At 51.3% G+C, this 58241-nt stretch overlaps 3 protein-coding genes across 4 annotated transcripts in view; 1 reads left to right on the plus strand and 2 right to left on the minus strand.

Moving 5' to 3' along the window:
- MATN4 (matrilin 4) overlaps positions 1-8436 on the minus strand; it is a 14607-nt gene extending 6171 nt beyond the window's left edge. Inside the window, exons 1-6 of the mRNA XM_065919799.1 lie at positions 8311-8436; positions 6013-6126; positions 4693-5262; positions 3459-3581; positions 361-483; positions 145-267 (exon numbers count right to left, since the gene is read on the minus strand). Of these exons, the coding sequence (XP_065775871.1) occupies positions 145-267; positions 361-483; positions 3459-3581; positions 4693-5262; positions 6013-6091 (1018 nt within the window). The 5' untranslated portion in view covers positions 6092-6126; positions 8311-8436. The remainder of the gene's footprint in view (positions 1-144; positions 268-360; positions 484-3458; positions 3582-4692; positions 5263-6012; positions 6127-8310) is intronic.
- On the plus strand, positions 7038-19072 carry RBPJL (recombination signal binding protein for immunoglobulin kappa J region like). The gene is made up of 12 exons (XM_065919800.1): positions 7038-7056; positions 8279-8387; positions 9688-9813; positions 11216-11286; positions 11464-11579; positions 11878-12052; positions 16330-16467; positions 16844-16953; positions 17226-17378; positions 18267-18422; positions 18576-18679; positions 18783-19072. Exons 1-12 carry the CDS (start codon positions 7038-7040, stop codon positions 19057-19059), a joined length of 1554 nt encoding a protein of 517 aa, XP_065775872.1. The 3' UTR covers positions 19060-19072.
- A 9414-nt stretch (positions 19073-28486) lies between these two features.
- Positions 28487-50322, minus strand: SDC4 (syndecan 4). Of its 2 annotated transcripts, none has more exons than XM_065922073.1 (5): positions 50199-50322; positions 37185-37323; positions 36012-36058; positions 34595-34787; positions 28487-30467 (listed from the first exon to the last, which is right to left on the minus strand). In XM_065922073.1, the coding sequence occupies exons 1-5, from the start codon at positions 50265-50267 to the stop codon at positions 30316-30318; spliced, it is 600 nt and encodes a 199-aa protein (XP_065778145.1). In that variant the 5' UTR covers positions 50268-50322; the 3' UTR covers positions 28487-30315. The 2 variants fall into 2 exon arrangements, with proteins under 2 accessions (XP_065778145.1, XP_065778144.1); XM_065922072.1 differs by lacking the exon at positions 50199-50322 and adding an exon at positions 37886-38241.
- Between the last annotated feature and the right edge of the window lie 7919 nt (positions 50323-58241).

The raw sequence follows: 58241 nt of genomic DNA on the forward strand, positions 1-58241 counted from the left end.
GCAGACCCTCCAACTCCACCACCACCAACACATACACATTTACACCACACTCATGGGTCACAGCAAAGAAGGAGTGAAGGATGCTCAGAATGGGGCAGGGGGGCAAAGGCAGGCAGAATCACCCCCCTTCCACCTGTAACTCACGGCTGCAGCTCTTGCCATCTGCCTGAAGCTGCCGCCCCTCAGGACACATGCAGCGGTAGGAGAAGCCCTCACTCACACACTGGAACTCACATCCATGGTCCACGCCATTGCAAAGATCCCGGGCTGAAAGGAGAGACAAGTCAGGATGAGTCAGGGTGGACTCCACCAGCTGAGATCCCTCGCCCCTCTGCACAAATGGAGAAGATTCCTCCTCACCCTGACAGTTTCTCCCATCAGGCAGCAAGTCATAGCCCTCTCTGCAGCGGCACTGTGGCCCACCAAAAGTGCTAACACAGTCATGCTGGCAGCTGTGGTTCCCGAAGCTGCAGTGGTCAATGGCTGGTGGGAAGGAAGAGACAAAGACATACATCGGTTCTGATTGGAGTCATCAGAGACCTCGGCACAGGGTGCCAGCTGGGGGGCTAGCTCACCCCTGCAGCTCCTCTGGTCCTGCCGGAGTACAAAGCCAGCTCGGCACCGACAGAAATAGGAGCCAGGGATGCTGACACAGTGATGCCCACAGCCACGGTCCCTTTCGGTGCAGAGGTCAAGGGCTGAGAGAATAGTGAGGTCAGCCTGGGTCCGGGTGCGGCACTTCTCAGCCCTGACAGCACAACTGCCCAGGGGCTTTTTACAAACACCTATGCCTGGGACTTCCCTGGTGGTCCAGCGGTTAAGACTCCACACTCCCAATGCAGGGGGCCTGGGTTCAATCCCGGTTGAGGATTTAAGATCCCACACGACGCAGGGCATGGCCAAAAAACACAAATAAATAAAAATACTTATGCCTGGACCCCAATCCCCAAAGATCCTGACTCAGTTAGTCTGGGGTCGTACCCAGGCATCTGTGTTTTGCCAAGTAGAGGCCTCCTTCCTACTGAGCCAAGCAGCCCTCCCAGCTCAAGCCCCAGCATGCCCACTACTAAGCCAGGCATAAGAATGGGACTCCACAGCTGTAAGAGACAGGACTTCTGCCGTCAAGATGCTCACTAATTCACAGGGGAGGACCAGGCTCTGCCATTTAATCTGTCTGAGCCTCCATTTCCCCCTCTGCAAAACGGTAATACAATCAATGGAAGAGCGGGTGTGCATGCTAAGTCACTCTGTCATGTCCAACTCTTTGCAATTCTATGGACTTTAGCCCGCCAGACTTCTCTGTTCGTGGAATTCTCCAGGCCAGAATACTAGAGTGGGTTGTCATGCCCTCCTCCAGGGGACCTTCCCAATCCAGGGATCGAACCCACATCTCTTACATCTCCTGCACTGGCAGGCGGATTCTTTACCACTAGCACCACCCGGGAAGCCCTAATGGAAGAGAACAATTACTATTTACAACCACCTTCTGAGGAGGGTGAACTACTGCCCTGCTGAGTATCTTGATGATTTCAATGTACAGATATGGCCTAGAGCTGAGCTGGGGAATAGGGACTAGAGAAAGATGGGCTGCTCTGTATAAAAATGTGAGAATGTGGGGTTCCTAGAAAAGAGATGGGGAATGGAGAGAGGGAACAAAAGAACAAGAGAGAGAGTGTGGAGATGAGTAACATGGGTTGATCCCCATATAAATTCCCTTTAGAGGGGTGACTAAGCACTTTCAGAATCAAGGGTGCCTAATATTCATTTATAAATAAAGGATGTTTCATTTTCTGTGTGTATGTTTGACCTTACTTAGATGTAAGTCACACCTCTGTCCATCCCCATTATTTAGTAAAATAGACATATGCACAACTTACACATACACACATGCCCTTGTGTGCACAAGTGTGTGAACCAGTGAAGAGGCTGATTTACATGCATAACATGCATGGACTGAGAAATTGAGAGGATCTATAAATCAAATGAATTCAGTAGAAGCTCAGAGTGAGAGGGAACCACAGAATGTGAACACTTGGAATTCCCAGAGATCTTGAGGAAGGTTTTGAATGTTCACAGGTCTTCAAATAGGGTTTCAAGCCAGCCTTTTCTAAGCCCCCAAAACAAGAAGACCCCAGCTGACATCTGGGTTATTGGATACAAAGGACTTCTTTTTCCAAAATGTTGTGAGGTTGACAGATGATATGTGTAACACTTAGTTCAATATCTGATGCTAACTTGGCATTCAGTAAATGGTTTGATTCAGTTCAGTTGCTCAGTCATGTCTGATTCCTTGCAATCCCATCAACAGCAGCACACCAGGCTTCCCTGTCCATCACCATCTCCCGGAGTTTACTCAAACTCATGTCCATTGAGTTGGTGATGCCATCCAACCATCTCATCCTCTGTCATCCCCTTCTCCTCCTGCCTTCAATCTTTCCCAGCATCAGGGTCTTTTCAAATGAGTCAGTTCTTCGAATCAGGTGGCCAAAGTATTGGAGCTTCAGCATCAGTCCTTCCAAAAAATATTCAGGACTGATTTCCTTTAGGAGTGACTGGTTGGATCTCCTTGCAGTCCAAGGGACTCTCAAGAGTCTTCTCCAACACCCCAGTTTAAAAGCATTAATTCTTCAGCGCTCAGCTTTCCTTATGGTTCAACTCTCACATCCATACATGACTACTGGGATAACCATAGCTTTGACTAGGCAGACCTTTGTTGGCAAAATAATCTCTCTGCTTTCTAATATGCTGTCTAGGTTTGTCATAGGTTTTCTTCCAAGAAGCAAGCATCTTTTAATGTCATGACTGCAGTCACCATCTGCAGCGATTTTGGAGTCCAAGAAAATAAAGTCTGTCACTAATCCATTCCAGTAAGTGCCATTACAATCAAAGGACAGGACACACATATATTCAGTACATGGAGGGGGGAAATCCCAAATGCATAAGCAAGGTATTGTGTGCCATCACTTTTCAGAAGGCAGAAATGAAGAACCAGGCTTTGAGAGACTGCGGGTGCAGAGAGGCGCGGCAAGAGCAGCCCAGGTGAGCAGCTGGGAAAGAACTGAGATGCAGAAGCAGAAACGAGCAGCATGGGTGCGGAATATAGGGGATGTATGCATGGAAACTCCAACAGTGTCTAAATAACAGAAACAGTAAAGATGCGCCTCTGAAAAGACAGGTTTGGGAGGTGTTTTGGAGCCAGCTAAGAGGTGTGCCTGAAAGAGGCAGGAGAGAAGATTGCAGAAAATCCACTTAACCATGGGGTCAAGACTTCTAGCCCTTGTCCCACCAAGGACTTGTGTGACCCCAAGTGATACCTTTTCTTTCCTGGACCTGAAAAGTGAGGGAGCTGGAGTTTGACTTCCAAAGGCCCTGCCAGACTCACTGGACTGATGCTGGGTCAATAGGGAGCCACAGAAGGTTCAGAAGCAGGGAGAGTGCAGGATGGGAGTAGTTCTCACCCACACAGCTCTTGTTATCTGCTGCCAGCTGGTAGCCAGGGTTGCAGGCACAGTGGAAGGTGCCCGGGGCGCTGACACACTGGTGCTGGCAGCCGTGACCCCCCTGAGCACACAGGTCCTTTCCTGAGGACATACAAGAGTAGAATCATCAGGGAACAGACTGGGAGAACACTCCAGCAAGAGAGAGCTGGATGGGGTCAAAGGCAGGCCCCATGCTCCAGGATGTCTTTAAATGACATATGACTCGTTTGAGAGGGGCCAATCCAGGCTTAGGGAAAATATATGGCCTGAATAGCCCCCGTGAGTAGGCTCTGAAAACCAGGGCACCTAGCCAGATGGGTCAGGGGGACAAGGAAGGACTCCGCGGAGTTAAGTAGAGGAAGTCAAGAGGATCAATTGAAACTGAAAGCCATGTCCGACTCTTTGCGACCCCATGGACTGGGTGCATGGAATTCTGCAGGCCAGAATACTGGAGTGGGTAGTCTTTCCCTTCTCCAAGGGGTCTTCCCAACCCAGGGATCAAACCCAGGTCTCCCGCATTGGAGGCGGATTCTTTACCACCTGAGCCACAGGGAGGGCAGCAAATGACAAGGTGTGACAGGAACTCATCTGGCAGCATTGTGGGAGGAGCTAGAACAAGAGTGGGTGGGTCCTGTCCAGGGAGACGGGACTTGGCTCTTCTAGGAGGGCGATGGCGCTCAGCTGTTAGGGCTGGTGCTTCTTGCATAAAGGGGGAGGTTTTGGAGTTAGAAATGAAGCCCGTGGAAACCACCATGGCTCTTCAAGGTGGGTGGGCACGATAAACGCCGCTCCTTGTTGCGGGGAAGCCTTAAGCAAAACTGGGCAGAGCTGGAATTTGACACAGCCCGCAGTGGGCCACTGACTCATTGGAAAAGACCCTGATGCTGAGAAAGATTGAAGGCAGGAGAAGGGGACGAGAGAGGACGAGATGGTTGGATGCATCACCGACTCGATGCACACGAGTTTGAGTAAGCTCTGGGAGTTGGTGATGGACAGGGAGGCCTGGCGTGCTGCAGTCCATCGGGTCGCAAAGAGTCGGACACGACTGGCTACTGGACTGAACCGCTGTGGCCAGGGCAACGCCGGCCTGGTGGGCGGGGCTAAAGGCGAGTGGGCGGGGCTACTCGGGAGGGGAGGGGATTTCACTGCGGTGGGAACCGGACTGGGGGCGGTGCGCGAGTTGGAGACTCCGTCCAGTGCTCCCCTCACTCACGACACAGCCGGCCCTGGAACTGCCGGCCGAACTCCTGGATAAGGTCGAAGGACTCGACGAGGAAGACGTGCTCGTTCAGCGGGGGGGACGCCATGGCGCGCAGGGAGCCCACGTCGGCGCGCTGCACCCCCACGGCGTAGATCTCGATGCCGCGGGCGCGCGCCTGAGCGGCCACCTCTGCCACGCGATCCTGGGGCCGCCCGTCGGTGACGATGACGGCCACGCGAGGCACGCGCGCCTCCGGCGGGCGCGCGCCCTCGGCCACGCTGAAGGCCACATTCATGGCGTACTGGATCGCCAGCCCGGTCATGGTGCCCTGCGCCAGCGGCACTAGAGCGCGGATGGCGCGCTCCATATCCTCGCGGCGCGAGAAGGCTCGAAGCGGGAAGACGCTTTGCACTTGACTCGAATACTGGATCACGCCGACGCGAGTGGCGTTAGGCCCCACGTCCAAGCTGCGGAGAAGGCCTACCAGGAACTGCCTCATAGTCTCGAACTCGAAGGGGCGCACGCTGCGCGAGCTGTCAATCACAAACACCAAATCCAGGGGCCCAGTACTGCACCTGGGACCTGCGAGGAGATGAGGAAAGGCTCTCCTAGGTTAGCAAAGCCTCAAGTCCCAGAAGAACCCCCACGGAAACCCAGAGCGGAACACTGCTGTCCGGCGTAACAGCGCCCAGCGCAGAATTAACCTTTCAAATGCAGGTTAGATCCACCCACTCGAACAGTATTTGCTGAGGGGCTGGGGAGGGAGACTCCACCGAATCCCTACCCTACAGCTCTGAGGGCTAATATCTCTGAGGAGGTATTATCCATTCGGAAGGGGGACAAAGGGATGTAGCAAACTCAAATGTCTCTAGGAGCCAGGCAGGCAACGTAAATAAAGGAGGGAATGTATTGGGGTTAGGACGGTGGACATCCAGAGAGCCCGTATGGTGCCTGAAGTGGGCAGCCCCAACCAAATGTTGCCTTGCAGTCGTGAGGACCCCATGTTAGCAGATCTTTAGTCTTTTCATGAGAAGCCCCAAATTGGTTTTTTTAAGTGTGAAATCGCCTAAGTTTTTTTTTTTTTCTTCAATTAACTTTTAAAAATGAAACGCCAACTGGGCAGTTCTGCCTGAGCCCAACTTAGCTGCCTCCAAGCCACATCATACAGACTGGGGAAACTGAGGCCCACAGAAACGAAGCTGTGAACTCGAACCCAACCCCTTAGAGTTCCAAGGCTGCTCCTTTTCTCTCCCTGGTGTGCAGCTGGCTGCAGATGGAGAACCCGCTTTTGCTCCCTTCCCTGCCTGCTGGTGAGGGTGGGCCCTGGCTCACCTGCGAACTGCAGTTGGGTTTCCCAAGGCTGGAGAAGGAGCAGCAACAGGGGCAGCAGCGAATATAGAAGCCCCCTCATGGCGCTCAGCCAACACAGAATGGAGGTGTCGGAGCCTGGAGAGGAAGAAAAATATCACAGCAAAAGTGTTTACAGAGCTCTTATTCTAGGTGATGGGCATTTGGAGGGGGAGAAGTGTCATGGGTTTATTTTACTAATCTCTCTAGTTTCGTGCATGGTGAAAATTTTCATTATAAAAAAATTCATCACAGTGAGTTTGCTGGAAACAGGGAATTCTGCTTTTCAGAACTGCAGAACAGTAAATAGACAGTAGATTTTAAAATATACAAAATTTCAAAAGGAAAGGCCTTTTCCTCAGTGCCAGGCACGATGATAAATGCTTTTCATGCACTGTGGCATTTATTGAGTCCTCTCAACAATTCTGTGAGTCCAAGGCTGTTGCTGTCCCCAGAGTATAGATGAGGAAAGAGGCCCAGAAACTTCACTGCGTGTACCCGAAGTCGCGTGGCAAGAAAGTGACTCCTCCAGGATATAATCCTACGCCTGTGGGGTTCCAAGGAGCAGCCGCGTGACTCTTTGCAGAGGGAAGCCATCCCCCACCTCGCCCCCTCCCCTTTGCACACAGGCAGCTCTGTGTGACTGTGCTCCCACCCACCACCACCCCACCCTTCGCCTCTAGCAGGCAGGGCCCCAGTGCAGGCCTGCTGTCGCCTTGGCCGAAACCCACCACGCGGATGAACTTGTGACGCGGTGCCGCCCCTTCCCGCCTGCTCTCAGGAGAGGTCTCCAGGGGGCGCCCTCTTGGGTCTAGCTGTGCTGGCTAGGTGGCCGTGGGAAGCCCACATCTGCCCAGCAGGTGCTCCTGCCCAAAGCAAACAGGGAGCCAGGAGCCCCAGGGCCTTGGAGATAAGGCTGGGGTAGAATATATCCGGCGCTAGAGCCGAGGAGCAGAAGTGCGCACGCAGGGCTCCGGGGACAGTGGCATTGGACGCCCCCGGACTCGGCCATGGACTCCTTGGGGGCAGGTGAGCGTTCACTCTCTCTTGGCCCTTGGCGACGCCCGTTGAGAATCACGAAGGACTCCCAGTGTACAGATGCGAAAAGTGAGGCTCAAGAAGGTGGCCCGCCGAGCTGCAAAGGAACCTAGGACTCCTGGCTCCCATTCTTCCTTCTGAGCGACCTGGCAACCTGGTCCTTAGGCGTCACCTCTTTTTCTTCCATTCCCTCCCTGGGGTCCCTACTCCACCCCCATCCCCTCTCCCCTTGCTGAAGCTGTGCTAGCCATTTTTCTGTTTCTGTTTCTTGGCAGAGGGGGCCAGCTGCCCCTAATCCAACCGCAGCCCCGCCCCCTCCCCAATTCCGTGAATGGTGCTATTTTGAGAAAGGCCGGGTGCCTGTCGCTCCCTCTAGGCGCCCTCCCCGTCGCGGATCCTCACTTCCTTCGCCTTTCAGGCCTAGTAAAGGAACAAATACCCCTCTGGCAGAACCTGTCGTGGGAGGGCGACTAAGCCAGACGTGCCAGCTGCTCCTGGAGTTGGGAGGGTGTGGAATGCCTCCTCCAGCGTGAGCCACAGCCCAGCAGGCGAGCACCCCTGGGGAGCCCGAGCGTACAGGCACAGGGCGCCTTGGCCCCCTCCCATCCGTTCCTGTCTGCAGAAGCCTCTGGGCCCCTTAAATCTTAAGTTTCCCCTTCTGCTCTTGGCCTGATCCAACATCTCGCTTGGCACCCCACCTCCACCCAATCCTAGAAAGTCAAAATAGGGCTTGCGTCCAAGTTCATCACCCTTCCAACTCCTCATTCTAGAGAGGAAGGAGTCAAGACCAGAGACAGTAATGTCTTGCCCAGGTCACACAGCAACGTGGCAAGGTGACAGGGCTGACCCCAGAACCCGGAGCTCCTCGAGAGGGTTAATCCTTGCGTTAAGAAATGCCCTTAGGATGGAGAAAGTGGATTTTCGAGGGAGGAGAGGTTTGTGAGTAATTCAAGAGTTGGCTGAAGAATAAACTTAGAGGATATTCCGGGGAACGGGTAGCGGGGGAGGGGGGGCGTGCCGGGGGTTCCTGGAGGGAGGAGATTGGGGATAAGGTCCCCCTTCTCCGTTTTGGCGGCCGTGTTCGTGGGGGCTCTATTTGGAGAGAGCTCTGCAGAGGTGGGGAAGGGTGCTGCAGGTCAGACGGGGCACCGTAGGCGGCGCAGCCGCGGCTAAAGACGGGCGCCTGGTCTGCCTGGATGCCTGCTCCCCGCAGACCCCTCGGCGCCCCCGGGCCCTTTGACTCACCTGAGCCTGCCGGACAGCTCAGAGGCGCGGCCGCAGAGCGGAGCCGACGGGCGGAGCCTCCCGGGCAGTTGGACCAGGTACCGGCGCGGGCAGTGTGCCCGAGGTGGGGACGGCCAGGCAGCTGGAGCGGGCGGAGGCGGCGGCCGCATTTAACCCGGGGGCCGGTGGGTGGGGAGGGGGAACGCGGGCCGCGACCCCTCCCACTGGCAGGGAGCGACCCCCTTTTCCTCCGAGGGCTGGGGCGGGGCCAGCGCGACGCCCCCTGCTCCCGCCACCCCTGGAGCCGCAGACGCGAGCTGCGGGGCGGGAGTCGGGCTCCCGCGGGAGGCTGGGCGGCTACGCTCTCCGCAGCCGGAATGCGTTGGAAGCCTCCGCGGCCCTTCCCTGGGGAGAGCCCCGAGGGGCGGAGCGGGGCCTAGCTCGGCCGCCGGCTGCTTGGCCCCGCTTCCGAGGGCGCGGCCCGGCTCTTGACCCCCGCCGCCCCTTCCAGGGGTGGCCAGAGGCCCCGGACTCTGGTCCTGCAAAGAGGGATAAAGGGTTCAGAAGGGCAGCCTGAGGCTTCGTGGCTCTCCCCAGGCCCCACCTGGTGGTGGCTCGGATCCTGCCCTCACGGACGCCTTTCCACTTTCTCTGCAATTACTGAGGTCCTGGGCCCAGCCATCCTCGCCCATCAAAACACTCTGGCGGAGACGCCCCCAGGCCCCTAGGCCCTGACTGGCCCCCTCCACAGGGCCGATGGAGGCCCTGTGTTCAGGGGAAGGAAAGCTGAGACAGCCTTCTCTTGGGAGATAGGGGGTTGGGAGTGTTGCTTTAACCCGAAAAATAGGAAAATATTCCAAGATCCCAGGCACACAGTTTGGGGGGTCCCGTCCATTTTTTCAGGCATCAGCAGGCGGGCCAGAGAGCACTCTTCCGGTCCGGGGTCCAGCCACCACTCTCCCCTCCTCTCTCTCCGCGCCGCCCCCTCCCCCATCCGCATCAGGACTGCCCCGGGGTGGGTCCCTTCAGGGTGCTGGGAAGCCACGCGCTCTCACAAACTCAGCCTCCGCCTCGAGGCCGGCACAAGCGAGGCCTTTGTGGCGCGCCGGGGCCTCACCCCAGTGCTCCAGGCTGCAGCGGGAGTGGAGCCAGACCTGCGGAGTGGCGCCTGGGTGGTCCCGGTGGTCGCCGTGAAGACCTCACTGAGCTCCCCGCCACCCAAATGGTTCGCCCACAGCTTACACTCAAGTCGCCTCTCTTGCCGGAGGTTTCTTCCCTTTGACCCCGAGGGGGCGGAACTGGGAGGGCCCCTTCCTCCCATTCACTTCACTCCATCTGCCCGCGTGGGTGTCTAAGCTCCCTGCTGCGCGTGCCCGGCCCGCCACCGCCTAGCCCCAGGTCAGCCTCGGAGCCCAGCGCGGTCCTGAGGGAAGGCGTGCGCCGCTGCCTGCAGCAGCAGTGCGAGCAGACGGTTCGGATCCTGCACGCCAAGGTGGCCCAGAAATCATACGGAAACGAGAAGAGGTAGGTCCTTCGGTGGCCCTCCAGGGTCCCCAGGACCCGCCTTTAGCCCTGTGGTCCCCCTCCCTGTTTAGAGTCTTTGCGCTTCCCCGCTGGTGCAGGTGGTAAAGAGTCCACCTGTCAAAACAGGAGACAAAAGAGACATGGGTTCAATCCCTGGGTCGGGAAGATCCCCTGAAGAAGGAAATGGCAGCTCACTCCAGTATTTTTTTGTCTAGAAAATTCCATGAACAGAGGAGCCTGGCGGGTTACAGTCTATGGGGTCAAACAAGAGTCAGACATGACTGAGCACCCATATGCACGAAGGACCACACACAGAACCTGGAGAGGACTCAGGGCTCCAGTTCTTAGCCAATCAGCGGCCTTTTCCCCTCAGTCACCATCAGCCCCGCTTTGTTGATCAAAGTCTGAATCTACAGTCCCCATTCACTCATTCACCCATTCATTCATTCTTTCATTCCACAACTGCCTACTGAGTGCTTATCATGCGTCAGGCGCTCTGGTACTGCTGGGCACCCAGGACACAGCTGGACAAGACAGATGCGATCACTGCCCTTGTGGCATCTTTGCTCTAGTGTGAGAGAGACAGACAATAAACACCTTACAAATCAGTGAAGAAGATGCTCCCAGATGGTGATGAGAGCTAGAAGGGAAACAGAATGGGGCAAGGTGAGAGAAACTGAAGGGCAGGGGTGTATTTAGCTAGCAAGGTCAAGGTGGTAGGAAGGCCTTTTAAGGAGGTGACATCCGAACTAAGACCTGAATGTGAAAATGGAGCCGGACGTCAGAAAGTCTGGGGGAAGCATGTTTTAATTAGAAGCAATGAAAAAATGCAGAGACCTAGACTCGGTACTAACTTGGCCTGTTGGAGGCCAAAAGAAGTCAGAGTGTCTGGGATTAGAGAAGGAGAAGGATCATCATAGGAAATGAAGTTGGAGAAGTAAGCAGGGGCCAGATCATGTAAGCACTTTGAATTTAAACCACTGGAGGATTAAGATAAGCAACATACTCTAAAAAAAAAAGAAAAAAAAACCAATTTGGCTGTTGTGTGAAAAACAAGTCGAAGAGGGGTAGGAGTGGAAGCAGAGAGACCAATGGGAGGCTGATGCAGTGGTCCAGGTAAATTGATGGCAGTTGGGACAAAGATGGAGGTGATCAGAAGTCAATGGATTCTAAATATGTTTTAAAGGTGGTGGATAGGACTTACTGATGGATTGAATGAGGAATGTGAAAAAAAGAAAAGAAAGATTCGGGTATTAATGGGGTTCACAGTCGCGGAGAAACCTGGGGAGATGGAGGGGGAATTAAGGATTCCCTTGGCTTTCTGTTATCTTTGTGATGCCTCAAAGACAGGACACTCAAATGGAGATGGATATACGAGTCAGGCCCTTACGTGTCTCTGCAGGTTTTTCTGCCCGCCGCCCTGTGTCTACCTCGCAGGTCCCGGCTGGAGGGTGAAGCCAGTGCCGGGCCAAGGTGAGGGCGGACTCCAGGGCGGCCGGGCGGCTCCGTTTACAAGGGAACCAGCCACTCTGTAGGGCCCGGGAGCGGGGCGGTTCTCAGGCGCAGTCTCGCCGCGCCCTCTGGCGGCGAGAACTAAGCTTGCCTGGCTGACACCTGAGTGCCGCCAGAGTCGGCTCGCATTCCTTGCAGCCCACCAGTCAGGGGAGACTGGCTCCCTGGTCTGCGGTTACATGGGACTAGACGGCGCGTCCGGCAGCGCCGCCGAGACGCAGAAGTTGAATTTCGAAGAGCAGCCGGACTCCAGGGTGAGAGCGCATGGCGGGAGGGGGGCGGTGGAGGTGGGTGAGCTGCGATTCCGTCTCCCAGCCTCACCTCTCGCTTGGAGGGGGCCGGGGAGGAGAGGGGACTCCGTCACTCCCCCTGCAGGAGCCAAAAGATAGGTGGGGATGCGGAGAGACCGGGTTTCTGCCTTGAGGCTGAGCCCAAGAACTTGGACGTGTCATGTCACGTCCGACGGGGCGGGCGTCAGATAACTGGGGGAGGTGGGCTCATCCCGTGACTTAGGGCTGCGATGAGACGACCCCGTCCCCGCGAACCCGGTAGGAATTCAGTTGCGCCAAGACTCTGTACATCTCGGACGCAGACAAGAGGAAGCACTTCCGACTGGTGTTGCGTCTCATGCTCCGAGGCGGCCGGGAGCTGGGCACCTTCCACAGCCGCCTCATCAAGGTCATCTCCAAGCCCTCGCAGAAGAAACAGTCGCTGAAAAACACCGACCGTGAGCGGGGGCGGGGCCTCGCCGCCGGGCGGGCTTGGGGAGGTGCCCCGGGTCTGCAAGCCGCTTGATTTGGGAAGGGGGAGGCAGAGAGGCCTGGGAGTCTGAGCCGAAAGCGGGGCCGGGTCTGGATGAGTGGGTGTGGCCTAGGTACCCAATTTGAGGTTGGGGGTCCCCAAAATAGCTGGCAGGTGCTGAACTAAAGACAAAATATAATAGTAAAAGGGCAGAGGAAATTCAGTTAAAAATATTTGTTCAGTGCCTGATGTGCATTGCAAGTGTCTGTTCTGGAGGAACAGCCTAGCCTAGCAGGGGAGAGACACACAGAGCTGATCAAAGAGACAGTTGGAGATAAGTACTGCCCTGGATGCCAAGTGATAAACCCCGGAATGGGTTTGAAAATGCAGGGGGGAAAAAAGCCTGAATGACAATAACACCATCACCCTCCCTGGAAAATGGAAGGGAGAAGCTGGGGAAACGGGGCCTTTCTTGGCAGGCATGTACATTCATCACCCTGTTTGATGCTCATCCTTGTAAGGTGAGTGGTAGGTGAGGAAAATGAGATGCAGAACATCCATCCATTTGTTTAACAAGTGTTCGGGCCTTGGACTTCCCTGTCAGCCCAGTGGTTAAGACTCTGTGGTTCCACTGTAGGGGACTCAGGCTTGATCCCTGGTTGGTGAACCCTAAGATCCTGTATGCCACTCAGTGGGACCAGAAAAAAGAAATATTGGGGCCCATCACCTTCCAAATGACTTTCTTAGGCTTGCCCAGTTAGAAAAGTGGTCCAACCAGCATTTGAACTTGAGTCGATGTGACTCAAACCCACTCCCACCCCGCACCTTATTTACTTTCTGTTAAAAACGCTGAAGGATGTCTAAAATTCAGGTAGTGCTCTGGCTGGCCGCTGGTGTGAGGACAGGGCCAGGGAATGGTAAGGTGATACAATGTGATGGGTTTAAGTGCAGATTCTGGAACGAAGTGGCCTGGGTTTGAATTCTGGCTCTGCTGCTGGCTAGCTGTGTGATCTTGAGGGAGTTGTTCTCTTGAGTAAAGATAATATTATCTACTGCAGAGGGTTGTTGAGAAGCAAAAGAGCTAACTCATGTTCAGCATTTAAAACAGTACCTGAAAAACAATAAACGTTCAGTTCAGTTCAGTTCAGTTGCTCAGTCGTGTCTGACTCTTTGCGACCCCATGAATTGCAGTACACCAGGCCTCCCTGTCCATCACCAACTCCCGGAGTCTACCTAAACCCATGTCCATCGAGTTGGTGATGCCATCCAGCCATCTCATCCTCTGTCGTCCCCTTCTCCTCCTGCCCCCAATCCTTCCCAGCATTAGGGTCTTTTCCAATGAGTCAACTCTTCACACGAGGTGGCCAAAGTATTGGAGTTTCAGCTTCAACATCAGTCTTTCCAATGAACACCCAGGACTGATCTCCTTTAGGATGGACTGGTTGAATCTTCTTGAAGTCCAGGGACGCTCAAGAGTCTTCTCCAACACCACAGTTCAAAAGCATCAGTTCTTCAGTGCTCAGCTTTCATCACCATCTAACTCTCACATCCATACATGATTACTGGAAAAACCATAGCCTTGACTAGATGGACCTTTGTTGGCAAAGTAATGTCTCTGCTTTTTAATATGCTATCCAGGTTGGTCATAACTTTCCTTCCAAGGAGTAAGCATCTTTTAATTTCATGGCTGCAATCACTATCTGCAGTGATTTGGAGCCCAAAAACATAAAGTCTGACACTATTTTGACTGTTTCTGCACCTATTTCCCATGAAGTGATGGGACCAGATGCCATGATCTTAGTTTTCTGAATGTTGAGCTTTAAGCCAACTTTTTCACTCTCCTCCTTCACTTTCATCAAGAGGCTTTTTAGTTCCTTTTCACTTTCTGCCATAAGGGTGGTGTTGTCTGCATATCTGAGGTTATCGATATTTCTCCCAGCAATCTTGATTCCAGCTTGTGCTTCTTCCAGCCCAGCGTTTCTCATGACGTACTCTGCATATAAGTTAAATAAGCAGGGTGACAATATACAGCCTTGGTGTACTCCTTTCCTTATTTGGAACCAATCTGTTGTTCCATGTCCAGTTCTAACTGTTGCTTCCTGACCTGCATACAGGTATCTTAAGAGGCAGGTCAGATGGTCTGGTATTCCCATCTCTTTCAGAATTTTCTAGTTTATTGTGATCCACACAGTCAAAGGCTTTGGCATAGTCAATAAAGCAGAAATAGATATTTTTCTGGAACTCTCTTGCTTTTTCTATGATCCCACAGATGTTGGCAATTTGATCTCTGGTTCCTCTGCCTTTTCTAAAACCAGCTTGAACATCTGGAAGTTCACGGTTCATGTATTGCTGAAACCTGGCTTGAAGAATTTTGAGCATTACTTTTCTAGCGTGTGAGATGAGTGCAATTGTGCGGTAGTTCGAGCATTCTTTGGCATTGCCTTTCTTTGGAATTGGAATGAAAGCTGACCTTTTCCAGTCCTGTGGCCACTGTTGAGTTTTCCAAATTTGGTGGCATATTGAGTGCAGCACTTTCACAGCATCATCTTTCAGGATTTGAAATAGCTCAACCAGAATTCCATCACCTCCACTAGCTTTGTTCGTAGAGATGCTTTCTAAGCCCACTTGACTTCACATTCCAGGATGTCTGGCTCTAGGTGAGTGATCGCACCATCGTGATTATCTGGGTCATGAAGATCTTTTTTGTAAAGTTCTTCTGTGTATTCTTGCCACCTCTTCTTAAAATCTTCTGCTTCTGTTAAGTCCATACCATTTCTGTCCTTTATTGAGCCCATCTTTGCATGAAATGTTGCCTTGGTATCTCTAATTTTCTTGAAGAGATCTCTAGTCTTTCCCATTCTGTTATTTCCCTCTATTTCTTTGCATTGATCACTGAGGAAAGCTTTCTTATCTCTCCTTGCTATTCTTTGGAACTCTGCATTCAAATGGGTATATCTTTCCTTTTCTCCTTTTCTTTTCACTTCTCTTCTTTTCACAGCTATGTGTAAGGCCTCCTCAGACAGCCATTTTGCTTTTTTACATTTTTTTTTCCCATGGGGATGGTCTTAATCCCTGTCTCCTATACAGTGTCACAAACCTCCGTCCATATTTCATCAGGCACTCTGTCTATCAGATCTAGTCCCTTAAATCTATTTCTCACTTCCACTGTATAATCCTAAGGGATTTGCTTTAGGTCATACCTGAATGATCTAGTGGTTTTTCCTACTTTCTTCAATTTAAGTCTGAATTTGGCAATAAGGAGTTCATGATCTGAGCCACAGTCAGCTCCCGGTCTTGTTTTTGCTGACTGTATAGAGCTTGTCCATCTTTGGCTGCAAAGAATATAATCAATCTGATTTCGGTGTTGACCATCTGGTGATGTCCATGTGTAGAGTCTTCTCTTGTGTTGTTGGAAGAGGGTGTTTGCTATGACCAGTGCGTTCTCTTGGCAAAACTCTATGAGCCTTTGCCCTGCTTCATTCTGTACTCCAAGGTCAAATTTGCCTGTTACTCCAGGTGTTTCTCGACTTCCTACTTTTGCATTCCAGTCCCCTACAATAAACGTTAGCTATCATCATTATGATAGTGGATGGGAACTTGGGTTAAGTATACATTGAACACCTACAGTATGCCTAGCACTGTGAGAGAAGAATGGGTGATGACCCAGTTCTTTCTCCCCAGTTGCTCAAAATCCAATCAGAAAGCAGAATGGTGGTTCTGAATCTGTGCTAAAGGCCGAAAGAGTTCAATATTAAACCGTAGAAATGCACTGCTATTTCACACCACATGCGTTTTGCTTATACAGTCTCCTGAGCACCTCCTACCTACCTCGTCCACCCCAGCTGAGAGTGTAACCTCCTCCAGGAAGCCTTCTGGAACCCAGCCAGCCCTTACTACATCCTACTGAAAGTTTTTATTTATTCCCTGTCCCCACTCTGAGACTGTGAACTCCCCCAGAGCAAAACTAAGTCTAATGCACCCTTTGGTGCCTGGCACCCAGTGTAGGGCAGGGCCACTAAGCAGGCATTTAGTAACTACTTGATAAAATTCTGTTTTTCGTGCCCAGGCAGTGAAAAGGACCAGACCAAGGTATAGAAGCAGCGTTACAGCAGGTGCTAGATGAGTAGCCGTGAGACAATAAATGGCTGGTGTGTCTGGGAATTTGAGCCAGATTGGCTCAGGGGACAGAGGGTGGGAACTTCACCGGCAATTCCAAGGGGCCAAGCCAGGCCTGGGCACTGACTCTACTTCTTCCCCTCACAGTGTGCATATCCTCGGGCTCGAAGGTCTCCCTCTTCAACCGCCTGCGCTCCCAGACAGTCTCCACACGCTACCTCTCCGTGGAGGACGGGGACTTTGTGGCCAGTGCACGCCAGTGGGCTGCGTTCACTCTCCACCTGGGTAATCCCACAAGCAGGCCGGGAGCTGGGCACTTCACATCATTCCCTTGTTTAATCTGCACCACAACTCGCCCAGGGAAGTAAATGTTGTCCCATGGAACCGAGGCTCACAGACCCCAAAAGACTTGTCAAAAGTCTTCGTGAGTCAGTAACTGAACCCAGCCCTGCCCCCTGACTCAGCCCCCGGGGCACAGGCATTCTCAAGGATGGGCCACAGGGGTTTCTCCAGGCTGAGAATTTTCAGCCTGAGCTGCAACTCCGTGTGCCAACCCCACCCATAAGACCCACGTGTGACACGAGGCGGAGCCAGAGGCAACAGGATTTGGGACAAAAGCTTAGGACCCCTGAAGCCCTCCTGCCTTCTGTTTATTCCTCAGCTGATGAACACTGTTCCCAGGGGGACTTCCCGCCTCGAGAGGGCTACGTCCGCTATGGCTCCCTGGTGCAGCTCGTCTGCACGGTCACGGGCATCACCCTACCTCCGATGGTATGGGAAGGGAGGGCACAGCTGGACGGGTCACCCCAGATCCATCCACAAGGGAAGGGCTGAGGGTGAGCACCCAAAGCATGATGACCCCTATCCTCACTGGGGACACTCAGCGTTTGTGGGACTGTGTGGAGGTCAAGGGCTGTCATGGTAGGGGGGCGGATATGCCAGCATTCCGCATGGCTATCGGGGTAGCAGAGAGCTGACTGGGAGGGCAGCCTGTGGGCACCCAGGCACCCTGCTGCCACACCTCCTCCACACGTCTGCCGTAGATCATCCGCAAAGTAGCCAAACAGTGTGCCCTCCTCGACGTGGATGAGCCCATCTCCCAACTCCACAAGTGTGCATTCCAGTTTACCGGTGATCATCCAGGAGGAGGCGGCACCTACTTATGTCTCGCTACAGAGAAGGTGGTGCAGTTTCAGGTGAGAAGCAGAGACTCTCAGCACCAAGCATCCCAGAAAATCAGAACGGCAAAGAACAGCAGGATATAAGATCACCATTATCATCACCGTCGTGGTTGCTACTCACCTAGCAACACTGCCTCCTATGGAATGTTAGACATGAGGACTATCAGGACAGAATCAGAGAATGTAGAAAAAATAGTAATAGTAGCATTCAGCAATGCTCCTTCCCAAAGGCTAGTAAAGTCATAGAATGTTGTGATATAAAATTGCAGGGGAATTTCCTGATGGTTCAGTGGCTACGACTCTGCACTTCTACCACAGGGGGCCGGGGTTCCATTCTTGGTCTGAGAACTAAGATCCCACAAACCCGGAGGCACGCGGCTAAGAAAAAAAAAATTGTAGAATGTAGATAAAAATCAGTAATAAATAGTAGTTTTGAGTATTACTGAGCAAAGATGAATCATGGAATGTTAAGACATAGGATTGTCAAATATGAAAAATTGCTATTATTATTAAGCAATACAAAGAACATTATCATGGAATGTTGAGATAAAATCATAATACGTAGAAAATCACGTTATTATTGAGAAATAATCCTTCCAAAAGCATTTTAAAGTGTTGGAATGTTTAGGGCACAGGATTACACAATATTTTTCTTTCTTTCTTTTTTTTAATGGAATTTTAGAATTCTAAGAACATAGGTCTTTAGAAACCAGCTAGTCCAGCGAGCTGAGGTAACTCTAAATAGAGAAATTAAAGGTTGGTCCAAGCTCGCAGGGCAGGTAAATCGCAGAGCCCAGCACTGGAACGTTAGGAATGCGGCCGCACCGGCCTTGCCCCGGCTGGCTGCGGCGATGGCCGCCCGTGTCCGCAGCTTCTTCTCCATCCCCTCCGGTCTCCCCTCAGGCCTCCCCCTGCCCCAAGGAGGCCAACAGAGCGCTGCTCAACGACAGCTCTTGCTGGACCATCATCGGCACCGAGTCGGTGGAATTCTCCTTCAGCACCAGCCTGGCGTGTACCCGGGAGCCGGTCACTCCCGTGCCGCTCATCAGCACGCTCGAGGTGAACCCGGGCGCAGCGGGGCGCTGGCGGGCATGGGTCCCGACTGCTCTGGGCGGGGTGGGCGGGTAGGTGAGGGAGGGTAGCGAGCTCTCACAACCCACCCGCATCCCCCTCCTCTGCTCTCCCACACCCCTTGGTCTCACCCTCCCCCAGCTGAGTGGCGGGGGCGACGTGGCCACCCTGGAGCTCCACGGTGAGAACTTCCACGCGGGGCTCAAGGTGTGGTTCGGGGACGTGGAGGCCGAAACCATGTACAGGTATGGGGGGGGGGTTCCCTGTCTCCCAGCGAACGGAGCTCGTGGGGAGGGGGTGCCTGCCGTCAGCATCGCTGCTGCCCTGACCTCGCTGCCCGACCCCCAGGAGCCCGCGGTCCCTGGTTTGCGTGGTACCCGACGTAGCCGCCTTCGGCAGCGACTGGCGCTGGCTGCGCACACCCATCACGGTGCCCGTGAGCCTCGTGCGCACCGACGGCCTTTTCTACCCCAGCGCCTTCTCCTTCACCTACACGCCGGAGTACAGCGCGCGGCCGGGGACCCCGGGCGCCCCGGCGGCGCCCGCCGCTGACGCCGACGCGCTCCTGGAGAGCATCCATCACGAGTTCACGCGCACCAACTTCCACCTCTTCATCCAGACGTAGCAGGAGCGGCCTGGACGCGGAGACTTGGCCCGGAGCCGGTTTTCTGAATCCTGAGCCCTGCCCTCCGCCTCGGCGCTGCGCAAGTGAAGGCTGCGGGCCGACTCGCAGAAAGCTCTCGCCCTAGACCTGGCCCTGCGGGTCTTTCACCGGTTACTCCCTCCTCCTCTTCCGTCTAGGAAGACTCCGCCTGAGTGAAGCTCCCTTTGTATCGGGTCAGGAGCGTGCCTTTCTCTGTCATCGTCTTTTTCACTCCCACACAGTCTCTCCCGCAGTAACTATAGTTTTGCTTTTTTTTTTTTGGCCATGCCACATGGCCTGTGGGATCTTAATTCCCAGACCAGGAATGGAACCCGCCCTCCATGCGGTGGAAGTGCAGAGGCTTAGCCCCTGGACAGCCAGGGAGTTCCCTGTAGATCTCTCTTCTCTGTGCATCCCTGCGCCTGCATCTTTGTGTCTCTCCAGCTCTCTCTGGGTCTGGCATACAGTTCACACACTGTGAAAAGCCTAGCCTAGAGCATTGACCCCCCGGGCAGCTGTGTCTTCCCTGAAAGAGGAAACGGGTGGTTTCACACACAGGGGCATGGGGCATGGGCTCATGCTTGCCCTGCTTGCCCTGAAGCACCAGGCCCTGCCTTGAATACTGGGTCCCACTCCAAGCACCAAGTCCCTTCTGGAGCATGGGGAACCTGTCCTGAAGTGCTGACTTCCACCCTGCAGTACAAAGCTCAGTCCTCTTCTTTGTCTTCTTCTGGCTGGAGCCAGGCACAGTACCCATGCAGATGTTTGCCCTCTGGTCCACAACTCTGGTGGCTGGGCAGGTCCCTGGGGCAGTGGTCAGCTCTTGCCATCTTAATTATCTACCCAGGTATCTCTTTCGCAGGATCAGTAAGATGCAGTCAGTCCTAAGGGTTGGAGATTGCTCTGCTGTGTTGGCATCAACTCCCAACCAGGGCAGAGTCTGATCTGTATGACCCACCTGCCCCCAGAGGGAGGTGCCCCAGTGTGCTTCCCCCACATATGTGGTGGAGCAGATAACTCACATTTGTGATAATTCCTGGAGGAGCAACAGGGGTTCAGAGGTAGCCAGCATCCCTGAGCCCCTGTCCCTGCTCTGGGTTCCACCTGCTGCCTCTGGGCAGGCCTAGGGGCAACCACAAGTCACAAAATAAAACTTGCCCAGGACAACTCTAGCAGAACTCCCGGGATCTGCTGGGCAATAATCAAGTCGCAAGAATAACTTATTTGGATGGTGCCCAAGGATAAAATTGCAATTTATCACCGCCCAGACTTTCCACTCCCTGCCAAATGTGTGCCCCACAGGGAGGGTCCTGACTCGGGCTGTGGAAACTATGACACAGATATCATAGGTGCCAGCTACTTGTACTAGCCCCTGGGGGTTCCGAAAGGGTAGAACTGGTCTGAAATGTGGGTCAAGTGCTCTCACCCCTCTGGGCCTTTCTTTAAGCTCTAAGTTTATTTCTTGAGACGCTTTCCCCAGAACATGGAAACCCCCTGTGAAAAAGAAGAAGCTGATATTTCCCAAGGAGGCAAAATGGGCTTTGCTCTTAGAGTCCTCAAAGTCTTGGCTAAGTTCTGTTCTCTGCCATCAGCAGGCTGAAACCCACAGTGATGGGAAAGAGAAGCTTGTCCAGAGTCTGCCATGGCCCCTGAGAGTGGATCCTGGCAGAGGAACCCAGGGAACAGAAGGATGGAAAATGTCCTCCACATGAGGGCCTGTCCCAGGAGAGTTTGAGCTCACTGCCCTGTGAGATTGAAGCAGGAAGTCACTTGTAAAAAGCCTAAGAGGTTTCAAAATATATCACATGGGGAGTTGGGGCTCAAGGGCCTTTCCAGTTCTGCCCTCAAGAACTTCCTCCACCACTCCACCAGGCAGAAGTCCCAGAGGCCAAGGACCTAGGTTGGCCTGAAACCCCAGCCATGCAGCTCTATTTTTTGCCTTGCCCTCAGGACACTCCCCGGAGAAGGCAATGGAAGCCCACTCCAGTACTCTTGCCTGGAAAATCCCATGGACAGAGGAGCCTGGTGGGCTACAATCCATGGGGTCGTGAAGAGTCAGACATGACTGAGCGACTTCACTTTCACTTTTCACTTTCATGCATTGGAGAAGGAAATGGCAACCCACTCCAGTGTTCTTGCCTGGAGAATCCCAGGGACGGGGAAGCCTGGTGGGCTGCCGTCTGTGGGGTCACGCAGAGTTGGACACAACTGAAGCGACTTAGCAGCAGCAGCAGCAGAACACTCCCAGACCCTTGGTCCCACCTATGAAAGTCTGTGCCCTCAGAGCTCCAGCCCTGGCCTGTCTTCTGAGTTTCAACTGCTGGACTGTCCTGGGAGGTCTTCTCTCCCCCAAGCCTGAATCTGTCTAACATCAAACTCCCCTCCCTCTCCACCTCCCTTGCTAGAAGAGGCTTCCTCCTCTGCTCCACTACCGCTCAGTTCTCCAAACTCAGACAGTCCCTTTCTTCGAGATTTCCCTAATTCAGGACTTCCCTGGTAGTCCAGTGGGTAAGAATCCATCTGCCAATGCAGAGAACAGGGGTTCGATCCCTGGTCCGGGAAGATCCCACATGCCGCAGGGCAACTAAACCTGTGCACCACAACTACTGAGCCTGCACTCTAGAGCCGTTGCTCCGCAACGAGAGAAGCCACCGCAGTGAGAAGCCCGCACACCACGACTAGAGAAAGCCCGCGTGCGGCAGCAATGAAGACCCAGCGCAGCCAAAAAAAATTCCTTAATTAGACTTAATATGGTGATTGTTTCACACTACATTCAAATATCGCAACATTACATTGTACACAGAAACTAATATAATGCTATATGTAAAAAAAAAAAAAAAAGATTTCCTCAAGGCAAGACTACATAATTTGCAGGCCCAGGGCAAAATGAAAATATATAACCCTTTGTTCAAAAATTATTAAGACTTTCAAGGCAGCGATAGCAGAACATGAAATCAAGGCAGGGCCCTGCCAAGCACAGGGTCTTGTATGCCTGTCAAGGTCACAAGTCCATGAAGCTGGCTCTGGCCCCAGGCTTTCCGTCTCATTTTCCCATAGAATCCCACTAGAACCATGTACTGCCCACCTTGGATCAAAGGACTTTATGTACGCATCAATTGTCCCCTCGAGACTGTGAGCTTCATGTGGGAAGGAACTCATCCTGGTGTGACCTAGGAGGTGCATTGCAACTCTTGAACACTGAATAAGTGCTAAATGAATACCAAAGAGCATGAGATTGTATTCAGTTCATTTCAGTCGCTCAGTCGTGTCCGACTCTTTGCGACACCATGAACCGCAGCACGCCAGGCCTCCCTGTCATCCCCAGCTCCCGGAGTCCGCCCAAACCCATGTCCATCGAGTCGGTGATGCCATCCAACCATCTCATTCTCTGTCATCCCCTTCTCCTCCTGCCCTCAATCTTTCCCAACATCGGGGTCTTTTCAAATGAGTCAGCTCTTCGCATCAGGTGGCCAAAGTATTGGAGTTTCAGCTTCAACATCAGTCCTTCCAGTGAACACCCAGGACTGATCTCCTTTGGTATGGACTGGTTGGATCTCCTTGCAGTCCAAGGGACTCTCAAGAGTCTTCTCCGACACCACAGTTCAAAAGCATCAATTCTTCAGCGCTCAGCTTTCTTTATAGTCCAACTCACCCAACTGTATTGGCAGGTATTAAATTTGGATTTTGCAAGTGCAATGTGAATCCAGCAGGTGGCACTGTTGTCCTCCCAAGCATTGAGTCTTCATTTATTTCTAGTTAAACAGTTCAGATTCTTAATCACTTTTCATGTTCTCAGGATCAGAACAGAGTTGAGAGTCATTGCCGTCCTCCATATTTCATCCTCATTTTACAGATGGGGAAACCGAGGCTCTGAGAGAGAAGACCCAGGAAACAGAGCAGGCTGATGGGAGCGTCTGATTTGAATCCTATACTTTTGATGAAAACTCTGGGGCTCTGAGATTCTTTTAATTTTCTTCTTAATAGTCTTTAATACTCTTAGTTCCCTGCTATGTGTAGGTAGCATATGTGTGTGTTACAAAGGGCGGGATTAGGGGTAGGGAGTGGATGGGATACATAGTGTATTCTTGCTGTGAATAAGGTCAAAATCTCCTTTCCCCAAATCTCCCAATTTACCAGCTCTCATTTTGCCTGAGAGCCCACTGGGGGGAAAAAAATAGCAAGTCTTTCAGTTTATGTCTTCTGGGAACATTGAACTTTGAGTTTCTCTCTCTCTTCTGTTTCTTTGAAGTTGAGTTTCTTTAAATAGAAAGTCATCATGACCACAGTGTGGGTAATATTCTCAGACACCTTCCTCCCTGGGGAGGATGCCGACGGCTGTGGGTACAGACCATGAAGATGGCAGAGGAGAGAGGAAGTGGCTTTAAGGGGGATGAAACCAGCAGGGTGATGTCTCCTGAGTTTTGCAGCATCAGCCCTGACCATATTCACCCCAAAAGGTTCAGATCTGGCTCTGTTCCAGACCCCAAGGGACAAAGGCAGGGTGGACGGCCGTGCCACAACAATGATTTCAGTGGTAAACTGGTGAACACCTGTTACAACTGGTTGCTCGCTCCCGGGGTGGGGGAGGAGCAGGTAAAGTTCAGGGGTGAGGGTGAGGTTAAGGCAGAGCCTTGGGACCAAGTCCTTTATGGACTCACTGGTGCTAGAATCTTAAAGTGGGACCCACTCTGCCAAGTTCATCCCAAGCCCCTATCAGGTTCTAAGCATCCCCTCCCCACCCTGGCTGGTGTCTGTAAATACATACCCCTAGCACCCCATCCTGGGTGGGAGTATCCTGGACTCAGCTGGTTTTGTGGTTCCTGACTTACCATGGTTCCAATTGTGATTGTTTCCGCTTTACCCAGTGAGAAAGCAATACGCATTCAGTAGAAAACGTATTTCAAACTCTGGTCTTTTTCTGAGCCGGTGATAGGCGGTCTGGTCTTCTCTCCTGATGTTAGGGCCATGGCAGTGAGCCTCGGTTTTCGGTCCACCAGGTGACTGTGAGGGTAAGCAGCTGATAAACTGAAAACCATTCTGTTTTTCACTTTCATTACAGAATTAATAAATTACATGAGAGATTCAACACTTTAGTATTAAATAGGCCTTGTGTTAGATGATTTTGACCAACTCTAGGCTAATGTAAGTGTTCTGAGTACATTTAAGGTGGGCTAGAATGGCATCGGAGAAGGCAATGGCACCCCAGTCCAGTACTCTTGCCTGGAAAATCCCATGGATGGAGGAGCCTGGTGGGCTGCAGTCCATGGGGTCGCGAAGAGTCGGACATGACTGAGCGACTTCACTTTTCACTTTCATGCTTTGGAGAAGGAAATGGCAACCCACTCCAGTGTTCTTGCCTGGAGAATCCCAGGGATGGGGAAGCCTAGTGGGCTGCCATCTGTGGAGTTGTACAGAGTCGGACATGACTGATCTGACTTAGCAGCAGCAGAATAGCATCAGGGCTTCCCAGCTGGCACTAGTAAAGAACCAACTACCAATGCATGAGACAGACATAAGAGACTCAGGTTCAAACCCTGGAGGAGGAAATGGCAACCCAATCCAGTGTTCTTGCCTGAAGAATCCCATGGACAGAGGAACCTGGTGGGCTACAGTCTGTAGGGTCGCAGAATCGGACACGACTGAAGTGAGTTAGCATGCATGCACATAGGATTGCATCACCGACTCAATGGACGTGAATTAGCGCAAACTCCAGGGGACAGTGGACGTCAGAGGAAACTGGCAAGCTTTAGTCCATGAGATTGCAAAGAGTCGGACATGATTTAGTAACTGAACAACAAAGGCTAAACTAGTATGTTTTCCTTGTGGCTCAGCTGGTAAAGAATCCGCTTGCAATGCGGGAGACCTGGATTCCATCCCTGGGTTGGAAAAATCCCCTGGAGAAAGTAAAAGCTACCCACTCCAGTATTCTGGCCTGGGATATTCCATGGACTATATAGTTCATGGGGTTGCAAAGAGTAGGACAAGACTGAGTGACTTTCGCTTGGTAGGTTAGGTGAAATAAATAAATTTTCAGCTTCAATTATTTTCAACTTATGATGGATTTATTGGGACACAGCCCCATTGTAGGTCAAGAAAGATGTGTATGTACATACACAATGTGTATTATGCATACCTTTCCTTCTCCTCACACTAATTATGCGTATGTATTTTCAGAGGGGTCACCTTAAAATGAAGGAATGCAGATCTGACAGCGACTTTTCATATAATGGCCAAGAAGTGTGAACACTAGTTGCGTGACTTTTTCTGGTTCAAGGCACTTAACCCCTTTGTGCCTCAGCTTTCTCTTCTGTAAATGGGGAAAATAGGATGGTTTCATAAGATGTCATGAGAAATAAGTGAACCAGTTTATATGGACTAGTCGTTGCCATTGTTATTTCAGAAGCACATTTTAAAAATTTCAAGTATTTATTTCTATTTGTCTGTATAGGCTCTTATTTGTGGCATGCTGGAGCTTTTGTTGCGGCATGTGCGATCTAGTTCCCTAATCAGGAATGGACCTGAGCCCCCTGCATTGGGAACATGGAGTTTTAGCCACTGGACCACCACGGAATTCCCCAGAAGCAGTTTTAGAGACGATCCAAACACTGCAGGCTTCCTCTAATGTACAGATGAGGAATTTGATGGTCCAGAGGAGGTAAGTGAGAGGGGCTTCCCTGGTGGCTCTGATAGTAAAGAATCTTCCTGCGTTGCAGGAGACACGGGTTCGATCCTTGGCTTGGGAAGATCCCTGGAGAAGGGAATGGCTACCCACTCCATATTCTAGCCTGGATAACAGAGGAGCTAAGTGAACTTCCTGTATTTGTTTTCTCTGTTACATAACTAATTACCACAAACATAGCAGGTTGTAACCACACTTTTTATTGTCCCACAGTTTCCATGGGTCAGGAGTCCAAGCACAGCTTGGCTGGGTCGTCTACTGAAGGGCTCCCTAGGCTGTCATCAAGGTGTCAGTCAGGGCCGCAGTCTCTCTGAGGCACACGGTTGTTGGAAGAATCCATGTCCTCATAGCTGTAGACCTCATGGCAGCTTGCTTGTTCAGGGCCAACAAGAGAGCATCACTCTCTTCAGGAAGGTTCCAGACCCTCTTTTGCATATCTTCAACTGTTTTCCTTTAGCCACGGACTTTATTGTCTGAATATTTGCAACTATTATTCTACACACAAATTTAATTTCTTACAAAACTCTATGTTGCATATTGGTAGGTCACTTCACTCTGCATTTTATGCCACATTTCCATCAAGTATTTCTCTGAGTCAAAATCTGTCTGGTTGTGGTGGTTGTCGTTCAGTTGTTTACTCACTCAGTTGTGTCCAACTCTTTGTGACCCCAAGGACTGTAGCCTGCCAGGCTCCTCTGTCCGTGGGATTTTTCAGGCAAGCATACTGGAGTGGGCTGCCGTTTCCTTCCGCAGGGGCTCTTTCCCACCCAGGGATGGGACCCACGTCTCCTACATTGGCAGGCGATTTCTTTAGCACTGAGCCACCAGGGAAGCCCAACGTGGGAACTCTGTGAGATATTTATGTTGCCATAAACTCCTAAGTTTGGGGTAATTTAACACAGCAATAAAAGATACAGGGTCTCTAGAGCCTATAACCTACCTAACCCAAAAGAAGTGCTCGTAATGAGAATAAAGTGCCACTTATGGAGCGCTTCCTAGGGACCAGGTTCTGACCTACCACCCCAGAGGATGCTGGAGACCAAGACAATGACTAATGAAGCTGAAATCCAAATCCTTGGGGGGTCTGACCCAATCTCACACTATCCAACCTAGCCCTGCCACACTTGACATGTTCTATATCTACTCTATAGATAGATATAGCCACCAGCTACATGTGGCTCTTGAGTACTTGAAATGTGGCTGGTGCCATTGAGGAAGTGAATTTTAATTAATTTTAACTTAAATAGTTGCATGTGACAAATGACCACTGGATTGGATAACACACATAAAACAGATGGGACGGCTTCCTGCAGGATTCCAGTTGCAGACTTCCCTGGTAGTCCAGACTCAGCTTTCACCGCAGGAGGCATGGATTTGATCCCTGGTCAGGGAAGGTCCGCATACCGCACAGTGCAGTCAAAAAACAAATAACAGATTCCAGTTGCAAGTGCAGAGACCCACTCAAGCTTCATGGGCCTCAGGAGGGATCTGAAACCAGACTCCCTACTTCAAAGGGAGTGCAGCCTAAAGGGGCCCTGGGTGACATAAACTCTCTGATGGGCAGTGATGAGAAACTCCAGATCTTGACTTCAAGGGTTCAAATCCCGCCTGTACCATTGGTAAGCTGTGTCTCTTTGGGCAAGTTATTTAACTTCTTAGCTGCAGTTTCCCTATCTATAAGATGGAACTACTAATGGCACCTACTTTGTTGAATTATTGTGAAGATTGAACGGGTGCAGGTATAGAGGACAGAATGGGCTCCTGGCACGCACGTTGGTGATGTGAGGGTTTCCTTCTACTATCAATTCTTCTTTGCATCCTTTCCTTGACCCCAATGAACCACTGGACCATGAAGCACCAAAGGAAGACCACCAAAATTCAAGCGTGACATGGACTTGGACTCGAAGTGCAAGTCCCGGTATGAAGGTTTACGTCTGCACAGACAAGCAAAGTTTGGGTTGCCCTCTTGGTAAAAAGAATCTTACCCACCTCAAAAGGGGCTTCCCTGGTGGCTCAGATGGTAAAGAATCTGCCTGCAATGTGGGAGACTTGGGTTTGATCCCTGTGTTGGGAAGATCCCCTGGAGAAGGGGATGGTAACCCACTCCAGTATTCTTGACTGGAAAATTCCATGGACAGAGGAGCCTGGCAGGCTACAGTCCACGGGGTGGCAAAGAGTAGGACACGACTGAGCAACTAACACTGTACTTCTCACCTACCTCAGAGGGTTGTTATGAGGATCAAGAGAGGTGTCAATTCGATCTATCCAGAGACCACCAGCTATGATGCCCAGAGGCCAAGGAGGTGACGTGGATAAAACAGATGGACAGACTGGCAAAGCAAAGAGCCTACATCTAAGTAGGGACCCGCCCATATGCAACTCCCCATGGTTACTTGAGTTGCCAATTTTTTATTTCTTCCCCCCCACAAGAAAAACAGGGAATCTGGATTTTTATGGGAAACATCCTCACTTCCATAGTTGGCAAGGAATCCAAGGATTTCTGTTTGTTTTTTAAACATGGGGCCGCCTAAACAAATCTCCGAGGTAGGCAGGCCATGGCCGCAGGCCACGGTGTGCACGTTCTGACTTTCTTCCCTCCTTTCCCGGCCCTTTCTTGGCTTCTTATATATCTCTGCCTTCCGGGGTCTGGCAGCAATTATCTCAGGATCCGCTGAGATCAAGGGAAAGGATGACGTCTGACGAGCTTTGAAATAATGAAGGCAGGCGATCTAGAAAGTACCAGGTTTTATTATCTTTTTATCAAAAAATCAGTAACAGACAACAATGTGAGGTGCTCACTCCCAACATGGCCAGAGGAAAAGGGATATGGGGGGAGGAAGAGGACCCAGCCAGCTGGGACCCTAGGGTCACAGAAGGGGAGGGAAGCAAGGGGTCAGGAGATGTGGCCTGGCCAGCCTGAGCCACTAGGCCTCTCCTCTCTGGAGAGGATAAGCCCCAGAGCCGGGCCCTGATCAGCCCTCTCCGTCCCCCTTTGTCTAGAGGGACAAAGGTCATCCTAACCAGGCTGAGCCTGTGACTTATTAAACCAGTTTAGTTCTCGAGCTATGCTGTCAACAGATGCTAGTGGGCTCTACTTGTCTGTCTGGTACACCAGCCACCTGCCCCACGTGGCCGCTGAGCACTTGAAATGTGGATCAGTATAAGTGAGGAATGAAATTTAACTTCCTATCATTTTAACTGATTTCAGTGTGGCCGGCACTTGCCATGTTGGATAGCACAGCTCTCCGATCTTCTCTTAAATTTGGAGATCGCCAATGAAGGTACCCCAGCTGGGCTCAGAGCAAAAGTTAGAGAGAAGGTTTCCAGCCCAGTCGGGAGAAGGCACCAAGAAACAGGACCAGAAAAAGAGGCAAAAATCCACTCAGCCCCGCAAACATTCACTCACCACTCAACCACCCAGCCAACTTCACACAGGAATATATCACACTATTTCCTGAAAAAATATATTTATCTATTTTTCTAGAACCAAGGAAGAATAATAATATATTATATGAAAGAGACACAAATATCCCACCATCCCCTACGTTATAGTTTGGGATCTGCTAAAAAAAAAACTATTTCAGCAAAAGCTTCTTAGAGGAAGCAGCTTCAGAAAGGGCCAAGGTCATGAGCAGAGAAGTAGGAAAAATTTTTTTAAAAAGCATGGGGAAAAAAGAAAAAAGGCAAAAGAGGGAAAGAAAGGCCCTGTCTGAAGCTATAAATAGTAGTAAAAAAATTAATAAAAATTATATCTCCAACTCTTCTCTCATTTTCGAGTAACAAAAACAAAAACACCATTAAATACAAACTTAGCAGGTACTGTGGAAAGGTGCAAGAGGGCAGAGAAAGCCTTGGCTTCTGTGTACTCTTGCCCACAGAGAGAGGCTCTGTACAAAGGAATGAACTATTAAAAATACCCCACTAAAAATAGACTTAAGAATATTCTACAAATCTGATTCAGGATGAACTTTCAGCTCCTCCCCCCAGATAAAAAAGGTTGACTTCCAAAAGTCACTTGGAAGAGCCTAGAATGTCCCAAGTGTACCACAGACTCCCACAGTGTGGTTGCAGGTGCCTTTGATGGACACATCTCAAGGTGCAGATAGATGGTTCTGGTTCCTTCTCCCAGCTCCTGGCCGAGGGGCCAGGCTGTGGAAGGGGGCCAGGGGGGGGAAGGCTGACAGGTGGGGGGCTGACCTACAGCAGGACTCGTACAATAGCTTAGAAAGACTCTGGATCAGACTGTTCAGTACAGGCTCTAAGCTGGGCCTACCTAGATTCTAAATGGGAAGATGAAGAAACAGATCCAACCCCAGACTTGCCTTGAGAAAAGCCAAGTTTAACCCCATTTTTCTGCTGGGACTGTGGAGGCCCAGAGAATCAAGAGGCAAGCAGGAACAATAGAAGGTGATGTCTCTTCTGACACTGAAACTGTAATCGGAGCGGGAGAGGCTGATAGATCAGGACTGGGTTGCCCTCCCCCTCCCCAAACATCCACCCTTCAAAATCCTTCAGCGTCCCTTCCCCCTAAAGTCCAAGCAGGTGCTCCGGGGGAAACTTCAGGCGTAGAACTCATTGGTGGGGGCTTTTTTGTAGATGGGTTTCTTGCCCAGGTCGTAGCTTCCCTCATCCTTCTTCTTCATGCGGTACACGAGCAGCAGGACGAGGAAGATGGCAAAGAGGATGCCCACGACACCGCCCACGATCAGAGCTGCAGAGGAGAGAGGGGAGCAGTGAGGTGAGAGCTGGCTGCCCGTCGGGCCCTCAGGGTACACGGCCACTTCTGCTCGGTCGGTTCTCTGACCCCCGGACACCCTCACCATCACCCCCAGGGGCATACTCTGCTGATGCCTTACTGAATTTGATCCTCACTTGCCACCTCATTCATGAGAAGGCAGTCACTGTAAAGCACTAAAAAAAACACAGAACCAGAGTGACAAAGGCATCCTTCCAACCCACATTGCTGGAGTCCAAAGCCAGGTTCTTTCCCAACATGAGGCCAACTCCCCAGCAACAGCTCAGCCCTGAGCCAGGAAGCAGAAAAATCGCAGGCTGTGGAAATCCCCCTAGGACCTACTTACCCCACAGTCCTTAGCACAGGGAGCTCTCCAGCTGACCTTGTATGCACACATGCCTGTGCAGACCTACACTTATGCCGATCGGGTGTACACACTCTGTACACACGTGGGTATATGCTACTATACACAGTTATAACATGCGCATGTGTCATGTGTCCACACTCCCGTGCTATAAAGAATTACACATGTGGTTTGGGACTTTCTGATGGTTCTGTGGTTAAGACTCCATGCTTCCAATGCAAGGGGCACAGGTTTGATCCCTGGTCAGGGAATTAAGATCCCACATGCCATGTGAAAATGAAACTGAAGTTGCTCAGTCGTGTCTGACTCTTTGCAACCCCATGGACTAATATAGCCCACCAGGCTCCTCTGTCCAGGGGATTCTCCAGGCAAGAATACTGGAGTGGGTTGCCATTTCCTTCTCCAGTGTGGTGCGGCAAAAAAAAAAAAAAAAAAAATTATACACGTGGTTTATATCCCCACATACGAAGCTCTGTGCTTAAGGCTTACATTCTATTCCTGTCTCTGCCACTTACTGGCAATGGGATCTAAATAATCAAGTTCCTTCATCTCTCTCATTGTAAAATGGAAACAATAGTACCTTTCTTACAGGTTTGTCCCTAGGTTGAAATAAATCAATCCCCTTAAGAGAGCTCAGAACAATGTATAGCATATGCTCAATATTCATTAGTTGTGACTTTCTGTGGTTTGTATCTGTGTCCCTGCCACCCTGAACTGTTCTGGCACAACAGTGGGTGCTTAATAATGACTCCATTTGGCTCAGAGAGGAGCACTGGCCAAGAGCAGACGCAGGTTTCTCACGCTGGGTGAACGTATGCTCTCTGTATGACCCCAGGCAGCCTGGAGGGCTCACTCCTGTTTGTTGAGGGGGCAGGGATGTCTCCTAGAATCCTCCCTGTGACAGATTGAGTCCCCTAATTCGGTCTTAGCCTAAGAAGATTAATTTTCCGCCCCTGCACACACTCCAAATCTACGCACAGAATGGGGACGGGGTGGCAGGGGAGCCAAGGAAGGTCCTCTCTTGGTTGAGACGATGAAAAAGCAGCAATACAGTGCCCCCAGGAAATACCAGAGAAAAGACACGGACCATCAGGTATCAACCCCCCTTCCCATTTCTATTGCCTCTCCCTCTGATGTCTGTTCTGTTGGACCCTTGGTCTGTGCTGGGAGTGTCCAGAAGCTCACGGCTCAAGGACAGTCTCAGAAGCAACTGTGGTCCTAGGTTCTAATGCCAGGTTCACCACTTGTCTGGTCTTGTGCCTTTGGATAAGAGATAAGGCTTCTTGGAGCCTCATTTTCCTTATTTGTAAGAGCATAGATAACCATACGTGTTGGATTGGGGTGTTGTGTGGACTCAATGAGGGGGCGTGTGAATCATACAGCACATGGCAAGCATTTGATAGACTCCCAGGTTCCAGGGTGGTTTTTTTTTTTGGCTGTGCTGTGTAGCTTATAGGATCTTAGATCTCCCACCAACGATAGCACCCGTGCCCCCTACAGCGGAAGTGCAGTCTTAACCGCTGGGCCACCAGGGAATTCCACCGCCCCCCCCACCCCCCCCCCACCCCCCCCCGCCGGTACTGTTTAAAAGCTACTGGAATGGAGGAGCTCACCCCAGCTATCTCAACAATGTAACTTTTCACAGGAAGATCTTACACACGTGTCATTCTCCACTGGTAGTCTTAAGAGATGACTGGTTCTCACTTGCTATGTGACCTAAAGCAAGTGGCTTGCTTTCTCTGGGCCTGAATCGCCCATGTTATAAGAAACAGTTACTTGGACTACATCAGTGTTTTTTACATTTTTCTTTAAAAGCAGTAGAACCATTGTTTGGTGAAAGCAAAACCTTATGCTAATCCCACATCCACCAACTAAAAGTGAAACTCTGTGGGTGAAGAAAGATGGGCTGGGTTTTACCTCGAAAAGACTTCCACCAAATAGTTTGAAACTTACAAGACTAAAAGGTCTCCAAGGGCCCTCTAGTTTCCCCACCCCACCCACATCACACAGAAAGTTAAAAGAACACTGACTCAGGGACCTGGAAGCCAGAGTCAGGACTGAGCAGGGCCCACCGGGGGTTATAACCTGCAAGATGCAGGCAAGATCCTTTATCTGTCCCGGAGGGAGGCAGGACCCTGGGCTCTTTCTTTGCACCTCCAGCCTCAAAGCTGCTGGCCCAGCCGGGTGCCAGGAGACAGGAGTAAGCCAGTCTTCACCACGGCGCCCCCCTCACTAGGCTGGTTCATCCAGACTGGCCCTTGACCTGTAAAAACCTGGCTAGAATGTGAGTCCCCTCTGAGAAAGTCCCCAACCCAGTTTTGGAGACCCCCAAAGCTGCCAGGGAAGAAGAGAAAGAGCCAGTTACCACCCCAGCCGAAGGCCCCATAGTCAGGCTAGACAGAGCCATCCTTGAAGTCTCACCCTGGGACACATTTTTCCCCACATAGCACATTAGTCAGGAAGCCTGTGGCTCCCACTTGAGGCCAAACGTACTCTAAGTGTTGGTTTCTTAATCTGGCACAGGACATTTCCCTGCGGGCCGCCTACTACTTGCTATGCTATGCCATATATTACACTATACTATATACTATGGGGCTTCCCTGGTGGCTCAGCTGGTAAAGAATCCGCCTGCAATACAGGAGACCCCAGTTTGATTGCTGGGTCGGGAAGATCCCCTGGAGAAGGGATAGGCCACCCACTCCAGTATTCTTGGGCTTCCTTTGTGGCTCAGCTGGTAAAGAATCCGCTTGCGATGCAGAAGACCTGGCTTCGATCCCTGGGTGAGGAAGATTCCACTGGAGAAAGGAATGGCTACCCACTCCAGTATTCTGGCCTGAGAAATTCCATGAACAGAAGAGACTGGCTGGTTACGGTCCATGGGGTTGCAAAGGGTTGGACAGGACTGAAGGACTAACACGCACACCATCTACCACTGGGAGCCGTGCAAATGAACATTTTGCAGCCCTCGCCAAGTTATTTTAAGATTCTATTTTTCACAAAAAGTTATTACACCAACCCTAGGAAGTAGCATGGTGCCCGTTTGCAGGTATGAAAACTGAGGCTGGACAGTGTCTCAGCCAAGGTCACCGGGCTGCCAGGTGACAGCAGGCGGAGGGGAAGCCAGCCCAACTCAAAGGAGCCTCTGGGTTTAAAGGGGAAGTTTTCACGGGAAGTTTAACTTTTAATAATTAACATCCCAGGTGCCAAACCCAGGCTGGGAAAGTGCTTTGTAAATAGAAAAGGATTTACAGCAAGTGAACGACTCAACATCTATTATTTTCTTAGCCTCTGATATGCAATTCTTGCTCTCGGCCCGCCAGGCTGCACATAGTCAGAGCCACCTCTAAGGGGAAGGGTCATCCTTCAAGGCCCCAGGACACCCAGTGGCTGCAAGGACCCTTCCTTGCAGCCAAATCATCTAATGGGCTAGAGCAGGGGTCCCCAACCCCTGGGCTGGTACTGGTCAGTGGCCTACGAGGAACCCAGCTGCATAGCAGGAGGCGCGCAGCAGGTGAGCAAGCGCAGTTTCATCTGCCCGTCCCCATCACTAGCATTACCATCTGAACCATCGTCACCCCTACGCCATCCCGTCCGTGGAGAAACTGTCTTCCATGAAACTGGTCCCTGGTGCCAAAAAGGTCAGGGACCACTGGGCCAGAGGCATCCAGTGCCTGCAGCACTATCCCTGCCCAAGCCCTCTCCCCTTTTGAGGTATCTTGTGGGCAGCCTGGGACCTTACCTGCCAGCACCTCTGTCCTCTCAAAGATGTTGCTGCCCTGGGCTGTGCTGGACATCGACACCTTGTTGGACACATCCTCGTCCCCATCAAAAGGGGATGACCTCTTGGGGATAACTTCATTCTCCTCCAGTTCCTGGGGTTCGGTGGGAACTCGGCTCCCTGTCTTCTCAGGGATGTAGTTATCTATAGGGACCTGAATGGTGGAAAGGAGAAGAGACCAACACTCAGTGTGGTTTGTGGGGAGGGAGATCCAAGGCAGGGGGTAGGGACATTCAGTCGGGTGGGGAATGGGTTCTGCCTCTTGCTGGCCAAACCACGTGGTCCTAGAGCAGACATCAGCAACCACCCGTCAACAATCACGCTGTCAAATCCTTACCCTCAACTTTTCTTATGTGTGTTAATTGCTCAGTTGTGTCTGACTCTTTGTGACCCCATGGACTGTAGCCTACCAGGCTCTTCTGTCCATGGAATTCACCAGGCAAGAATACTGGAGTGGGTTGCCATTCCCTTCTCTAGGGGATCTTCCCGACCCAGGGATTGAACCTGGGTTTCCTGCATTGCAGGCAGATGCTTTACAATCTGAATCACCAGGGAAGCCCAACTTTTCCAGTAAATCTATCCCCAGTGGGGAATGAATAGTGTGACCAAGGACACAGGGAAGCAGGTGTTCTGGAGTAATACCCCGGAGGGTCGTTTGGCAAAACTGTAGAAACAGTTTGCCCTTCAATGCAGCAGTTTGCCTCTGGGACTCTGTCCTAAGGAGCTAATCAGAGAACTGTGTAAAAGATGCTTGGTATACTGTTGTTGTAGGATGTCAAAAAATAATAAAACACTTTCCCATAGATAAGGGCAACTGGGTGAACTCTGATTATGAAGGTTATAAAAATGAATAGGAGAAACAGTGAGTTACGTGGGGAAAATACTCATGATCACTGTAAGTGAAAAATACAGTACATAGGACGGTATGTGTAACTTGATATTAATGTTGGGAAATGCCTAGAAATGCACACAAAAATGAGGCTGGAAGGACTGCCTTGGTGGTCCAGTGGTTAAGATTCCGAGCTTCCAAGGCAGGGGGCCCTGAGTGTGATCCCTGGTCAGGGAGCCAGATCCCACCTCCTGCAACTAAAGACCTCACAAGATCCCAAGTGCCACAACCGGGATCCAGTGCAGTCAGATAAATAAATGAAATAAAAATTTAAAAAGCGTAAGAGACTGGCAACACATCCAAGTGTTTATCACTGAGTGATTACCCCTACAGAGAGGAAAGTCTACCTGTGACCCTTAGCTGTGCCTGTCCCAAGAGTTCAGTGCCACAGATAAAAGCCTTCTTGCAGAATGAGGTCAGACCCAAATTTATTCTGCTTGTCTCAACAGGTGCTGAGAGCCGGAGAGGCCAAAGTGCGGAGCTACTTACCAAGGGGTGCATCACTTCTGGGAAGATCCGGGTGTCTTCTGAGTCATCTGTAAGGTCAGAAAGGCCGTGTGAATGTGAGATCGGTCAGTCCCAGGTCGATGACCCTTACAGCCATGGCTGGTGGGAGTTCTAATTCACAATTGGCCCCCAAATGCTCAACAGGTGATGAGCATTTGTCCGGCATATGTCTGGCAGGTGATCATTCCCACACCAGTCTCGGTCATCTCATCTGTAAAATGGAGCTCCTGAGACCTGCCTCCCTGGTTCTTTCATGGGAATACTGAGTTGGTCACTGGGCAGATGTTCTGTCAGCTCCAAACCCTTGCTCTTTATTGATCCCAGGACCAAGAACATCACCCAGGAGGGGTTAGAAATGCAGAATTTCAGGGGCCACTAAATAAAAATCTGGATTTTAACAAGATCCCCAGGGGATTCATTTGAGAAGACTCTAGATTGCAACAGTAAATATTAGAAATTCCAATATGAATGTATTTACTGAGAACGTGGTAAGTGCCCAGGGCTTTTAACTCAGTCTAATTTCCACAACGGTCATTTCTGTTCCCACGCTACAGATTAGGACACCGAGGCTCAGAGGTCACAGAGCGGCAGTTTGAACTCAGGATTATGTGATTCCAGAACTCAAACTTCAAATTGTTACACCACCCCACATAGAGGAGGGAGGCTTTTCAGGAGCTCTGTCTAGCCTGGCAGCCAGGGCCAAGAAGTGACCAAGACAGACACGGGCCCCTGGCCCTGCCCCAAGAGGCCCGTTCACTGACTCCCAAACCCATCCTTGCAGAAGCAGGGGTTGGTTCTTGGTTCCCACCCGCTCTCCCCACCCTGCCCCCAGGCTCCTGCGCAGCTCTCTAGCTTTTTCAAAGGAAGGAAAACAGGCCACAGTTCAGTTCTCCTCCCAACGCCCACTCCCACCCAATCCTGTCCAAAGGCGGACAGGTTCGGACTGGTTTTCTACTACAGATGGACTCGGAGCAACAAACAACTCACCCGGAAAGGGTCTCAGGGATGGGTTGATCCAGTGACTTTTGTTTCCCCCCCTTTTTTAACGGGGAGGGGCACAATAGGAAAATCCAAGCCCCAAAGTGGGGTCACCCTTGTAAAAGACAGGTTCCCTGCAGCCTTGAGCCCCAGGCCGGCCCCCTACTTTCTCCGTACCTAGATCTCCAGAGCCAGACAGCTCAAAGTCATCGGATTCCTGCCCGGGCCCCCCGATGTCCTCGTCGTCTGGTAAGTCTCCGGAAAAGTATCGGCCTTCTAGGAGGTCTTGAGGGTCGATGACCTCAGTTTCTCGGATCTGGGGTGAAAACAGAAGACACATCAGCCAGTAGCCCACCAGTGCTCTTTAGCGCCCCCGAACCCTGCAAGGCAGTGAAGCCAGTGTTCAGGAAGGACAGCTGGGGTGCCGGAAGGGCATCAGGCCAGAGCCTGGAAACCTGGGTCCCTAACTTGCTGTGTGACCTTAGACAAAACCCTTTCGCATTCTGGGCTAATAAAAATAATGAAGGTGGCATAATCAGAATATAAATATGCTAGGTACCCTATACTGAGCACTTGCTATAGGCCAGGACCTGCTCTCAATAACTCTAAAGACCAGTCTTCACCTCCGTTTTACAACCGAGGAAAACTGGGCCCTGAAGACATTAAGTCATTTTCTTCGGCTGACTCGTGGGAGCAGACGGAGTGAAGACTGGCTTCAGAGCCAGCGTTCCCCGTCCACGCTCCGGGGTGCTCCGATGCTGTCACTGCTGATTCACCCACGGCGGGGAGAGGGCTGCTGGCTCTGGTCTTGCTCCGACCCGGACATCTTTCCCAGCTGAGTCAGACCAGGCTGGGACGGGCAGGGCTGGCTCACTCACGTCCCAGGACAGCCTCGGGTCAGGGCGCGGCCCGGAACCTGGTGAGTCAAGCGTATGTGAGCACACGCGTGTCTTCAGCCTTCCAAACATCTCCCACGGAGCCACTCTGCAGCCACGAGGAGGGGAGCCCCGTCCCTGCTCTCACCGACTCCCCACTCCAGCGCCCCTAAGTACCCCTCCGCTGCCAGTATGGGGGCCCCGGCCGTCCCCAGCTGGAATCTCAGGTCCACCGCCGCTGAGAAGCTTTCACAAGGAAAGTATGAAAGATCCAGGAAGGCAGAGAGCTTGCCCCAGGACCTGCAGAAATCAGCCACCCTGCTCCCAAACCCGCAAATTAAGCTGAGGGAAAACAAAGCTCCTTCCAGAGTCAGAAATACTTGGGATTTGCACCACCCTCCCAGCTAGCTTCTGGGCTGAGGCTTTGTCTGCCCACGAACAACAGCCCTGGGGCAAAGTTCATTCTTTCACTAATGAACTCAAATATTCGAGTGACTACCATTTCCCGGAAGAGTCAGGGTGGCGAATAAGGTCAATACAAACCCCTTGCCCCGAACATTCTTCTTCCCCCCAACCCCCTAACTGCCGGAGGTGTGGAGGGGGGCGGGGCCTGCTCAGAACCGCGGAACACCAGCTGGAGGCCCGGGAGGTCCTGCCCTCCCATTTCACAGAAAGGGAAAGAATCTAGGCCCTCCTACAGCGACTTGCCTAAGGTCACACGGTGAGTCAGCTACTCAGAGAGGAAAGAGGCCAGGCTCCGTGTCTGGCTGCCCCACGCTGTCCTCCACCCAGCGGAGACCTGCCAGTGACAGAGCGGGCCTGGAAAGGAACATCCATCCCTAAGACAAGGTCACCCTCTGTGGGAGAGGCCCAGGCTTCCGGGGAGAGGTGGGTGGAACCAGACCTTCGGGTCTCCTTCCACCCTGTCTGTGTGTCTGTGTGGGGCAGCTGGATTCCCGGGAGGGAGGTCAGGCTGGGAGCGAGATTTCTCCCCTCCCACCACAGAACGGAGAATCTCCGCTGAACGCTTGGTACACATGGGGGTGGGGAGCGAGAAGGGGTTAAACCCTGGTGAGGGATGACTTCATGACTCGGGAATCAGGAGCTGGGGAGCTGCTGGCGCTGGAATTCCAGCCCCCGCACAGCCCGTGCCTGTGGCTTTAGTTTGGCAGCTCCAGAAGATGGCTCCTCTGAGGTTGCGCAAGCTGCCTGCACCTAGGGCGGGGTCCCTGTGCTCCCATCCGCATCTCCTGCCGCAAATTCCCCCAGGGGCGGCGGTCGGGGGTAGGGGGGCGGCAGGCGGGTGGTGGTGGTGCAGAATCGGAAACGGCAGGATCTAGGCAGCTTACCAAACTAAGCACTTAGCGTGAAGTAGGTCCTCCTCGTAGCTCTTATTTGCTGAAACACTGGCGAGGGGGAAGGGGTTGGGGGGATGCTCAGAAAATTGAAGTCACTCGCTCAAGATCACCCAGGCAGAAAGTGGCCACTCTGGATGGAACCCAGGCATAGGTCACCCGAGCCTTTAGCCACATACAGATCAACACACCCATAAACACACGGGTATACGGAGTGTCCGCCTACCTCGCCCAGGATGGAGCCTTGTCAAGTGGCAGTCAGACTCAGCCCAGGAGGAAAAGAAGGGAGTTTGGCCACATGTATATGGAGCCTGGAGGCCAGTCTGAGCTCCACGTTCTCAAGATGGGGGCTGGGTCCCAACACTGGGCTGTTTCAGGCTGGGCCCTTCCCCTACCTCCTCATCCCCGAGAGCCACGGCTGATTATTTATGGATCCTGCCTTTCTCTTAGTGGGTGAAAGTACTGAGGAGTGTTTCAAAACCACCCCTGGGATTAGCACGTTGATTGCTGGTAGTGGCTACCTCTGTTTTACATCAGGAAATGAAGACCAAGTCTCGACAAAGCTGAAACCTAGATCGATTCCCAGTTCAGCCACCTTGGAAGTCACTGGGTCATCCTTAAGGCTTCATTATTTTAAATGTTTTTTAATTGGAGGAAAATTGCTTCACAATGTTGTGCTGGTTTCTGCCATCCAACAATGCGAATCAGCCATAATTACACATATATCTTCTCCCTCTTGAGCCTCCCTCCCCTCCCCAATTACAACCCTTCATTTTTATACCAGGTTCCTGGAGAGCATAAATGACTTTACTTTAAGGTCACGCCAGGAATGGTTCAGATCTCGTCAGATCTAATCACACAAGGATCAGATCCTATCGGGTACCCATCTTGGCTCTAAAGGCACAGGGCTTGGGACCTCCATGGTGGTCCACTGCTTCCACTGGAGGTGGCACTGGTTTGATCCTTGGTTAGGAAGAAAGGTCCTGCATGCCTCGCGGCTTGCTAATAAATAAAATCCAATCCTTCTCCAACTCTAGAAGTGGTCCTACTCTGCCCAAGACCCCTTACAAGAGAGAAATCCCCAAGAGGGCAGAAGTCCTAAGACTACGCCAGCAAGGCAGAACCATGCTCCCTGGGATTGTGGGCAAGGATCCCTTTATGTGAGTGTGTATGTGTGTGCATGTGAGTGTGTGTGTGTGTGTGTGTGTGTGTGTGTGTGTGTGTGTGTGGAGGCCAGGTGCCAACAGCCCCCCCTTCCCCCACCCTCTTTTCAGACTAGGCCCATTCAGTCTGGGGTGACTTTGAAGAACCAGGCCACCCAGCAGCCAGGCCCCACCCTGACCAGAGAGGGACCCCACCCTGCTCTTAGCTCACCCCGTCGTTACCTGGGGAGCGGGTGTCCACACGTGTGTGCACGCAGAGGCACCCTCTGGGCCCTCAGGTCTCTCTGTGTCTCTGTCCTACTTGTGCACACACAACAGCAGTCAAGAACCGAGTAAGCAGCCCCTGGGGGGCACCTGGATGCTTCCTTAAGACTCCCCATAGAAAAGAAGAAGGATAGGGATTTCCCTGGTGGTCCAGTGGCTAAGACTCCAAGCTCCCGATGCAGGGGGCTCAGGTTCAACCCCTGGTCAGGGAACTTTACGTCACAACTCAGAGTTGGCATGCCACAACTAAAGATCCCGCAGCACACAGCAAAGATTGAAGATCCCACAGGACACAACGAAGAGCGGGTGCAGCCAAATAAACAAAGAAAAGGGTGGGTGTATTTTGTGCTATTGAGACTAACGCCTACCAACAGAAGGCTGCTGAGGCCGTAGCCCAGCCATCTCATTTTATTGCACGGCAAACAGATTAAAAGATAAGCACCCTTGCCAAGGTCACCGAAACAGAACTGGACTTAGAACCTAGGTCTCTTAAAAAAAACGTTAAAAGAACCTAGGTCTCTGGGCTTCTAGGCTGGATTTGTCTTCCTTTCCCACTTCTAGGTCTTCCCTAGAAGTCCTAGTCATGGATGCACAACAGAAATCAATATCTGAATAAGCAGGCCCTGGTGGGCACCTGGGGTTGGGGCTGGATCCTTTCCGCTAGAGGTTTCAGGGCATGGCAACCCACTCCAGTATTCTTGCCTGAAGAATCCCATGGACAGAGGAGCCTGGTGGGCTATAGTCCATGGGGTTGCAAAGAGTCAGACACGACTGAAGTGACTAATCACACACGCAGAGGTCTTAACAAATCCACGGACAGCTGCTGCCACTGCAACTGTAACCCCCATCCAGTCCTGGGGTGATGGGCATGAAGCTAGGAAAGTCGCCAACCCTATTGCCAAGTCTTGCAGCTTCAGTCCCCCGGGAAAAGCACAGGGGCTGGGGTGACCGCAGTATCCTCGACACGCTGGGCACCACGCTGGGTTTCCTCCGTCCAAGCTCATTTGATTGGCACAACAGCCTGGTGAGGTGCTCTACCCGTGTGGCCGGAAAGTGACTTCCCCTTGAGTCACTTGTGTGAAGTCACTCAGCTAGAAAGCGACAGAGCTGGGATTCAAGCTGAGATCTCTCGAGTCTTTGCCAGAGCCAGACTTCTCACTGCCACCCACGCTACCCCTCTCCACCCCATCACCACCATCCAGGGCACCCGCTGCCAGGTCAGGGCTCCAGGGCACCCCTTCCCTTGCCCAGGGAGTCAACAAAGGTAAAAGTGATACTGCTCACACAAAAGAAGAGAGACTTTGGCTGGGGCACTGGGGAGAAGTTCAGGGTCAGAACTTGCTTAACTGTGAACTGGTGGGAGGCAAAGAGGCGAGTCTCCCCCTGCCTGTCTCTTCCCCAGGGAAGGAAGTCACCCCCAGGGGTCAGGGACTCGCTTCTCCCAGGGCGGGGGTGGGGGGGTGAGATGAGAAGGACAACTGGGCAAGTTAAATTCTGGAAGAAGTAGGAATGCTGAGGACCCTGGGCCCTAACTGCTGAACGCAGCAGAGGGATCTTGGCAGGCCCCAGAAGGGGCCACTGATAAGGCACGGTGGTCCTTTCTCCCACCCTCCTTCAGGACGGTTAGATGTCCCCTGGAATGAGCAAAACCTGGCTGCCTCAATCTGGACTCAGCATCCTGGGAGAAATGGGAAGATCCAGCCTGACATTGACATTGAAGTCGCTCAGTCATGTCCAACTCTTTGTGACCCCATGGAGTGTAGCCTACCAGGCTCCTCCATCCATGGAATTTTCCAGGCAAGAGTACTGGAGTGGGTTGCCATTTCCTTCTCCAGGAGATCTTCCCAGCCTAGGGATCAAACCCGGGTCTCCCACGTTGTAGGCAGATGCTTTACCGTCTGAGGCACCAGGGAAGTCCCAGCCTGGGGACCTGTAAAAGCAGCTCCAATAGCAAACCACAGTCCTGCTGCTCCCTCACTATACGAGCCTGGGCGGTTATTTCACATCTTGAAGCCTCAGTTTCCTCTTTCTGTCACCAAGGCTAGTAAGTACCACCCTGCAGGAGGATGAGATGAAGTGAAATGCGTTAGGGGTATGCAAACGACCCAGCACGTGGCCTGGTACACAGCAGGTGCTCAATGAGTAGCAGCTATTATTAACCCCCATCTGCCTTCCTTCCAGCTGAGGGGATTAGCGCTCAAAGGGTCAGAGACTTGAGTGAAGTTGTAGAAGTAGCTGCATTGCTAGAAAGAGGGTGGTGGGTGGACAGGGAGATGCTTTGCAAACTGTGAAGGGACATGCCCTATAACTCGTATTTCTTGTGCTTCTGAGACCAGAGACTTGTCAACAACCAATCAGGCCCCTTGAGAATGTGGAAGAGAGAAAGGTCCAGATATGGGCAGAGATCTGTGCAAGCTCCCACAGCTTGAAGCACCTGCGCTAAGCAGAGAGAGGCAGGAGAGAACATTGTACTCTTCCAAAAGAGAAAATGGCAGTGACCAGAGACACCTGAAACTCAACTGAGCCTCTGAGTCCCCAGAGTATTTCCTGACCTGCCTTGAGGATGGAAAGAGTATCTAGGAGATTCGAAGATACCACCCACCACCAATACAGGATCTGGTGTGCTGGTCCGGGAAGGGTTAAGCCAGGTCTGGGGATGGGAGTGGGGGTGGGGCGGGGGCTCGAATGTCCGCCCTGCCCACTCCAAGGTCGGGTTACTCCAAACACAATCGCTCAGGAGAGAAGCCAGGCCTGGCACTGCCAGCGGCTTTTTCACCAATGCCCCCTCCCCCTCACTCCCAGGGCAGCCCATTCCCAGAGCCAGGGTTCCAGGACTGAGGGACGCCAGCTGCAGGTGGGAAGGGGAAGGGTCAGGGAAGCTTCTAGAGCCTCTGGATATCTCCCTGCCAGAGGCTGATGCCGTGGCATCCCTGTCACTAACAGCCGGATGATCTTGGGAGATTCCCTCTCGGGGCCTCGGTTTCCCCAAGACGGTTCTCAAAGAGACAAGCCTTCCCCTGTCTGCAGGCCTGGTAACCAAGCTGGGCACTGTTCCGATTACTGGTGGAGACGGCCGGGAGGGGGCCGGCTCCCTCAGGGGCCAAAGAGACAGAGGTGCATTGAGGCCGGGCTTGTAATCTAGCAGCGGATCCCAGGTCCCCGCTGGATCTGAGGGCGGCCCCGTAAACATAGCCTCCCGTGTTCTCTAGCGCCGAGCCGACATCTCCTGTCTCGGCCAATTAGGTCCGCCCTGGGTGCTGGCTTTCTGCCCCTTCCCAGCCTGCCCACCGCCTCTCAGGGAAGCCACTGCCCCCATCGCGTCAGCCGGTCCCACAGACAGCTCCTGGCCAGGCTTCCCCAGGGCCAGGAGTGTCCCAGCCGTTGGCCACCTCTGCCCCCATGCCCCGGGGTGGAGCAGTACAGCCAGTCCCCACAGGCCGGGCCCCACCGAGTCACTCTTTCCACACATACCAGCCGATCCCTGCCTCCCCTTTCCATTACCCCAGGTGTCACCTGACTAGCAACCCCTGCCGCTGTGCCAGACAAAACTGGGGCAGCCGAGCTCGGGCCGAAGCGGGGGGATGGGGGGGAGGTGCAGAGGGAGGCAGGGGGGAGGGGGTGCGGACCTGGGGCGGGCCCACAGAAGGCTGAGGCTGGAAAGATCTGATCAGATCACAGAGAGATCTTCTGGGGATGCCTGGAGTCCTAGCAGAGGGAGGAAAAGTTCTGAACCCTGAGAACCACAACCACTGGGTTCTCATTTTTCAACCTGCACCCAGACACCGCCTCCCCAAGCTGCCCAGGTTAAGAACCCTCGTCTAGCCGCTAATAATAAACTAAACTTAAGCCAGATCTTTACACAGAAGTTTGCCTAGCGCCAGTGATGGCCCGGGAGTGACACACGTGTTTTCTAGAGGACACTGGGGCTCACACCAGCCCAGTGACTTATTAACTAACTTGTGTGTCGCGGGCTGAGCCGCAGAGCTGGGATTCTGACTGTGAAACGCACCCATTTTCCAGTCCTCTTGCCTCCCGGGGACAGGGCCCGGAGGGGGCGCGCCCAAAGGTCACCCGTGAGTTAATGACAAACCCGCCCAAGAAGTCAGGTTTATTGAACTCAGGGTTAAATTAGGCTCCAGCTGTTGACACATGCCTTCTCCGGGCTCCCTGGGCATCACGCGGTGAAAACATCTGAAAACTGGCTTTCCAGAACACTGTACCTTTTCTATCCACCATCGCACCCCCTCCCCCCACAAACACTGTTTTTTTGCAATTCCCTTGGCCTCCGGACTGGAAACAACTCCGGCCCTCCTCTTACTGGACAAGGCTCCGTCAGGACAGAGGACGACTCCAGAAGTTCCCAGCCCCCTGTCCCGTCTCCCTCCTGGTTGAAAATTGCTCAACAGGGGGGTTCCCACTGATCCCTGCAGGAGGGGTGGGGCAATCAGGAACTGGTTCTTGTTTAAATATCAACCCATCCAGTAATGAGCAAAGGGCCCACTTCTAAGACAAACACATAGGAGATTTGGGCTCTGTCAGCCAGCCCCACCCTGGACTCCTCCCCACCCACCTGGCAGCTGTTGGGGGGAGGGGAGAGAGCTTTCCAGGGGGCCTCTGGGGGTGGGATCCTCGGAAGGAAAGGGCCATCTGGCATCAAGGCAGCCTGGGCAAAGCTGGGAACCGTCGCTAAGAAAGCCTCCCGTTTACCAGGCCAGATCTAAGAGCTTCAGTTGCAGCCTTGTCATCTTCAACAAGGCTGTCTACAGTCCCGTTCTTACAGACCAGAGAGCTGAGGTCCCAAGCCATGGAGCTAGTAAGAGGGGGCCTTCACAGCTCTGGAGTCAGGTCTGCTTAACTCCAAATCAGTGTTCTAAAGCCCTCCGGCCAGCAGCCAATCCCAAGAAGCAAGAGGGCATCAGAGAATCCTGGGGTCAAGTCAAGTCTGGACTCTACTTTGCTCCATAAACTCAGACCAATTGCAACCTCAGTTTTAAGGCTGGGGGGCAGAGCACTACACTCTCTGCAGAGGTCTCTCTCTCTCTATGTATATATATTGTTTTAAGTAATTTTTTAAAAATTGAAGTATAGTTGATTTACAGTGTATTAATTTCTGCTGTACAGAAAAGTGATTCAGTTAAACATATATACATATATAATATTTTTTATGTTCTTTTCCATTATGATTTATCACAGGATGTTGAATATAGTTCCCTGTGCCATACAGGAGGCTGTTATCATTCATCCATTCTATGTGTGATAGTTTGCACCTGCTAACCCCAAATTCCCAACTCATCCCTTCCCCGCTCCCTCTTTCCACCTTGACAACCACAAGTCTTGCAGAGGACAGTTTGGAGAACTGGCTCAACTCTACCCTGTCAAAGTTCACAGCTGGGAAGGCCCTGTGAGGGTCTGGGGCCTAGGGCTCGTATTTTCTGTCTGTCTCTTCAAGGCCCTGGACACTGGCTTGACTATCCTCAATAGCCCTTAGAGGGGGTGCCAATTCCAACATTTCCAGGAGGCCGAAAGGAAATGGGGGTGACTCAGGCAGGCCAGCTACGGCTCTCCTCCAGTGACTCACAGAGCCCTGTCCAGCCCCTTCCCCCAATTTTAAGTAGTCACTTGAAAATCACACCCACCAGTCCGGAAGGCCTAGGAGAGCTAGGAGCCAACTCCTCCCTAGAGGGAACTGGGGCATGAAGCCCAGCCTGGCTCCCCCAGCCCCTCATTCAGGCCGGCTCAGCACTCCAAGTCCTTGGAAAAGCCTTCTGTTTCCAGGAGCTGGCGACGGCAGGAGCTGAATGTCTCCACCACCCGCCTCCCCAACGTCGCTTCTCCCATAGGCTCTTTACCAAGGAGGCTGAGAAAGCGGTCCTTGTTCCCCACCAAAAAGGACCCACGAGAGGGTTTTGGTCCAACCTCCTCCTTCCAGAGTTGGGGACACTGAGACCCAGAGGGCATGGGTGCTCAAGGTCAACCAGCGATTCAGAAGGAGGGACCCAAGGCATCTGCCTTCAAAGCCAGCCAGCTTCCTCATGTGCAATGTTCTCCAAGGACCTCCAAATCAGACAGCCTGTGTGACCTAAAAGACCTGGTTCAGACCTTGGCAGGCCCCTCCATTCCTCTGAGCATCACTTTCCTGTCAAAGTGAAGCTAATGATACCTACCTCACAGTATCACGGGGAGGCATCCGTATCAGTAAGAAACAACCTCAGTGGGCCTTTTAGCATGAAGTTACAAGAACACATTTATTTGTTCAGTCATACAGACATTTCCGGGCCAGGTATTTCACTGAAAATCCACATAGCAGGGTTCCTGTGTGCGTGGGTGGAAGGGGGGAGGGGATGAGGGCTCAGAATTTGATGGAGGATGTTAATGCTCCTCGTGAACTATAAGCCTCTTCAAGGGAACGAATGCCTTAGATGTCTTTATGGTTCCCACCACCCTTTGAAAGGGTAGGTACTTAATTATTAATAGACTACCAAGCTGGAAAAGGCTGTCTATTCAGTTCAAATTCCATTTTACAGATGGGAGATGTCAACCCAGAGGGAGAAAGAGACCCAATCTCACACCCTTCAAAGTAAGGCTCAAATATTTTCCTATCATAGCTCTCTGGGCTTCTAAGAATTCCAAAGTGCTCTCTCTGGCCACTCAAGGGTCCTAGATCCCCCTGGGCTTCCGTTCCTACTCCCACTTCTGTGCAATCAAGCAGAAAACTCTCAAGAAGACCAGAAAGGTCTCCTAGCTAAAGTACACGGGGTGGGTGGGGGGCACGTCCAGAACTGACTGGGCCAGGTGCCACGTCTATGCCCCTGGGCAGCAACACCACTGGAAGGGGCGGGTGGTGGGGGTCCCTTGGCGGCTCCCAAAACAAGGCTGCCTTTAATTGGCCAGGGAGGGAGTGGCAGGAAGGTAGATCAGGGGAATGCTTCCAGCTGGACAAGAAGAACTGGTTTAGGCCCGCAAGCCCCGCCAAACACTGAAGAGGCCGTGGCTCGGGCTGGGTTCCCTTCCCCAAACCTGTGGCACCGAGGGGGACATGGTGGGTGGCAGGGGGCAGACCCAAAATTTGCAAAGTGGTCCCGACGGCACTATTGGAGGGGGACGACAGGGCAGGGATTCTGATGGCCTGGGAGCTCTCTGCTATCCCAGTACAGTACCACTTTACCACTTGTAAAGGGGGCATAATATAATCCCCACATGCTAGGCCTTTTATGAGTCTAACATGCACCAGGACTTGGTCTACGGAGAGCACTCCATAAATGACAACTGTTATCAGCCCCACCCTTCTCCCTGGGCCGCAGTTTTCTCTGCAAAAAAGGAAAGGGCTGACCACCAGATTATCTCTGCGGTCCAATCCAACCGTGACTAGGTCTGATTTTTCCATCTACAGCCCTGGGAGGAAAGGGACTGAGAGGGGAGATAAAAGGGGAAGCCCTGTGACCCAGTTCGAGGTGGAAGACCTTGTAACATTAGCCAGGAAGGGAGTGCTGAGGTCAGGGTGGGAGAGACGGACACCTCTCTCAGGAAGCAGCTGCCCAGGGCTCACTTCTCCTGCAGCTCAGGGGTCACCACCGGCTCTCCCCCAAACCACATCCTTCTGACCGCCCCCAGGGCACAGCTGCCTGCCTCTCTCGCCACACCCCCCGCCCCCCACCACCTGCAGGCCTGGCAACCCCTGAGCCAAGACTGACATGTGACTGTCCCTGCAGTGACCTTTCAACCTCCAGGGTCTTTTCCTTTCTCCCCAGTCCGCCCAGGCCGGTGGGACACGCCACGTCGTTCCTTCGGAAACCTCCACCGCTGTGATACCAACATATCCTTCAGGGCCTAGTTTAGAGCACTGCATGGGGGAGCAGCAGGCTTGGGTTCGAGTCCTGACTCAGCCACTCATCTTTTGACAAGTTGGCCCTTCTTAGTTTGGGGAGGTCATCACCTTACTTGGGGTCTCGGTTTCCTTCTCCCTCTGAATTCTCTGTGGCTAGCCGGCCCCAAATCTTTATCTTCTCTAAACTAGTTTTGAGGATGGCGCACAACTGCAGCCACTCAAAGTAGCATCAGACTACACGTCAAGATAGGAGCAAAAGATTTGAGAAAGGGACTTGGAGGCCTGGCTGCCTACTTTGCATCTGACTCAGCCCCTTATCAGCTGTGTGACCTTGGGCAGGTTGGTTAACCTCTCTAGCCTCAGGACCAGTTTAAAACAGTAAACACAAGGGCTGAACTAAACTAGTGGACAGAGCCATTAGAACAGCTATCAGAATGCTATTAGAACAGTTCCATAAGCACTGAAGGCTTGCTGTCATCACTCAGGGCTGCAACTGTTATCTGGGGGGTGGCGAGGAAGGGGGTCCTGCAGGGGGAGGGTAGGTATAGCTCAGGATCTCAAATGAAGCTTGCCAGGCAGAAAGGACTCATTCTAAGTCATCCCAGAGAAATGGGAGCCCCACTGAGAACTGATATTAAGATTAAATGCCACTTGCTCTTCCCAAAACGGAGGTTTAAGGGTACCAAAGAGGCCAGGCTTGGCGGGGGGGGGGGGGGGGGGGGTGAGGGTCAGACAGCCTCTCTCAGAAATTCCTGTGGCTCAGTTTCCCAGAGGAGATGGCCTCCCTCCTTCCCAACTGACCGTTGGGGTGAATGGAGCTTCTGGTGGGCCCAGGGCTTTGGACACTATGACAGGGACCAGTAAGTGCAGTAAAGGGCCAGTAAGGAGGTTACTCAAGGCTCACGGAGACCTTCTCTTCCCCCAGCCCCCCTTCACCCCACCCAAAGGTGAGTGCTTTGGGTTTCCCCAGCGGTCAGATCGGTGGAAATAAACGCTCTTCTGGCAGAAAGCAGAGGCTCAACTCCTGGCAAAGTTAGGAGCCTACACAGTCCCTCCAGTCTGCCCCGGAAAGATCAGAGTCCCAACTTTGTACGGACCCTATAGAAGCACTGCTCACCTCCCATCCCAGTCCCCCAGACGCTTTGGGACTCAGAAGAGGGCAGGGCCTTGCCCAAAGTCACAGGCCAGTGGCAGCGCTGCGGCCAAACCTGAGGTCAGGGCTCAGTCCTCTCTACCCCGGTGCGTGAAACAAGGCCCCTCAGAACCCTGCACTCCTCCCCCTTCCGAGTACACGCAGCCCCCCTTCATGTCGAGGCCATCTCGGATTCTGGAGGGCGCGGAGGGGGGTCAGGGCGCGAGCCTGCCCTAGGATCACCGGGGAAGGGGCGAGAGGGTGAAGGGGAGGCGAGGTGACACCAGCTTAGTCACGTCCGAGCCTGAAGCCAGCGGCGGGGCTGAGGCCAGGGGGAGGCGAGAAGCTCAACAGGCTGGGGACGCACCGTGCGCAGAGGGGTCACCCACCCCTCCTCGCCCCGGAGCCTCCCTGGGACCCCAGGGCAAAGTTTCCAAAAAAGTTTCCCTGGTCTAGTTGGGGACGGCGCACTACCCCGATTGCCCGCCCCTGGACCCCACCGCAGGATCCCAGAACAAAGAAGATACCGGTCTGCCCCCCGCCCCCCGGCCCACCTCGGGGATCTCCAAACACCTACCGACTCGGCGGCGGCGGCGGGGACGCCCACGAGGAGCAGCAGCAGCGCGAGCAGGCGGGCGGGGGCCATCGTACCGCGGTCCGCAGAGGGCGCGCAGGCGGGTGGCCAGGGCTGGCGCGCGTCCCTTCTTATAGGCGGTGATCGGCCCCGCCCCCGGCCCCGCCCCGGCCCGCCCCCACTGCCCGCACCCCGCCCGGAATTCCCCCGCGAAAGCTAGACCTCCGGGGTGCTGCTCCTACCCGCCCCGTTGGAAACCCGAGGGCCCCGCCCCGTGGGCGCGGGCCGCTCAGTCCATCCAGTCTCTGGCCTCTAGCAGCCCCGATCCCCGATTCCCTGCTAGGTAGGTGACCCGAGAGCGCTGTGCATAAACCCATTTTACAGTTGGGGAAACTGAGGCCCACAGACCGGAAGGAGTTGCCCAGGGCCGTGAATTTAGATCAGCGCCCTTCCAGATGGGTACATTCCCCTCCGAGAATGGGCAACAATCGCCGGCTGTTTTCAGGCTGGAGTCAGCAGGCACTTTTCTGTAAAGAGCTAAATGTTTTAGGCTGGGATGGTCTCTGTCACAATTACTCAAACTCTAGCTTTGCAGCACAAAGGCAACCTTAGATACTTAAAGGAAAGAGAGTGGCTGTGTCCTGATTAAACTGGACTCTGAAATTTGAATTTCATATAATTTTCACGTGTCATGAGATAGGATTCTTCTTTTGATTTTTTCTTCTTTCCCAACCATTTAAATATGTAAAAGCATTCTTTAAAAAAAATAAATAAAGGTTTATTTTTATTTATTTATTTTCACACGCTGGGTCTTGGTTGCGGCTTTAGTTGTGACAAGCAAACTCTAACCTGCACCATGTGGGATCTAGTTCTCTGAGCAGGGATGGAACCCAGGCCTCCTGCATTGGGAGTTCAGAGTCTTAGCCGCTGGACCACAGGGAGGTCCCTGTAAAAGCATTCTTTGGGCGCTGAGCATAAACAAGCTAGGGGTGGGCTTGTTGGTCTTAGGGTGGCTGACCTCTGTTTTAAGGGATTTGTTTTCTTGATATTGAACGTCCTAAAAAGTTTGATCTCTTTGAGAGCTGTTTGGCAAGTTCATCTTTTTAAAAAAACATTTATTCGCTTGGCTGTGCAAGGTCTTAGCTGTGGCACAAAAAATCTTTCGTTGTGGCTTGTGAGCTCTTGTGTGCTACATGCTCAGTTGTGTCCGGCTCTTTGGGACGCTATGGACTTAATTGAGGCGTATGGGATCTAGTTCCTGACCAGGGATCAAATCCAGCCTCCCTGCATTGGGAGCTTGGAGTCTTAGCCACTGGACCACCAGGAAAGCCTCTGGCAAGTTTATCTTAATTCTCAGATCCCACCTTTTGTATAAGACAGCTTCATGTTTACACTACCCCCTGCATGTCCTCCTTACTTTCTGTGTGTGTGTGTGTATGTGTGAGGAAGGGTTTGGTAAAAATCCTCTGAGGTCCTAAGTACAAGTACTGTTGGAATTATTAGGGGGAAGTATCATACGACAATCAAAGTGCCAAGGGTGACATATACATACATACATATTTGTATACGCATATACACATATATATATGGCACATGGGACTTCCCAGGTGGCGCTAGTGGTAAAGAACCTGCCTGCCAATGTAAGAGACATAAGATACATGGGTTGGATCCCTGGGTAGGGAAGATCCCCTGGAGGAGGGCATGGCAACCCATTCCATTATTCTTGCCTGGAGAATCCCACAGGGTCGCAAAGAGTAGGACACGACTAAAGCAACTTGGCAGGCACACCTATGGCATATATTTATATCTTTATGGCATATATATATATATATCTCATAACGGTATATGTACATATAATACATATATATCTATCTTTCCAAGACTGAAGCATGGCTTCAGAAGCAGAGTATTTGGCCTCTGTTGGCATTTAATGAATTCATATGCTTTGTGGAGAGTTAGGAATAACTTCCTTTTTTCCATCCCTTAATTATTACCAAAGGATGAAAAATCTTTTTGAAGCAGAGAGTCTTGACAGTAAAGTAAGCTTCCAACGCAGACCATGTTTTTCTCTACAGATTTAAAGGCCAGCAATTATTTTCAGCTCTTCTCAATACTCTTCCTTAGGATTTGGAAATAGACCAGGAAAATAAATGACTTTTATGTCAGAATAAGAAATCCTTTTGCAAGTCAGATGGGTTTTGCAATCCTTGATTTCCACAGAATGGAAGGGTAAGGTCTAATCTAGTTGTCAGTAGATAGATCATTAAAAATAATTTTTTCACTATGCAATTTCAGTTACCTGTCATCGCATTGCTCTAACAACACTCCTTTTGTTCCCACCATCTTCATTAAGTTGAAGGTTTCTCAGCACTTACTGCCAGCCCTGTGCTGGTAAACGTGTAACAATACGTTGGGGGAAGTGGGAAGTGCTAACTTGCACCATTTGCCAATTTCTATGGTGTAAATACTCCCCCTGGGCTGATTTCAAGCAACCAAGTTGATATCACTGAGTTGGTGACAGATAAGCAGCCTTTCCACCACACAAATACAATAGAGGCAGATAATATCAAGAGCGTAGATAACAGTAAAATGTAGGGAAATAATTAGTAAGTGATGAGTGTGCTGAGTGCTTATTTCCTTTGTCTTTAACACAGATAATTTAATTGCAAGTTCATATAATTTAGTTTTTAGGAGTCATTATGTGAAACAACTACTCACAAATTCCCCCAAACTGAACTGGTACAAGCTGGCTTCAGTACACCACTTTGACAGCAAAACAAAACAAAACAAAACAACATGGGAATAAAATTATTGCAAAAAATCTACCTCATTCTAGCGCAAGCAACATTCATCCAGGAATATGTGACTCATTGGCGGGGGTGGGGGGAAGCTTCCTTTTTTATTTTTTCGGTTAAATAATTATTTATCTAAGTTTGTAGGCGTGGTTTCATGAGTGTATACATGGGTCAAACTGTGTGCTTTAAATATGTCATTTATTTTATGTCAATTATAGCACAATTAAGGGTTAAATTTTCTCCTCTGACTTTTAAAAATGGAAATATGTGTACCTTTTCTTTTGACTGTGCCAGGCGGTATGTGGGATCTTAGTTCCCTGTGTGTGTCACTTCAGTCGTGTCCGACCCTATGGATTGGAGCCCACCAGGCTCCTCTGCCCATGGGATTCTACAGGCAAGGATACTGGAGCAGGTTGCCTTGCCCACCTCCAGGGGATCTTCCCGACCCAGGGATCAAACCGGCATCTGGCTGCATCTCCTGCACTGCAGGTGGATTTCTTTACCCACTGAGCCACCTGGGAAGCCCTTAGTTCCCTGTCCAGAGATCAAACCCATGTCACCAGCACCAGGTGTAACCACTAGACTACCAGGGAAGACTTTATATTGTTTTGATCAATTGCATTTATATGATGATTGTAATATAGAAAAATTAGTGCCTAGTGTTAAAGTCACAGAAAGTAAATAATGATCCAATTTACATATAAGTCAATATATATGTGCAGAGAATTACGATAAAATTATCCATATGTCATTTAAACATAAAAAATACACTGTTGTAAAATATTGCGGGGGAACATGGAATAAAAATTTGAGTTCAAGCAGAAAAAGGAATGATGTAAAATTGCACTGTTAGAGAAGCTTGTTCAGTTTTTTTTTTTTTTTTTTTTTTTTTTTAATTTGCCTGTGCTATGTCTTAGTTCTGGCACTCCAGATCTTAGATCTTTGTTGTGGCATGCAGGATTTTTAGTTGCATCATGCAGGATCTAGTTCCTTGACCAGGGATCAAACCAAGACCTCTTGCATTGGGAGCATGGAGTCTTGGCCACTGGACCACCTGGGAAGTCCCCATATATATATGTATATATATATATATATAATAGATGGTTGTAGCTATCAAATTGCTAAGGTACTTAACTGGATACATACACTTAAGAATGATATAAACATTTCTTTTTTAAGGTATGAATTTACAACATGTTGGAAATTACAACCTTTGTAACTATGCAAATTTTTGATGAACAAGGTTAGCTGTCAACTGAAAAATATGCCAGGAAGTACATAGCTTTTCCATTAGAAAGTAACTAGCAGAAGAGACTGAGGCATGCTAAGTTGAGACAGTTAATGGAAGCTCTTCTATAAATCTACCCTAACCTTCTGATATTAAGAAATTAATCTCTGCTTGCCCAAGTTCTGAGAATCTCCCTGAAGGCATCCAGTATGTGTGAACGTAGTAATTTGTGAATTTGTAGGATTTTAACTTGTGTTTCTAAAAGTACATGGATGGTCCCTACTTCTGTTGAGTATGTGTCTCCGTGTAAAGTTTTCTGGGGCATGTAATTTCAGAGTTTCTCTTCAGATCCACAAAGAAGTCCTGACCCTCAAAGAGTTAAAAGCAACTTGCCCTGAGCCCCTTTAAAAAGCTCTAACAGGTTTATTTGTTTTTTTTCTTGGCTCCTATAAATCCAAATGAAGTAGTTTAAGGTTTGTAGAGCCTAAGTTCTCAATTCCCTCTTCTAGACAGAGACATCAAGCCCAAGAAACTACAACCAATTCGGTCATTAATGGCCCACCTCAAATGCCTTCTCCTCCAGGAAGCCTTCTCAAATCCCTCACTCTTTCCTTCTAGCTCTCATCTTTCTTTCCCCTAAGACATCTTGAAGTCCAGCTGTCTCTCTCCTTGAGCAGTCATCCCTTTCTCGCTCATGTTATAGTTAGAAATTAAGAGTCCAGGCTTCAGGCTCAGAAAGATCTGGGCTATAATCCTGGCTGTGTGACCTGGGGCGGGGCCTTTTACCTCTGTCTGTCCCAGCTTCCTCATTTGTAACCTGGGAGTCCTTGTGGTTTCTTGTATCATGAGTGCTGAGAGTATAGTTCTTAGCACATACCCTGCATAGAGATGTTACCTGTTGTTATAACTACAGAGGTCTCCCTCTGAGAATCTCAAGTTGAAAAGTTCCCTCCCCAACAGCTCTTCACACACAGTAAATAACAGGGACTCATATCATTATTTTCAGACCATCTGAGAGAGTGAGCCCTGGGGCCTTGTCTCCCAGAATGGCACCAACCTTCCCTGGTCTTTGCTCCATGCAAATCTCCCTTCAGCTCCAGATAATGACGCCTGGCGTTTCCAGAGGCTGTATGGAATGTCCAGCCACTGCCTTGCATAACCACAGAAACTGGGAACCCTGGGTTCAGAAGAACCCTCCCAGTCCATTCATTCCAACAGCATCCCCATTGTGAGACAGGTGAACCAAGGCCGGAACAGTGAGTCAGCATTCATAAGGTATTTTAAAGACTTCTCAAAACAGCCCTCCCCTCTTTCAGTCCCTCTTTCTCCTTGCCTTCCTTTATTTTTTGTCATAACACTTCCCTTACCGGACATCATATATTGAATATATTGATCCTTTTTCTTGTTTATCATCCACTTCAACGCCAGGCACAGCCTTCATGAGAACAGGGAAGTTGTCTTGCCCACAGAGAGATCCCTAACCCCTCGCCCAGGATCTGGCACAAGTGGATGTCTGATGACTCTGCTGTGTGGATAAAATGATGAATGCCATTTGGCTGTTTCTCCGTAGGGGCTCAGGAATAGAAATTCACTCATTTGGTCATTTATCCAGTAAACATCTGATGAACATCTTTTATGTGAGAGGGCTTTTGAAAAATCAAGAGATCCCGTCCCTGCTCTTAAGCAGCTCCCTGATTAGTGAACAGTAGCCACCAGGGACTAAGAACCTACTGTATGCCAAGTTCAAGGCTGGCAACTTTATAGCCACCTTCTCCATGTTAGCACAATGCTTCTAACTGCAAAGCACAATACTTTACTCAGGACTCCTTAAGAAAAAAAGGGCTTGGGGACTGTTAGAAGGATATAGGTGGGCTAAAAACTAAAACTGAAAGGAAGATATCAAAAGCTGAGATGATTCCAAGAGCTGGCAGACTGATCTCCAGCTCTTGAAACTCGCCCAGTATTTATTTGAGGGTATCTCTTCTTCCTGGAGGTATGCCGCTGTCTCTTTTACAGACTTACTGGCTCTGTCTTCTGTGCTGCTTTTGGGGGACAGCCAGTCTGATTGGCTTGACCAGTAGCTTTCATTGTCTCCTTCAGGTCAGACCACTTCTTGGATTACTAACTGGCCTAGAGGGTGAACACCATCTAGCGTCTATCATATCCTAAGCAAAGGGTATGTTTAGTTAAAAGGGAGGTAGAACATCAGCCTCACCCTGACCCTGTAAAGTAATATTACTTCTATTTTACAGAAGACAGGCTTAGAGAGGAGAAATGACATCAAAGCTGGAGCAAAGCTGCCCTGGCTGACCTGCAAATCCAGCATTGAGAAATACATGCTATCGTGGATTGCCCCTGAGATTTGGTGGTTGTTTGTTATGCAGTAACAGCTAACTAATACAGGATTGAAGTCAGGCTTCTTTGATTCTGTCTCACTGTGTTGTCCCACTGAGTTTTCAGCTCTCATTCCTGTTCTCCCCGCAAAATCATCTTTGAAGTACCTTGTCTTCAAAGGAGCAGAGGGGAAGATGCTGGGAAAGAGATCGGGAGATTGGTGATTGGTCCCTGAGAATTTCCGGCATAATGAGTTTGTGCTTCTCCTGCAGTCCCCACTCTGACAGCTGAAGAAAAGTACAGATATTAACAATTCCAACATTCACAAAAAGCTATGTAGTTCTTCAATGAGATTTCATCTTAGTTATTGCATCTATGGGCTTCCCTGGTAGCTCAGCTGGTAAAGAATCCACCTGCAATGCAGGAGACCTGGGTTGGAAAGATCCCCCAGAGGAGGGCACGGCAACCCGCTCCAGCATTCTTGCCTGGAGAATTCCATGGACAGAGGACCCTGGCAGGCTACAGTCCATGGGGTCGAAGAGTCAGACACAGCTGAGCAACTAAGCGCAGCACAGGACAGCACAATGCATCCATAGGCTTTCCCTCGTGGCTCGGACAATAGAGAGTCTGCCTGCAGTGCAGGAGACACGGGTTCGATCCCTGGGTTGGGAAGATCCACTGGAGAAGGAAATGGCAACACACTCTAGTATTCTTGCCTGAAAAATTCCATGGACAGAGCAGCCTAGTGGGCTACAGTCCACGAGATCTTAAAGAGTCAGACACAACTTGAGAGCATCTATACACCACAACCTGTCCTAGAGGGTACCTATGGCTGGTGTTATTACAACCATTTAAAATAAGAACAAACGCTCAAAGAGATGACGAGTTGCCCAGGTTGCAGAGCTTCATTGAAACTCAGATCCTTTGGTTTCTAGCCCTGGGTTCTTTTCCATCACACCCTATTACTTCTGAGTCCTTGGTAGAGAGCATCCTCTGGGCACTTAGATGTGGTCGGCACAGTGCTACGTGATTCACACCCCATAGGGCCGAGGGCTGGAGTGTAGTGGAGCAGGGCGCTTCCAACCTTAGCCCATCACTTCCCTTCACCTATCATTCAGCTCAGCTTCCCACTTTCTCCCATCTTTCGTTATTCCCATGCGGTCCTTTCCCCCAGCCTCTAGCTACATCTGTTCAAGGCAGAGATAGCACAATTATTTCCCAGATGCCACAGCAGTCAGAATCTGCTCTTTGCAAACAGCCAACGCTGTCGGTGCAACAGAAGGTTACAGGGCAGTGAGGTAAAGAACCTCTGGTTGAAACCTGGCTAGGCCACTTGATTTATCACCTGGGCGATTTTTACATCGCCTGTCTCAGGTCTGCTTTCTCCTTCAGTGAATGAGAATTAACGTGTGATGACACAGGGGCTGTAATAAATGTGCTGATGCATCCTTGTCCTGGCTAGCACCACTCATCTTTCAGGGCTACTCCTTTCATTCTACTTCCTCAAACAGACCTTCCCCCGAGGCCAAATTATGTTCCTGCCCAAATTCTTTAAGTGGCTTCCTTCATTACATTCACTGCAGTTTATATTTATTCAATTATGTCTTTTAAAAAATAATTTCATTTATTTATTTCTGGCTGCGCTGGGTCTTGGTTGCTGTCTGGGCTTTTCTCTAGTTGCAGAGAGCA

This window comes from Muntiacus reevesi, chromosome 2 (assembly GCF_963930625.1).
Source record: "Muntiacus reevesi chromosome 2, mMunRee1.1, whole genome shotgun sequence".
Taxonomy (NCBI): domain Eukaryota; kingdom Metazoa; phylum Chordata; class Mammalia; order Artiodactyla; family Cervidae; genus Muntiacus; species Muntiacus reevesi.

Bases quoted from the DNA above. Each gene is read 5' to 3' on its own strand.
- RBPJL (XM_065919800.1), top strand. The intron at 12,053-16,329 runs GTGAGCGGGGGC...TTCCCCTCACAG, and splicing joins GTCGCTGAAAAACACCGACC to TGTGCATATCCTCGGGCTCG. The intron at 16,954-17,225 runs GTATGGGAAGGG...CGTCTGCCGTAG, and splicing joins GCATCACCCTACCTCCGATG to ATCATCCGCAAAGTAGCCAA.
- SDC4 (XM_065922072.1), bottom strand. From the start codon at position 37,975: ATGTTTGGAAGGCTGAAGACACGCGTGTGCTCACATACGCTTGACTCA. The intron at 36,059-37,184 runs GTACGGAGAAAG...CTGACCTTACAG, and splicing joins GTCTGGCTCTGGAGATCTAG to ATGACTCAGAAGACACCCGG. The intron at 30,468-34,594 runs GTAAGGTCCCAG...TCTCCTCTGCAG, and splicing joins GAGGACAGAGGTGCTGGCAG to CTCTGATCGTGGGCGGTGTC.